The following is a 72,089-nucleotide window of genomic DNA, read 5'->3' on the forward strand; positions in this document are numbered from 1 at the left end:
TAATAATAATAAAAACAGAATCACCCCCAAAAAACAGGATTATGAAAAAAATAACCAACAAGAAAAAAGAATCTTAAAAATATAAATAATTATTTTTAAGATTATTTTATTTGATTTCCCACCCAATCATTTTGAAAAAATTATATTTCTGCTATCATGCTATATCTCTTTTGCCTCTTTTAGCTAAACTCCTCCAAAACAGCATATACAATAGGTGCCTCCACTTCCTTTCTTTTCATTCTTATTACCTCCTTACAATCTGACTTTGTACTTTATCATCTTAAGGAACCTTCTTTCTTCAAAGTTGATAATTATCTTTAATTATTAAGCACAATGTACAATGCTCATTCTCTTTGAGCACTCTACAGTTTTTTTTATACTGTTGATCATTCATCCTTAATATTCTCTTCTCCCTTAGTTTTTGGGACATCATTCTCCTGGTTTTTCTCCTTCTGTATGACCATTCCTTCTCTGCCTCTTTTTACTGGATATAGGTCAATTCTTCTAACCATTCATGTCCCTCAGAACTCTGTCCAGGTCTTTCTCCTTTTTTTTCCTCTGTATTACTTTGGTGATGACATCAGCTTTTATGGATTTAATTACTATATCTAAGTTTATGATCTTCAAATATGCCTTTTCTGCCCTAATTTCCACTAACTTACTGTCTGCCTGAATATTTCTGCAGCTACCTTTCAAATGTCTCAAACTAAATGTTCAGTACACAAATTAAATTTTATATGCCCAAAATAGAATTCATTTTCCCCTCTAAATGTTCACTTCATTTTAATCTTCCCTTTTATTGTAGAGGGAAATAACATTCTCCAAGTTTCTCAGGCTTGGAATGTAGGAATAATCCTAAATTCCTCAATCTCACCTCTGCCTCATGTCCAGACTTGCCAATTCTTGTGCATGTTATCTTCTTAACATATGTTAAATATGCCTCCTTCTCTCCTCTGACATTGCCACCATTCTAATGCAGGCTCTTATTACCTCATGCCTCCTTAAGTCTCTCCCCACTATAATCCATCTTCCATTAAACTACTAACATGATTTTTCTAAAAATTGCAGAGCAGTTTTGTCATCCATCTACTCAATAAATTCTAGTGGCTTCCTATTTCCTCCAGGAACAAATACAAAATGTTCTGTCTGGAATTTAAAACTCTTTATAACCTAGCTCTCTCCTATTTTTCATTATTCATATGCTTTAGTCTTTAGTACATGCGTTTTGATCCAGTGACATTGGCTTTTATTCTTCCACAAACAAGATATTCTGTGTCTCAGCTCTGGGCATTTTCTCTGTTTCCCATAACTGAAAGGATCTCTACTTCACTCTAACTACTAAACTTCTCTAGATTCTTTTGAGTGTCAACTAAAATCCTATTTTCTTAAGGAAGCTTTCCCCAACTCTTCTTAATTATAGTGTCTTCTATTAATGTTTTCGTCTTTATCCTTTATATATTTTGTTCTGCGTATATTTGTTTGTATATTGTCTCCCCTTTCAATTATAAACTCCTTGAAAGCAGAGACTTTTTTTTTTCATATTCCTAGCATTTGGCACACTATCTGATACATAGTGGGAACATAATAAGATCTCAAAATGGACTTTCAGATTTTTCTTTCAATTCTTTTCTGTATTTTCTCCTTACCTGATTAAAATATGGTAAAGGTAAATATCAAAAATATTTTATTTCCTAGATGCTTCCTTGTCACTCTGACTAATTAATTAATCCCATGGCTGAATATTGAGGCTTGTAGTAAGCACAATAGTAGAATGTGATTTAGATGATACTTAGTCACTACTTTCAAAAATTATTGTAAACTTGAGATGAGACAAATGGCTTTGAAGAGAAAAAATTCAAATTTAGGAAAAATATAGCCTTGTTCCCATGTTGGTTGGTTGTTGTCCTTCATTCCCAAAGAGGATCAAATGACATCACTATGTTAGAGTTGAGTTACAGTCTGTCTAACTGTAGCTAAGCACACCACCATGAGCTCAGAATGCTCTGCCATAGATCAGACACAAATTATTCCTATGAACATTTGAGGTGTATCCCCTAATTTTGCACATTTGCTTTTCTTCTGAACTAATTCAGTTCTGCTTTGCTCATAGAACACAGCACCTTCTCTAATGAGGTTATGCCATAGTGGGCAGTCCTGTGCCCATGTCTCCCATGTCATAAATCACTTCTAAAGTTCTTAAGAGAGAACTTGAGAATGTCCTTGTATAGCTTTTTCTGATCATCTTGTATTTTTTTTTTTTGCTAAGCATTATTGCATCCTTTGTATTTCCAATACACTTGGAATACATTTGGCATTTAATAAATATTCTTTATTGAAAGAGTACACTGCAATGACTATGGACATTACAAATGCTATTGGCACATAGATATCCTACCCAGGAAGGTAAAGTAGATAGGTAATGGTCAAGAGCCTGTGGATGGAGTTAAAGTTGGCTTAACTCCCTATGCCCTCTGACAAAATTTCCATTATCCTCTACCTTCTCTTCCTCTTTCTCCTCACATTTCCTCATCTGGCTGTTCTTAAAATTTATCTTTTTTCTAGAACTTACAGGATTTTTTTTAAGGCCAATTGTATTAAGTTGTACATATAGAATGTTCCCTTAGAAATTGAATTAGGATCTTTATCATTGTAATATTCACATAGTTGATCTCCTACTAGTTTCCAATTATCTGCCTCTATTTCTGCTTCCTTGAAAAACCAAGGGGACGTGCATTCTAATGTTTCCAAGAGTCCACCAATCTGCTCCCAAGTTACAAGCAAACTTTGCCTCTTTGTCAGTCTGAGTATGCTTCCTGTAGATCTCCCTTGGGGTGGGGTTGGGGTTGGGGGTTGGGGTGGGGGAGAATCTTTTCCTAATATCTGCCCCATTTCAGCTAGAAAACGAAAGTTACTAGTTTAGGTCTTAACAAAGTAAATTCCCTGCTTGTCTATTAAAATACTCACCCTATTTCCTGGTCACAGGGACTTCTTCAATGAAATTAGGGTCCTTGGTCCACATTGGGCACCAATTGTAAAGTATGGGCTAGCTGCCTGGAGGGCTTCAGGGTCAGCCAGAATCAGGATGATTTAAAGTCCTTGGTCTTTAGAGGGAGAAGTGAAGGAGGCAAGCAAACAAAATCCTGGATCCTTGAGTCCAAAGTCACCAACTTCTCTCCTTCTCATCCTGCTGCCAAGTCACTCTGCCTCCCTTCCCTACCCCCCCACTCCAATCCTCGCCTATGATTATCTTAACACCAAACATTCAGCAAGCACCAATGGTGAGGAGAGCCATTTATGCAAACATGCTAATAGAATCATTGTCTCACATCCAATTGGTAATTAGCCTTAAGTGCAAGCATACCTTTTTGGAGTTTCAGCCCTCTACAATAAGATGTGGATCATGGTGAGACCCTGCAAGGAAGCCAGAGAACTATGCAAGGAATGATTAAACCCTAGCCAAGTCTTGTTTTTCTTCCATCCAAATTTTATCTTCATCCAGAATGTTTATGATCAAGTTTTATTGAATATTTACATTTATCCTGCTAATATACATCTCAAACAACATTGGAAAAACATTTTTTTTTTGAAAAATGCTTATATGCAAGCAAAACTCAAGAAGAAGGCACACTTTTTTTTTTCCTAGATTGCTCTGCTAAATGGATTATTACATTTTTTCTAAAAAGCTTTTGTTAGGTAAGAGTTTTATTCTCAGCCCACAATGCTTCCTAAGAGCAGTGCAATTTATGTGTAGACACAGCTCCTTCTCCTAGTATGTTTGCATGATAAAATTAGCAGCATATACTCCATACATGTCATGGAAAGAAAAATAGCTCTTTAACAGGGATTGACCACATTAAAAAGACCTTTATTTAAGAGGCTTCTTCTAGTCCAAATGGTTCCACAGACACAATGAAAAAGTTGCCATGTGACCCACTTAATGCTTGCAAATTACTTTTACTAATATTATTTCCCCATTAAGAGTTAAGCAGCAATAAGTGTATTGTCAAAGGAATCTATGTGTCTTTTGTTTTTAAACTGTGGCTTCTAAGCTCCAGCAGACTATAAACTCCCTGAAGAAGGACAAAATCATTCCCAAATAGTCCCCAGTTTCAAGTATGTTTTACACAAAGTAAGTAAATGTTCAATGAACTGAACTGAATCTTGAGAGTACGTCCTGGCCTCTCAGTTCTATTCAGTATCCTTATTTTGTACTTCATCAGCTGCATCATTACATGTTTAATTAGCTATTTTAAATTGCAAAATCTAACCACCTTGTGAAGAAATCCGGGGTGCAAACTCTATTAAGGTATAAACAAATTCAAATAACACTCTACAGTTACAGAATTCAGATTTAAATGTGTTAACTTTTTTTTTCTTTAAATTCATCCTCCACCTCCTGCCCAATTTGATGCCATCTCTCATAGTTTGTGGGGTGAAAAGTTTTCTTTTCTGGTTAATTTTCATTAATTTATTTTTTATATTTCCCCTTCTTTCCCTCCAAATTACTTCAACCTTCAACCATTTTTTGAACATATTTCTCCTAAAATTCAAAAATATAAACTACCATGCAATGTTTTGAAACATTTTTATTCACTCTTTCAATTTCTTTATTGTCTAGTTTGTTCTGTCTGTCCCTAAATAGTGTCATTTCTAAGTTCTCTCTTCCACTGTCATTTTTTTCTTTTCTCGATATATTGCTCATTACATCATATAGAATTCTCATAATCTATGTTTACATCACACAATCAAAAAAATGTCTTTACAACCAAAATATGTTTAACTATCATACATTGAAGAAAGGTGCTATTCATTTCATGCCTCACTTTTCATTTTCTCCTTAACAATATTCCCATGATGACCTCTGTCTTAAAACAGAAAACTAGTACTGCCAACTCTAGTATATTAAAATTCACATAGTTGCATTATGTTCTCATACTGATTATTGTTATTGACCTACACCTGAAACCAGAAATAAAACGTTTTATTCATGGTGTAAGCACTTATACAGTCTGCATACTCTGTTCATTAAACTTTAAAAACAAAAGAAAAACTGATAAGCTTTTGAAGAAAACTTTTAGAACTTCATAGGTTTTAGAATATATGACTCCCTTAAAATGTCATAAGTTATACCACTAAATCCCCTGAAAGACTTTGAAAATTCACATCTGTTGCTTTAAGGCAATCTAGGCAATAATGAATGCTTAAACTATCTACTTTCAGTCCTCACACTGAGATGTTTCTTCTAATTTAGATGGTAAACTCACCAGGCAGGAATCACTTAATTTTATTTACTTTACCATTCATCCTTTGGGGACAGGGGTTCTTACTATTTTTAATACATTAATATTGTTGTTTCTGAAAAAAAAAGTAGACAAAAGAGAGAGAATACTATAAATACCCCATTTCTCACAGTCTTCTAGTCTTATAACTTTTTTTTTTTCTTTAAAGGGTTGAGTTTAGTTTGGAGATTATTCCTAGTTTGAGAGGTCTCCCCAACTATGCTAATGCCTCTTTGCCTCAAGCAGCATAGGTATCAAAAGTATTCCTGCTGCTTAAGTACATTGCAGCCTTCATTAAGGATTGAGGGATCTATTTACAGAGTAATGAGTACCCATGTGAGCCACACAGCTTTTATGAAAATCACTCAGAGTTGCCTGGTTGCTCCTTGTGTGCCATTTTGGAAATCTTAGCCAATTTGAATTTGATTTTTAAAGGCTGAAAACTGTACATTGTTAAAGTAGGTAATGGCAAGGTATTTTCGCATTTAAATTGCTCCTAGAACATGTTTATGTGAATGTAATTCCAATAAATTATGTTAGAAGATGTTTTGCTACTCAACTTGTAATTAATATGGTAATGAAAACCAAAGAGTGAAAGCAACTGCATCTACTCTCATCTAAAGTTTTTTTTTTTTGCTTCTACAAAATACAGAGATAATCTTTTGAGAATATCTGTTTTCTTCTAAGAATATTACTTTTCATCATATAACCTTTTCAATGAAAAGATGTAAGAGAATAACAAAATTTTCAGACCTTATTAAGAAATGAAATTAGTTGAATATATATATATTGTTTTTAATTAAATTTATCTATTATTTTTCTCAGTTACAAAATTTTAATATTTGCTTTTAAAACTTCGATTTCCAAATTCTCTCCCTTCCTTCCTTTCTAACAACCTTCATTGAGAAGGCAAGCAATTTGATTCAGATTATACATATATAGTCATGTAAAATATTTCTATGATAGAAATGTTGTAAAAAAAAAAGAGAGAGAAAAGTAAAAAACTTCACAAAAAATAAATAAGTATGCTTTAATCTATATTCAAACACCATAAATTCTTTCTCTGGGGATGGATAATATTTTTCATAAGTATTTCATCTTGGATCATTGCATTGTTGAGAATGGTTAAATGAGTCATTCACAGCTTAACATCTTAAAATATTGCAGTTACATTGTACATAGTACATTTTAGTTTGCATCAGCTCATGGAAGTCTGAGTTTTTCCAGGTTTTTCTGAGGGCAACTTCCCCTCAATTCTTATAACACAACAGTATTTTATTATAATCACATAGTACAGTTTGTTTAGCCATTACTCAATTGATGGGCATCCTCTCAGTTTTCCATTATTTGCTCCCATAAAAGAGCAGCTGTAAATATTTTTGAACATATAGGTCCTTTTCCCTTTTTTTAAATCACTTTTGGGCTACAATGGTGTTGTCAGGACAAAGGGTATGCACTATTTTATAATTCTTTGATTGTAGTTCCAAATGGCTCTATGGAATGATTCTATCAATTTACAACTTCACCAATAAGATTACTATCTCATTTTTCCATTATCCCCTCCACAATTTGTAATTTTTCTTTTCTGTCCTGGCTAATAAGCCAATGTAATAGATATGAAGCAATACCTCAGAACTGCTTTAATTTGCATTTCTCCAATCAATAGTGAGTTACAGTATTATTTAATATAACTATAGCTAGCTTTGATTACTTCACCTGAAAATTGTTCATTTTTTTGATTATTTATCAATTAGGGAATGACAGTTATTTTCATGAATTTGATTCAGTTCTTTATATGTTTGAGAAATAAGACCTTTAAAAGAGATGCTTGCTTTATTTTTTTTTCACAGTTACTATCACTAATTTCTAACTGTAATTACTAATTTCTAGCTATAATTAATAATTGTAACTATTACTAATTGTAAATACTAATTGTATTTCCATCCATCCTATTTTCTCCACTGCCTTATTCTATTCTCTATCTTTTTTCATTCTATCCCCCCCTCAAAAGTATTTGGCTTCTGACTAGGCCCTCCCCCATTCTTGCTTTTCCATCACATCCTTCTCCTTTTCTCCTATTATTTTCCCCTCCTATTTCCCTGTAGGGTAAGAGGGATTTCTAAACTCAGTTGAGTACGTTATTCCCTCTTCGACCTAATTCTAATGAAAGTAATGTTCCCTCACTTCCTCTTATCTCCCCACTTCTCTTCCACTGTAAAAATATTTAACTTACTTCCCTCCTCCTTTCTGCCCTCTTCCTCTCCAATTCTCACACATTAATTTTGTTTTAGATACCATCCCTTCAAATTCAACTCACATCTATACCTTCTTTCTATATATAGTCCTTCTAATTGCAATTTCTATTTAACCCTCTGATTCTAGAATGGCAGGACAATTTTTTTGTTTAATTTCTTAAAAGATGATTTCCAATCTCTCTTTTTGATTATGGCTTCCAAGCAGTTCAATAATTTTTAAATTAAATCTCCTGGATTATTTTTCCAGATTAGTTGTTTCATGTAGATTTTTTCATTCTTTTGATTTTATTTTATTGTTTCATGATGTCACATAAAATCATTAGCTTCCATTTGCTCAATTCCAATTTTTAAAATAAGCTTTTGTACCTTCTTTTTTATTTGGACAATTCTACTTATCAAGGAATTTGATGTTTGTTTGTTTCTTTTTTCAAGGAATTTTTGTACCACTTTTTTCATTTGACCGATTATGCTTTTTAGAGCAGTCTTTTCCTCATGGATTTTTGTATTTCTTTTACCATTTGGTTTCATCTATTTTTAAGGGGTTATTTTCTTCTATTTTTTGTCTTCTTTATTGAGTTATTGAATCATTTTCAAGATTTTTCTGCATCACTCTCATTTCTCTTTCCAATTTTTCCTCTACCTTTCTTGATTTTCAAATCTTTTTTGAACTAGTCCATTGTCTGAGGCCAATTCATACTTTTCTTGGAGGCTTTGGCTGTAGGAGCTTTAACTTTGATATCTTCTTCTGAGTGTATCTTTCCCTTATCACTATAATGATTTTCTATGGTCAGAATTTTTTCTGTTGTTTTTTGACCTATTTCTTTATTTTTAACTGTTTGCTCAAGTAGGACTCTGCTTTCAGGGTGGAAGGTGTACCATCCCAAACTTCAGGAATTTTGTGCAGCTGTTCTTAAAGGTATTTCTAAGAACCTGAAACTCTTTAGTCCTTCCCAGGTGGTATAATCCAAGGAGAATACAGAAGTTCCTGAAATTTGATCTATGAATGATCAGAAGCATTCATTTTTAGGCTAGTTCATTCCTCTATGGCTTCAAGATCTGGTGTGCTTCTTCCCCTCCTTGCCCTGGGAGTGCCATCTAGAACTATGGCCAGAATCTAATTATGGACAAAGCAACATAGTCTTGGCTCAGTTCTAGCAAATAAACTTCTGTAAATCTTCTGATCACTTATCTTATCCCCTTACCATTGTGGACTGAAAGTTATGAAAGCAGTCACTGTCACTGCTGATTCAGTGGCTCCTAAGACCTGCTCCTCATTTGCTGGGATATAGGCTGTGAATTTACACAGGAGTTTGGAAAAGAGATCAGGCAAGTCCTGCCTTTACTCTGCACTTTGGCTCATGCCCCCAATATTTATTTTTAATTAATATGAGGTAAATCTAAAGAAAACTAACTCCAGCTAAAATTAAATTGAAAAGATTCTACTATGAGGTATCTAGTACACAACCCACCATTTAAGTAAATGTCTTCTGCAGAGTTATTAAAGCACTCCTTAGTTACTTCTTTTTTAATATTTTTTTTATTTTTCCAAATACATGCAGATAGTTTTCAAAATTCATCTTTGCAAAATCTCGTATTACAAATTTTTCTCCCTCCATTTCCCCTAACCCCACTCACAGATAGTAAGTAACCCAGTATAGGTGAAACATGTGCAATTCTTCTAAATATACTTCCATATTCATCATGCAGCACAAGAAAAATGAGATTAAAAAAGGAAAATAATAAGCAAATGACCAAAAAAAATTCAGTCTCCATAGTTCTCTTTCAGTACAATGTTCTCTTGTTCTTCTCACTTCATTTAGCATCAGTTCATACAAGTCTTTCTAGGCTTCTCTGAAATCAGCCTGCTTGCCATTTCTTCCTTTTTTTTTTTAACTAATTATGAATCATGATGGGAGAGAAAAATCAGAGCAAAAGGGGAAAACCATGGGAGAGATTAAAAAATGGGGAAAAGAAATGAACATAGCATGTGTTGATTTACATTCAGTCTTCTTAGGTCTTTTTCTGGATACAGATGGCATTTTCTGTCCAAAGTCTATTGGGATTGCTTTGGATCACTGAACCACTGAGAAGAACCACGTTGATCTTTGCACATTCTTGCTGTTATTGTGTAAAGTGTATTTCTGGTTCTGCTTATTTCACTTGAGCATCAATTTATATAATTCTTTCCAGATCTTTCTAAAATCATTTTGTTTATAATTTTTATAGAACAATAATATTCTATTCCTTTTATATACCATAACTTGTTCATTTATTTCTCAGCAGCTGATAGGCATCTACTCCTTTTTCAATTCTTTGCTACCACAAAAAGAACTGCTACAAAAATTTTTGCATATGTGGATCCTTTCCCCTTCTTTATGATTTTCTTGGGATATATATACAGTAATGGCACTACTGGGTCAAAGGGTATGCACAGTTTTATAGCCCTTTGAGTATAGTTCTAAATTGCCCTCCAGAATGGTTGAATCATTTCACAAGTTCACAAACAATGCATTAGTGTCCCAATTTTCCCACATCTCCTCCATCATTTAGCATTACCTTTTCCTGTTATTTTAGCCAATATGAGAAGTGTGAGATGATACCTTAGAGATGATTTAATTAACATTTCACTAATCAATAGTGATTTAGAGCATTTTTGTCATATGACTATAGATAGCTTTAATTTCATCATCTGAAAATTGTCTTTATATCTTTTGTCCATTTATCAATTGGGGAATGACTTGTATACTTATAAATCTGACACAGTTCTTTATATATTTTTTGAAATGAGTCCTTTATCAGAACTATTGATGTAAAGATTTTTTCCCGTCTTTGCACTTCTATTTTAATCTTGTTTTGTTTCAAAAGAATTTTAATTTAATATAATCAAAATTGTTCATTTTATTTTTTCATAATGTTCTCTAGTTCTTCTTTGGTCATAAATTCCTCCCTTCTTTAAAGATCTTATAAATAAATTACCCATTGTTTTTTCTAATTGGTTTATGGTTTCATTGCCATTTCTTATAGAACATTAATATTCCATTATATTCATATACCATAACTTATTTAGCCATTTCCCCAACTGATGGGCATCCACTCCATTTCCACTTCCTTGTCATTCTTAGTTACTTCTAAGGTTTTAAAGCCTTGCTCAGATTCAAATCTACTCATGTTAAAACTCTTGACTCTTACATGTGTTTTTTTTTAAACTAGGCTAAAAACAGGATGTGTTATGTCAAAGTAATATGAATTTAATTCAACAGCATTTTAAAATAAGAGACTAAAAAGATTCTTTCTCTTTCATTTCATATATGCTCCTTTAGATTATCATACTACAAATGTGGAAAAAGACACATAGGAAAGACATAGGAAAGAAAAAATTTATGAAGAGACAGGAAAAACATGCCTCCAATACTTCTGAACAATTACTATCTGCTATTTTTTCCTGAACATCTATACAAAACTATGACTTCCATATACTGTCATCTTCTGACCTTCATCAATTTGTTAGTCTGTTTACATATATATACATACATATATATATATACACATACACATATATAGTTTATATATGTGCAAATACATACATATATTTGATTTCTTTCAATTTGATCTTTTAATTAATGTAAGAGATATGATTGAAGAGAGCCATCTACATCCAAAGAGAGGACTATAAGGGACTGAGTAAGGATCATAACATAGTATTTTCACCTTTTTTTGTTTGTTTGTTTACTTTCATTTTGTTTTCTTTCTCATTTTTTTTCATTTTTGATCTGATTTTTCTTGTGCAGCACGATAATGATGGAAATATGTATAGAAGAATTTCACATGTTTAATATAGATTGAGTTACTTGCTATCTAGGGGAGGAGGTAGAAGGAAGGGAGGGAGAAAAAAATTGGAACATAAGGTTTTGCATAGTTGAACCTTGAAAACTATCTTTGCATATAAAAAACTATTATTTAAGAAATAAAACTATAACAAAAAATTTCCTGCAAGAACAAAATAAAACTTTGTAAGTGAGAAAATTAATTTAATCTTCTTTCCACATTCAGTTCCATATTAATTGTCATCAATATTAATTGTGGTCAATACTAGTAACATTAATTAGATGTAGGAGATCAAAATGAACTCAGGATTTTTGTCCTTCTCTAATAGAATAAAATGTACTCTCTTTTTACTAGTAAAATTTTTTAAAATGGGGATGATAAAAAATATAGACTCAAGAGCTGGAAGAGAAATTCAAGATCACCTACTCTAACACATTCATTTTTCATAAGAGAATATTATGGAAAAGTATCAATTTCCTCTATGATAAGGCATTAATTCTCTTGTTTAATTTTACAACCAATTGCCTTTGGCGATTCTATTCTGCTTCTATTCTGTTCTGCTTCATCCATTCTGTATTCCAACAAAACTGGTTATCTGCTCTTCTCTGTAACATTGCATTTTCATCCTCTATGTCTTTACAGAGGAAGCCTTGAATGTACTCACTACTCACATCTGCTTTTTTAGATTTCTAGTTTTGCTCAAAAATCCTATCATGCTATAGGAAAACTATTCTTATTTTCCCTGTTTCTAATGTTCTTCCCCAAAAAATATTGCTTTATATTTCTTTGTATATATTTTCTCTCTTTATCTATTTGTGGTAATATTGTTTTCCTACAGTAGATTGTAAACCCACTACAGGACTGTTTTGCTTTTTTCATCATATATCCTTAGCACTTAGCAGAGTGCTTGGCACATAGTAGATACTTAACAAACGCAGTTTGAATGCTATTTTTATTTTTACAAATGTTATCTCTCCTTTGGATTTTAACTTTTTGAATACACAGAATAAAGTTTCTTTTTGTTTTTGATTTTTTTTTATTTTTTGATAGTATTTTATTTTTCCAAATGCATGTAAAGATAGTTTTTGACATTTGATTTTATAAAACTATGTGTTCCAAATTTTTCTCCCTCTCTCTCTTACCTCACACCTTCCCAAAACAGGAAATAATCTGATATAGATTAAATATGTGCAATAGAACAGTTTCTTATTTAGCTTTCAATTCCCCATGGCACCTAAAAAACTTCTAACAGAACTTTAGATTCTGTCCACCTTGTCATTTAATAAATGAGTAAACTAAAGCACAAGAAATTACACTGATTTTCCTAAGGTCATGAAATAAAGTAGTGGCAGAACATGTGTCACAAAACAGATTTTCTAACTCTTAAACTATAATAAATTTGTTTAAATTCAGTTAAATCCAACAATTCTTTTTTTTTTAACTAACTATTCCCTTGCTATAAGAATATACTCTGGCATTTATCACATTTTCTATCTAAAGCCTGACAAAAGTTTATTCTGAATAACATACTGCTAAATAAGTATTATTTTTTACAAATCACATACAAGAACTATACATATTGAGAGCCCTTTTATAACTGACTTAGCTATAGTATCATAGTTTAGAGAGAAAAACACTTGTTTTGAAGGAAGCAGAGTGGGGTTTTGATCTGAGCTCAGAACCTTATGTAGCCTGTCACTTAACTTTTCTGATTTTTAGCTGACTTGGTGTGAAAGAAGAGAAGGTAATACTAAGAATGATTTGTACCACAATTTAGGAGGCTTAAGATGGCAAGATAGATCAATAGCTTGCCAGACTTTGTGCAACTGAAAGTCAAGGGGGAGGACAAAATATTACCCTTTGCTCAAAAAGTGCTAGAATCAAGGAAGTGGACTAACTACTGCCTGTGAGTGTGCCTGTTTAGATTAACAAAATGAATAAGAAAACAAAATCCCCCAACTATGTAACTCATTGGATTGAAGTGGATGTAATGCCAATCCACCAGTGATTCTAAGTCTTTATCCTGAAGCTGGTTTACAATACGAGGGTAAAGTGGTTCCACACCAAAAAATAAATAAATAAATAAAATTGATATATTTATAATGTCCATATTACTCCAATTCACATCTACTGTGAACAAGTGAGTTCCCACTGGTATACTTTTTATTTAAACAAAAGAGCAAAGTTGAAATTATTAATTCAACCATGAAATATTCAATAAACTAGAAAGCAAAAACAAGAATAATCATAATAATCTACTCAAAGTCCTGGGTCACTTTCCCCATTGATGCATACAGCAACTGTCTGGAGTCAGTAGAATTCTCAGAAGCCTTTCTGAGAGGCACATGAAATAAGAAATCCACATGTCCAGTGCAACTGATAATTCTGTTCTCGATGTCTTTCATTTCCTTAGGGAACAATCTCTATCACACTTCACCTGCTAGGTGAGACCAATTCCCTTCTGGACCTCTCCACTGTTTGACTGACTGCCACTTTCAGGCTACTAAGCAGTTTTAAGACCTTTTAGTGAAAGCCTGCACTAAAAGTGCATGAGCCTGCAGAGCTATTCAAGTCAGATCCCTTACCTGAGCCCTGAGTCAACATTATTAGCTCTTTCTCAGTAATTTGCTTACTATTCTTAGAGGATTTTCCCACTCTCAAGAGATAGGTGGCAATAAAGAGCAAGACAAACCTCTGAAAGGTTTCCACCTTTAAAGCTACAGGTGGAAGCAAAAGATAAAACAACTTAGGTTTTCCTTTCCTTAACGATATCCTCACACAGCAGGATTCTCATCTCATGTTACCGCTTTTGAACAAGGTCTTTCTCCAATCATATAAACACTCAAAAGTAATTGTAATGTTAATAGAATAGAACCATACCATCACAGAATCATAAATCTCAGACTTGAAAGTGGCTTTGTTTATTCCATAGACCACAGTAAACTCAAAATAGATTAATGATTTGAATATTAAAGTTCAACCATAATTCAAGGAGTGTGCTTGAGCACATGAGCATACACACATTCACATTGACCACACACACCCGTTCAGCATATACTTTTCACACCTATTGCTAGAGAGTGAATCCTAAACCGAATAAAATCTTAAGATGATCACTAAAGAAAAAAAAAATCAATTATTTTGAAAACTATGAGAAAAGAAGAAATTTTAGCACACATAAAATTAACATCATTTGGAATCTCAAAGTCAATACTTACAAAGTAAAATTCATTATCTTGGCCCAACCCAATCCCAAATCTACCCCTGAAGTTAATCATCTAATTATTCTTGATGGTACCACCTTCTTACCAATCACTCAGGCTCTCAACCTGCACTCCTCTCAGTTCTAGGAATAACTTGCCAAATCTTGTAAATATGATTTCAGAAGCATTATATATACATTCCCTTCTCTCTATCACCCTATTACTCTAGCTTAAAGTGACTATGCTAATAAGTGCTTTATCTCTTTTCCTCTGGTCAATTTTAATAACCTATTCCTTATTCCCCCTGCCCCAAGTATTTCCAAATTCTATTCCATCCTGTACACAGTCAGTGAATAAAGTAATTTTATTAAAAATCAAATGACTACTCCACCCTATTCACTAATCACAAGTAGCTCTCTATTACCTCTAGGACCAAATATAATCTTCATTGACTTACATTTAAATCTCTTCCCAACCTCAACCCAACTTCCTGCTTCTTGAATGTCCTTTGCACATTTCTATTCATACATTTAATGATCCAGTTGTACTGACCTATTTGTTGCTCTTTATGAAAGATGCTCTAACTTCCATTGTTGTGCTACTGCTTTGGCTGACCCCCTTTGCCTGAAACCTTCTGCTTGTCTGTACCTCTTAATGTCTCTGATTCCTTTAAGATTCATTTTAAAGAATGATTTAATACATGAGATCTTTCTTGTCCAGGTCACTTTTAGTGCCTTCCCATTCAATGTTAACTTTATTTTTATTTTATATGTGCCTTACATATGTATGTAATAATATATTTGTGTATGAAAGGTATGACTTACACACATGTATGTATGTAGAAGTGGCTCTATATACTTGTATGTATTTGTGCATGTGTATATGCATGTGTATCTATACAATGTCTATATACACAAATGTATAAAGGCATATATGTGTGTGTGTGTATGTGTGTGCCTTCTCTGATTAAAATGCAAAATATAAACTCCTTGAGAGGTATTTAACTTTTATCTTTGTATCCCCAGCACATAGTACTAAAATCTAATAGATACTCAAATTCTTATTGATGATTGATTAATTCCAAGTATCATTCACAGAGGGGAATACAAGTGCCTTTGAAATGTATGTAGAAGTCAATTACCTACATTAATCCTGAAAGGAAGCGGGTTTCATTTATCTTGACATTATTCTATAAAACCCAGCTATGCTTGAAGTCTTAAATTGTTTTCATCCAAACTTTGGCAAGAACATTTTTTTATTATATTTTGTACCATTTCACTTCACTAGAATACTAATATATTATGTAATACAAGTTACCTCTACTTTTATTTTATTAATTGTGCTATTTTGAAAGAAAAGGTTACCAGGTAGTTAACAAAATAATTTGTTTTATGCAAAGCTCATTATTCATGGTATTTTTCAGATTTTACGACCTTTGCAAGTTTCATTTATTTTTATAACTTTTATTTAGAATATAAATGTATCTACATATCAGAACTAACAAATTACTACAAAAGATAAGCATTTTTTTAAATACGCAGATATTTGTGTATAGCAATCACATGCAATGATGAATGAAAGCCATATTCAAAATTCTGCAGGCCCAATTCAGGATGCTGATTTTAAAAAATAAACAAAAATGATTCATTTTTAAACAATGCCTTGATCCCAAAAAGCCAATGTTGATGAGAAGACTTCTAGAAAGAAAGTTTTCTGAAAATCAAGAGGTAGGTGTTTGGATAAGAGGTAACAATGGTGATTAGGAAATAATAATAATAACATTCAGGGCCAAAAGCATGAAAGATATATCTCAATCAATGAGTCAACAAGTATTTATTTTGTGCCTATTATGGGTCAAGCACTGGACGTGGTACTAGAGCTACTAAAACAACAGTGGAATAATCTCTGCAATCAGGAAGCTTAAAAACTATTATGAGAGTGACATAACAGTAAAAGTATATGCACAATATATACCAAAAAGAAAAAAAAAGTCATAATATTGGAAAAGAGAAAAGCTATCATCTCAGGTGATCAGAAAAGGATCACCAAATCATAGATTTAAAATTGAAAGGAATCTCAAATTCTACTGTGTTTGAAGCCTTCATTTTATTATGAGAAAACTGAGGCATGAAGTGGTTCAGTGACATGTTTAGGATCACACCGCTAAGTATCTGAAGGATGATCTGAATATAATTTCTTAACTGCAAGTCCAGTGTTCTGTCCATTATATCATGCTGATGCCTATCTTATTATAAAGGTAGTCCTGAGTTGAATCTTGAAAGAAATTAGGGATTTTAAGAGTTAGGGGTTATGAGGAAATATATTTTAAATAAGAAAGGAGCCTAAAGGGAGGGTGTTGGGTAGCCAGTATAATGTCATAGTGATAGTTGTTTTGTTTTGTTTTTTTAAGTTATATGTCAGGAACAGCAAGAACTTCAGTCTGACTGCACTGCAGTCTATAGGAAGGCATATTAATGTATAGTTTGATTGGAAAGAGAGGTTCAAGTCTTGGAAAGTCATTAAACCCCTATATGCCTCAGCCTCCTCTTTAGTAAATATAAGTGCATGGACTAAGTGTTGCAGCTTGGAATTCTATGTGATGATATATTTAATGTTATAATATAAGGTAGCTCTCTCTCTCTCTCTCTCTCTCTCTTTCTCTCTCTCTCTCTCTCTGTGTGTATATATGTATATATATATATGTACATATATATATGTGTGTATATATATATATATATGTTACTATGGGAAGTTGGACAAAATTAATTCTAAATTCCCTTCTGTCTCTGAAAAGGAATTATAAAATCTCAGAAAAAATGAAAAATTCTAAGTGACCTCTCTGTAATTATATCTTATTTTATCCCTGGGATGCATGTGGTGTATGTTCTAACATCAAGAGACAATGTTATTGTAAGACACTCCTGAGAGTATTTTTTTTCTTTCCCTTCTCTAATGAGAGGGATCAGTGCTTACATTGGAAGTATACAAGCATATGCTGTTAGGCATGTGCTCAAGAAAACAAGGAATAGTCCTCCAGATTTTTTTCCATGATTTCTTAGATGATTCATGTTTTCTGCTTTGTTCTTTATATACAGAAAAAAAGTAAACAAATAAATAAAGCAATGAAAAGCAAAAATTTGCCAGGTGACAAGAGACTTGCTGAAAAGCACAGACAGCTGTCTTATTTCTGCTGCCATCCAGTGGCTGCCCAACAAAGCTACTTCATGTTCCACAGTTTGGAATGTTTATTAATGAACTAAAACCATAAACTATTTAAAAGACTATTAAAGGAAAACAGTAGAGGGAAGAACTTTCTGTGTAACTGATCTGTTTCACCAGAAATATCCTTTTAACATACCGTAGATACAGATTGGACTAAAAAAGAATCCTTCTCATTTTTCAGCAAAGTATATAGGAAACCACAACTTACTAGCTCTATAAACATACAGATCTATTAAAGGTTCCCTTCTGTGTGATCTAACACTTGTATTGGTTGTTCAGGCACTTTAGATAAAAGCATAATGAAGCCATAGAGCATGTCTCTCAAATTAGGAAAAAAGGAAAAAAATATAAATTGTTAGGCTCATTTGGTTCTAGGACTTTCTTATATACTCTAACCTTTAAAAAAAATCCAACATTAAAGAGTTTTGATCATCATTATAAACTACAGTCTCTCTTTACCTATTGGTTTCTATCACATTGCCAAAAACATGGCTGGAATTCTGCTTTCTTTGAAATAACATGTATTTTTCCCTACCATCCTCTCAGGTTATCATCCTCTGTCAGTCCTTCCTTAAACTGCCATTTTCCTAAAGTCTTTGCTAACTCTATTTCTGCATGTCCTATTTACTTCTCAACCCTTTGTATTCTGACATCAAGTCTTTTTGCATATTATTCCCATTCAAGCAATTTAGTTGTAGTTTTTTTTCAAAGATAAAAATAATCTATTCAATGCCAAATTAGGTGGCTTTTTTGTTTGTTTGTTTGTTTGTTTTTCTATTTTTCATCCTTGTGGACCTCTCTACAACATGAGCAAATATTATGTATTTTCTCCCTCTGGATTCTCATTCTTCTCTTGGTTTCTGTGGATTACTTTTTTTTTGTTTGTTTTTTTCTATTTGTCTTCTCAGTGTCTTTGTTGGATCATTATTGATATTATGACCTTAATTTTGGTTTTAACTAAGGTTTTACCTTCAAAGCTTTCTTCTCTTTCATTTGGTGACATAATCTGCTCACATGGATTGAAAAGGCATCTTGATTCTTCTAACTGGCTGATCTTTCTATATCCAGCCCTAGTTTCTTTCCTATGCAGTGTAACATCAATTGTCTGTTGGACATTTCCAAAATTACTGTCTTATAAGCATCTTAAACGCAATATATCTAATGGAGAACTCTTTAATTTTCTCCCCAAACCTAACTCTCTTCTACATGGTCTTAGTTCAACTGAAGGAATAGCAATGTTTTCATCATTCAGGTGTGCAACTTTGTCGTTATCTTCAATTCTTAACTCTCACTTTTCTGTCAGAAATATCCCCTTCTCACATGTAATCACTAATCTAATTAAGGTTCTTAGTACTTCTAACCCTGATTATGGCAGTAACTTCCTAATTATTCTTTCTTCAAGTTTCTCTTTAATCTATTTTTACATAGTTTCTAAAGTTTCTATTCTACAAATAGATATGACTCTGAAACTTCCTCACTCAATAAAGACTAATGGGTCCCTATTACCCTTAGGATTGAATGTAAACCTCTCTGTCTGACATTTAATTTCTTTACAACCTGGCCTGGACCTACTCTTATTGTCTTATTATATATTATTCCCCTTTATCAGTTTAGAAAAACTCTTTTTATTGTTCCTTCTTTACTCCATTTCCCATCTTTACAACTTTTCACTGGCCTGCCTTCTTCTTAGTATCCGTTGTCTCCTTTCCTCTACATCTTAAACTTTTTAGTCTCCTTTCCTCTACATCTTAAACTCATTAGTCTCCTTTCTTAATCTCCCTAGTTAGTAATGGATTCCACCCCACAAAAACAACTTCAAAAATCTTATATCTTTTTCATAAATGTATACCTATAGACATATTTGCTTTCTCCTCAAACTCAATCACAAACTTTTCAAGGACAAAAACTGTTTTGCTTTGATTTTTATATATCCAGTAATTAATAAATCATTGTTGACTGAGAATAGTAAGATTGATGAGAATATGTGATTCTCATAGTCACTAATTAAAGGTATTACTGTGTATTGAAAAAACAGCTCTTAATAAATAGTTCTTAAAATAGCTCTTTGGTCTGATTTGGTAATCAGACCAATCAGACCAAAGTTTAAATTTTATATCAGATATTCCTCAACTATGTGATTACAAACTAGTAAAATTATATTTCCTATTTCATCATATTATATATCTCACCATGGGTGTTATTTACATATATGACTAAAAGTGAGTACATACTCCTGCCAAAAAAAAAAATCATAACAGAGTATTTGTTGTTCCTGAAAAGTACAAGTCATCATATATGGCTTGTACGGACTGTATCCTTAGGTGCTAAAAGAAATAGATGATATGGTTCCTGAAATGCTGCCAATAATACCAAAAAGAATATGGAAAATAAGAAAGGTATGACAAAATTAAATAAGGTAAATATCCTATTTTTAAAATTTATTTAAAAATGAATAGGTGGCCCATCAGGAGAATGACTGAATAAACTGTGGTAAATAAAAGCAACTTTATTTTTGCAGAAATTAGAGTAATCAAGCTATAAGCCAGAGAGCCTGATCTTTGCAAAAATTTCAAGAGTAATTACTAAAAGAAAATCATCTAAAAATCTACTTGAAAAAATTAACAACTTTAGCAAAGTCGAAGGATATGAAGTAAACTCACACGAATCATCAGTATTTCTATGTATTACTAACAAAGCCCAGCAGCAAGGGATAGAAAGAGAAATTCCATTTAAAATAACTGTTGACAAAATAAAATATTTGGGCATCTACCTGCCAAGACAAACCCAGGAACTATATGAACACATAAAAATATTTCTCACACAAATAAACTCAGATCTAAACAACTGGGAAAATATGATTTGTTCATGGGTAGGTCAAGGTACTCTATAATAAAAATGACAATTTCATGTAAATTGGTTTATTTATTCAATGTCATATCAATCAAATTACTAAAAATTATTTTATGGAGCTAGGAAAAATAATAACAAAAATTTATCTGGAGGAACAAAAGCTCAAGAATATGAAGGGAATTAATTTTTAAAAAATACAAAGGATGATGGTTTAGCAGTACCAGATCTAAAACTATTATAAAGCAGCAATCATCAACATAAAAATAACATCAAAATGGATACATAATTTGGAAATAAAAAGTGATACCATAAACAAATTGGGAGAGCACAAAATAATTTAGCTATCCAAGATATTTGGAGAAGGGAGGAATTTATGACCAACAAAGAACTAGAAAACATTATGAAAGGCAAAATGGACAACTCTGGTTACATTAAATTAAAAAGTGTTTGCACATATCAACAACATTTGCACAAACAAGATTAAAAGAGAAATAATCAGCTATACATTCATACATGTATAACCAAATTTAAAAATATTACTAAAGAGATAATAAATATGTATCTAAAGGAAAAAAAGTCATGATTACTAAAAGCCAGCATGGCTTCAATGAGAGTATAATTGATAATCTGAGATTCATATTTGTAAGATTTATTAACATAAATTGCTGTTGACCTGGTTCCTTCTGACAGTTTCTGCCTCCCTCCACAGAGACAGAAAGGGTGACTACAGAAGCAGCACTGATTGGTTTCCACTTTTCATAACATCATGCTTCATACAGGATGAGCTGATCATCTGAAATATCAGCATTATACTGATTAGCTTAATTTTCAATACTCAATATCTTTTCTATTCTCTCAGTTGCCTCTTTCCTACATAGATGTGGGGGTAGAACAATAAGCTGCTTCCAAACTCTTCCCTTATAGAAATCCCAGATCAGAACTTAACTGTTAAGAAGTTGTACTTGTTTTTTTAATCCATAAAATATCACATCCCAGAGGTAGGTACCACTTAGAGTACACCCCTCCCTCATTTTTTAGCTTCCTTTTATAAATTGTTTAACTCATTAAATTACAACCTCCTTAAGGACAGGGACTGTCTTTTTTTTTTCTTATTTGCATCCTCAGCACATTAGCTGGCACATAATAGATACACAAAATCTCATTGTTGAAATGAAAAATGTCTGAGCTTGATTTGAATTCAGATCATCTTGGCACCAGGCCCATAGCTTTACAAACATTTATTTGCTTTAAAAATTAATAGTTTTCTAATTGGTATACAGAAAAAAATGAAAGGCAATAACTATGCATAGGCAAAAAAGAATAATTCCATATCACTCCATTTTTTTAAAGCCCAGAAAGTATAAGCTTTCTTCAATGGAATCACTATAAAGCAAAATGGAAATATGTGTATGTGTGATTCTATCTTAATTATCAGTTTCATGTCTCTGGCTTAGAAATTCATGTTCCCAGTGAATCTATTTGGCAAAGGATGATCCTAGCCTTTGAAACTAATAGCATTATTTCAGCTGCCTAGAAACCAACTACACATATACAGAGACACACATAAAATAGTCATGTATATAAGAACAGATATATATGTATTACATACATGTATTTAAACACATGGTGTCCCAAAAGTAGTAATAGAATTTTAAGGTTACTAAAGATAGGTAAATTTGAGGTAAAATCATTGAATTTTAGAGTTTAAAGAGAACACAGACATAATATTTCTCAAATATTTTACATATAAGGGGTAGAAAACTTAAGCCATTGCCCAAGGTCACAAAACTAGTAAAGAAATTGAGATTAACACATGTCACTGAGATATCACTTCAATGATCTTTTTAGTATTCAACTCCAGGTATAATGAGCATGTTCCTAACTTTTGAGGAAAATATGTAGGGAAAATTGACCCCATGGTTTCAGAAACTGTCTTCTGGTAAATGGATTATTGTTTATTAAGAGGGAAGGTAAATATTCCAAGAACCATGAGTGCTCAATGAAAACACATAGATATATTAACAAAATAAAATTTACAAAATATCAGAAGTCCTTTAGGGCACAAACAGGAACCTGAAAAGAGCAGCAATCCATAGAGATTGAAGATACAATGTGTGATCACACTCACCATGCATTTTAGGGGCTGTAATCTAATACCTGCTTGTTCCCCTGACGAGTCATATAGTAAACAGATAGCACTAACAAAGTCAAATATTAATAACCAAGAACTACAGATCACCAAATCCCCTTTCCCCCAACCAGCAAAACCCATAGAAAATGACACTGACCAAAGCAAATAAAAAATAAAAGTCAAAGCACTTAAATGGTTGACATTTAGGATAGAAGCAAGCATTCATTCCATTCTCCTAAGCTACTAAAGTTATAACATTAATAGAAAATAAGTGATCAAGAGTAGATCCCATCCTAAAAGAATAATTGTAATCTAATTTCTATTTGTTGGTAGATAAAAATACCTTAAAATATTCACCTCAGCCTAAGTGCATCATTCACATATTCTCATTGTCTTTAGGGGCTATATTTCAAAAGAACTGAGACAGCTTTATACGAGTAAAGAAAAAATTAGAATCAAAACAAAACAAACAAAGAAAAACTCAAAATAAGAAGAAAAAAAACAAGAAAAAAGGATCTTGAGGGAATTATAGTATCTACTAAATAATGTTCATTAATAGTCTACTATGTGTCTAGCATTATGCTAGTTTCAGGACATGAATTAGAAAGAGTCAGAGTCAGAAAGAGAGAATAGGGATAGAGAGTGAGAGGGAGGAAGGAAAAAAGGAAAGAAGGAAGAGAGAGGAAGTGACAGAGGTATGAAGGAAAAAATGAATGGAAGGAGGGAGGGAGAAAGAAAGTAAGAAAGAGAGGGAAGAAGAGAAGGAGAAAAGGAAAGAGAAAAGAATAAAGGAAGAAGGGAGAGAGGGAGAAAGGGAAGAAGAAAGAAGAGAGGAAGAAAAGGAGGGAGGAAGGAAGGCAGGAAGAGAGGAAGGAATGCAGGGTGAAAGGAAAAAACTATCTCTTACCAATGAGCTTACAATCTAATGGCAAAAACAACAAGAAACTAATATAGAAATATGCTGAGAGCAAATATGAAAAGAATACAAAATAATTAAATATCATATAATTTAACAGGGAGAGCACCATAGGTGAAGAGATCCAGTGCTGATCAGGAAAGTGGTGATTGAATTGCTTCTTAAAGGAAGATAGAAATTCTCTGCGTTGGAAGTAAAGAGGGAGTATATTTCTGGCATGAGGGACATAGCTTGTGCAAAGACATAATGGTAATACATAAAGTGTCAGATATAAAAACAAAAAAGGAAAGACAAGTTTGACCCTATCACACAGTATTGGAAGGAGAACAATGTCCAGAATAAGACTGGAAAAATAAACAGTACCAGGTTATGAAGGAATTAAAAAGTTAGAGAAAAATATATTGACTTGTAAATACAATAGGAAGCCTCTGAAGTAGATCAACTAAAAAGTTATATGATAAAATTTGAGTTTAAGAAAAGCACTTCGGCAACAGTGTGGAGAACGCACTAAATGGAGGAAAGAAGGGTTGGAGAGAAAAATTAGTAAGATATTGAAATAATCTAGTAGAGAGTTGATAAGGTCTTGAAATAAAGTAGCAGTTACATAAATTTAGAAAAGGAGTAAAATATAGTATGGAGAAAAAAATAGAGGGAAAATTATTGAATGCAAATGTCAAATGAGGAAAAGCAAAGAATCAAGAAAAAGATCAAGATTTCAAACATGGGAGACCTGAAGAATGGTGTTAACATCTGTAGACATAGGGAAATTTGAAAAATTGAAGTGTTTTGGAGGAATGAAAAGCTTCATTTTAAACATGATTAGTTTAATATGTCTCTAGGATATAATTTTAAATGCTCATTAGGAAATATACGATATGGGATTGAAGTTTAGGAAAGAGAATGAGGCTAGATATATAGATTTAGAGGCTATATCTACAGATCTTGAAATTATCAACATTAACATAATAATTAAACCTAAGAATGATTATGAGAAAGAAAAAGAGAGAACAGAGATAGAAAAAGAGACTAAGTGGAAAATAGAGAAAAAATTAGTGATTTAAGATAGGGAAAAGATTTGCTTGTGCATTTCGTGAAGGTAGATACCATGAGGAAAAAATTGACAAACGATAGTAGCTGAGACACTGAATATTTACAGGAGATAAAAACCAAAGAAAATATACAGTAGTAAAACTTAGACCCTAACCATGTCAATATATAAATGCTCAAAATTTCAACCTTCACATGAGAGAAGTTGATATAAAGAATAGAGAGTATTTGTATAAGGATCATAAAAGGGAGAAATAGAAGTGATTTTATAATTGGAATATAATAGAGACCACTTTATGAAATTTTCAAAACAGGGAAGAGGAAAAAAAGTAAAAACTATAGACCAATGAATTTTCTTTCGATTTCATCAAAAATTCTTGAAAGGATAGTTAAAAAGGAATTGGTGCACATTTAGGAAAGGAAGCAGTAATTACAAAGAACTAAAGTATCTTCATCAAGAACAAATCATGAAGGAATAATCTTATTTCCTTTTTAAAAGGATTATTAAACCAGTGAGAAAGAACAGTGCTGTGGTTATAGTTTGCCTAGATATAACAACATTTTGGAGGAAATATTTCATATTGTTATTATGGAGAAGATTGATTATTTATATTGATTAAATTATAACATTATCATTTCAGATAGATTCATAAGTATGTATATAAGTAAATTGAATGTCTTGGTTCAAAGAGTAGTAATTAAAGACTTAATGTCAGTAGATAGGAGGTCACCAGTGAAGTACTCCAATGTTATATACTTAAGCCTGTGTTATTTAGCAGTTTTTTTTTTTAATGAATTGAATAACTGCATAGATGATAGATGAGATAAATGTGCAAGAAGTAAAGTAACAAAACACAAAGTAACTTGACAGGAATATTAATATAATAAGATAAAGTTCAAAAGAATAAATGAAAAAATCTCACTTGGAGGTTTAAAAAATATCAACTCTACAAATATATAATATAGAGGCATGGATAAACAGTAGTTGTTGATTCAAGTCAAGTCAAAATAAAGCTCTGGAGTAAAACCAATTGTACTTCAGCTGGAGTTTACAAAGTGAATTAACATAACTTATGATAAGTTTGATGATTTAAAAAGGCTTGAGAGACAGTTTCTGGGAATAGAATCATTTCATTAATAAAACCAATATGTTATTAACAAAAATATAGTCCTCTGTCTGTTTTTCTTAGTCCAAAAATAATCATGGAAGTCAACTCATAGTTTATATACCCTTCCAATGGATATCTACCATCATGTCACCCTTAGACAGAGAAAATATCTTTCTATCAGACTATTCCCAGCTAAACCAGATTATCCACTGTCTTCAACTATCCAGACAAAAGGCTTTATCTCCACCCAGACTTAAAGAAAATATCTTGGTAAGGTCAAAATGGGTTCATGACCTAGGCATAAAGAATGAAATTATTAATAAATTAGAGGAACACAGGATAGTTTACCTCTCAGACCTGTGGAAGGGGAAGGTCTTTATGACCAAAGCAGAACTAGAGATCATTACTGATCACAAAATAGAAAATTTTGATTATACCAAACTGAAAAGTTTTTGTACAAACAAAACTAATGCAGACAAGATTAGTAGGGAAGCAATAAACTGGGAAAATATTTTTACAGTCAAAGGTTCTGATAAAAGCCTCATTTCCAAAATATATAGAGAATTAACTCTAATTTATAAAAAATCAAGCCATTCTCCAATTGAAAAATGGTCAAAGGATATGAACAGACAATTCTCAGATGAAGAAATGGAAACTATTTCTAGTCATATGAAAAGATGCTCCAAGTCATTATTAATCAGAGAAATGCAAATTAAGACAACTCTAAGATACCACTACACACCTGTCAGATTGGCTAAGATGACAGGAAAAAATAATGATGATTGTTGGAGGGGATGTGGGAAAACTGGGACATTGATGCATTGTTGGTGGAGTTGTGAACGAATCCAACCATTTTGGAGAGTAGTTTGGAACTATGCTCAAAAAGTTATCAAACTGTGCATACCCTTTGATCCAGCAGTGTTACTACTGGGCTTATATCCCAAAGAGATTAAAGAAGGGAAAGGGACCTGTATGTGCACAAATGTTTGTGGCAGCCCTTTTTGTAGTGGCTAGAAACTGGAAACTGAATGGATGTCCATCAGTTGGAGAATGGCTGAATAAATTGTGGTATATGAATATTATGGAATATTACTGTTCTGTAAGAAATGACCAACAGGATGATTTCAGAAAGGCCTGGAGAGACTTACACGAACTGATGCTGAGTGAAATGAGCAGGACCAGGAGATCATTATATACTTCAACAACAATACTATATGATGACCAGTTCTGATGGACCAGGCCATCCTCAGCAACGAGATCAACCAAATCATTTCTAATGGAGCAGTAATGAACTGAACTAGCTATGCCCAGAAAAAGAACTCTGGGAGATGACTAAAAACCATTACATTGAATTCCCAATCCCTATATTTATGCCCACCTGCATTTTTGATTTCCTTCACAAGCTAATTGTACAATATTTCAGAGTCTGATTCTTTTTGTACAGCAAAATAACGTTTTGGTCATATATACTTATTGTGTATCTAATTTATATTTTAATATATTTAACATCTACTGGTCATCCTGACATCTAGGGGAGGGGGTGGGGGGGTAAGAGGTGAAAAATTGGAACAAGAGGTTTGACAATTGTTAATGCTGTAAAGTTACCCATGTATATGTCCTGTAAATAAAAGGCTATTAAATAAAAAAAATAAAATAAAAAAAAAAAGAAAATATCTTGGGCTTCTTTACCTTGGGTGAGAGTCTGGCCAAGATAAAGAAGAGTTAATGCAATGTCATTAACACTAATATCCTTCAAGAGACATTAAAATGAAGACTTTTACAGAAGATATTGGTTATTAATAATCACTTCTCTCATAAGGCTGCAGTGCATATTGACTTGATAAAAAGAGATATAGTTAGACTGTAGACAATGAATCAATATAAAAACTCAATATAAAGGCACTTAATAACATAGCATCTAAATATTTGAAAAAAAATCAATATTAAAAATATCATTTGTTAATCACAGTGAAATAACTGAATTTTTTCAAATGTTCAAAGAACAATCAATTCCCCCATTACACTCATTGAAAAATAGGAAGAGTCAGGACCTTTCCAGTTTTATTATGCAATATTATATCAAACATCTATGTGCATAGTTTTTAGAATTCTGGGTCTACAGTTAGACAGACCTAAGTTCAAAACTAGTCTCAGATACATATTACACATGTGATCCTGGGTAAATTATTCAATTTTCATTTTCTCATTTGCCTGAATTGTAAAATGGGGATAATGCAGAACCTGTCCCACAGAATTGTTGTGAGGATCAAATAATATAATAATTATAAAGCACTTAGCAGTATACCTCACTTATACTAGGTGCTATTTCTCAAACAGAGCTAAATAAAGCTAAGACAGAAAACTACAATGTAATATCTATAATAAACATTGAATGAAATGCTTAAAATAAATTATTAGAAAAGAGGTATACCATATTTTAAATAATGTATAATATATTCAGGTTGAATTTATATGAGGAATGCAGGATTGGTACTTTGTATGGAGAACTCACTGATTACAACATAAATAAAATAAATTATAGAAATTGCATTACTATATAAATAGATGCTGAAAGTTTTTGACAAAAATTCACTGTCCATTTCTGTTTAGAAAAATAAGAAAACTGATCAGAGAAATGCAAATTAAGACAACTCTTAGATACAACTACACACCTCTCAGATTGGTTTAAGATGACAGGAAAAGAAAATGACTAATGTTGGAGGGAAAATTGGGACACTGATACATTGTTGGTGGAATTGTGAATGGATCCAACCATTCTGGAGAGCAATATGGAACTATGCTCAAAAAGTTATCAAACTGTGTATCCCCTTTGATCCAGCAGTGTTACTACTGGGCTTATATCCCAAAGAGAGCTTAAAAAAGGGAAAGGGACCCACATGTGCAAAAATGTTTGTGGTAGCCCTTTTTGTAGTAGCTAGAAACTGGAAATTGAATGAATGCCCATCAATTGGAGAATGGCTGAGTAAATTGTGGTATATGAATGTTATGGAATATTATTGTTCTACAAGAAATGACCAGCAGGATGATTTCAAAGAAGCCTGAAGAGACTTACATGAACTGATGCTAAGTGAAATGAGCAGAACCAGGAGATCATTATTATACTTCAACAACAATACTGTATCAGGATCAATTCTGATGGACATGGATCTCTTCAGCAATGAGATGATCCCAAATCAGTTCCAATTGTTCAATAATGAAGAGAGTCATCTACTCCCAGCCAAAGAAGTATGGGAAATGAGTGTGGCCACAATATAGCATTTCCACTCTTTCTGTTATTGTCTCCTTGCATTTTTATTTTTCTTCTCAGATTATTTTTACCTTCTTTCTAAATCTGATTTTTCTTGTGCAGCAAGATAACTGTATAAATATTTAAACATATATTGGATTTAACATACTTTAACATAACATAAATTAATTTACTTAATCAATATCATATCAATCTACTAACAGATTATTTTAAAAAGATAGGATAAATTTTGTTGAAATTCCCTAAGAGAAAGAAAAATGTTAAGCATTTCAAGAGAGACAATGGAAAAAAGTGGGAAAGTATGGAACTGACTACAATCAGATTTCAAATTACACTAGAAAGTAAGAATCATCAAAAATTATTGGGCACTAGGTAAAAACAAAACAGAAGTTGTTCAGAGGAATAGAATAGGTACAAAACATACAGTTGAAAATTAACTTGGTATCATAGTGTTCAATAAATATAAAGATACAAAATACTTACACAAGGACTACCCATTCAATAAAAACCTGAAGGGTAAAGCAGACAGATACTCTATACCATATACAAAGATAAATTCCAAATAGCTACATAACTTAGATATGAAAGGTGACATTATAAATGAAATAAAAAAAATAAATAAGAAATAAACCTTTTTAGGTACATAGATCAGAGAATACTTTATGACCAAACAGAAGAAGTAGCATCAAAAAGCCTAAAATTATGAACCCTTTCTCCCTATTAAGAAATTGCTATATAAAATTATGGCATATAAAATCATGGAAAATTATTGTAGAATAAGAAAAATAATGTAAAATAAGAACCATGTGAAAGAAACATAGTAGACAAAACATGAAAAATGAAATACCCAATTTTGTATATGTCTAACTCAGAATTTTCTTCAATTAATAGTATATTTATCGAGGCCTTTCTTTTTCTTTTTCTTCTTTTTTATTATTGTTATTCAGTGAAGATGGAAGAAAATAAAGTTAATTCCAGTTAGTTGGGAAACAAAAAACAAATTAAATATAAAAACAAAAAGAAAAAAAGCTTTTGTTTGTTGTTTGTTTTTAACAAAGTATATGTCCCACTGTTGAGAAATCAGTAACAACACTCCATCTGCTTGGTTCCTCATTGATTTTGGTCTTTTGTGAAGATTTATTACATTGTTTCACGGAAATGATTTTAGTTCCTGACATGTTTTTCATTTTTTACTGCACTTTTCTTTCAGTTTCAGTGCTACTATTCCTGTTCAATTGTAGAACTGAATTATCCTTGAAATACTTAACTTCCCAACATCAACAACTGTTTCAATAGCTCTAAACATAATTGAAGTGTCCTCTTAAAGTGCTACAAATTCTGCACATTTCCTTAGAGTAATATTCATTCTGAAAAACCACAGAATTAAAAACACAAAGAAAGCAAAGCATTCATAAGGATGAGAAGAAGTCCATTCAACTGGGAGATAACTAGTGATGGGCAAAAAAATATTTCAATCTGTTTCATCTGGTTAAGGTCAACATTATGTGTCAGTCTAATGTTAGTAGAAGCACACATTTGTGACTCCTGCTGTCTCAACATGAAACCATATAAAAATTATTTCTTGTTACAAGTTGTTAATACTTCAAAGTGGAAACTTCATTGACCCATACCTAACATCATATACCAAGATAAGGTCAAAATGGGTTCATGATCTAGACATAAAGAATGATGATATAAACAAATTAGAAAAACACAGGATAGTTTTCCTCTCAGATTTGTGGCAGAGGAAGGAATTTGTGACCAAAGAAGAACTAGAGATCATTATTGATCACAAAATAGATAATTTTGATTATATTAAGCTAAAAAGCTTTTGTACAAACAAAACTAATGCAAACAAGATTAGAAGGGAAACAATAAACTGGAAAAACATTTTTTACATCCAAAGGATCTGATAAAGACCTCATTTCTAAAATATATAGAAAATTGATTCAAAATTACAATAGTCCAAGCCATTCTCTGATTGATAAATGGTCAAAGGATATGAACAGATAATATTCAGATGAAGAAATTAAAACTATTTGTAGTCACATGAAAAGGTGTACCAAATCACTATTGATCAGAAAAAATGCAAATTAAGACAATCACTACATACCTCTCAGACTGGCTAAAATGACAGGAAAAGATAACAATGAATGTTGGAGGGGATGTGGGAAAACGGGGACACTGATGCATTGTTGGTGGAACTGTGAATGAATCCAACCATTCTGGAGAGCAATTTGGAACTATGCTCTTTCCACTGCAATTCAATTCTCCTCAGTTCTCCTTAAAGATCTATCCTATTTAAGTTTTCTATAATTCTATTTACCTCGTTAATTCTTTCCTATTTATTTTGTCATTAGATTTATCTTGTTCTGAGAGAGGTAGAAAGAGAGAAACAGACACAGAGACAGAGAGACTGAGAGACAGACAGAGGGAGAGAGACACACAGAGAGACAAACACAGAGACAGACAGAGAGAGAGACTGAGGTCCTTCTCAGGTATAGTTTTCCCCGTGAAATATTATGCTCAATTTAGTTGAGTAGTTGATTTTTTGTTGTAATCCAAGTTTTTGCCTTCTACATTATCATATTCCAAGTCATCTGATCTTTTAATGTAGAAGCTGCTAAAACCTGCATAATTCTGACTATAGTTCCTTGGTTTTGTTTTTTTTTTTTTTTTTTGTTTATCTCTGGTTCCCTGCAACATTTTTTCCTTGACTTCCTAATTTTGGAATCTGGCAATAATATTCCTTGGAATTTGCATTTTGGAATATTTTTAGAAGGGGATCATGTATTCTTTTAATGACTAACTTATTCTTTAATTCCAGGATAGCTAGGTAATTTTTTTCTTAATAATTTCTTGAAAGATGCTGTCTAAGATCTCTTTTTCATCATGGCTTTCCAGCAGTCCAATAACCCCTAAATTCTTTCTCTTGGATTTATTTTAGGTCAATTATTTTTCCAATGAGGTATTTTACATTTTGTTCTATTTTCTCATTATTTTTATTTTGGTTGACTGAGTCTTGATAATTCAAAGAGTCATTTCACTTCTCTAGTTTCAGTTTTTAAGGAATTATTTTCATCCATTAGTTTTCTTTTTTTACTTCCTTTTCATTAGTCCAATTGTACTTTTTAAAAGACTTGTTTTCTTCAGTGAGTTTTTATTTTCACTTGGCCAATTCTATTATTTTACAGAATTGTTTTCTTCAGTCAATTCTTGTGCTTCCAGAGTGGCTTCCATTAAAAGCTTTTTTCATAACTGTCTTATATATATCTCTAATTTCTTTTCTCAATTTTTCTTCTACCTCTCTTACTTGATGTTTAAAATCCTTTTTAAACTCTTCCAAGAGTTTGAGACTAATCCATACTTCCCTTTGAGGTTTCAAATATATAAATTTTGTCATTGCTATTCTCTCCTAAAGAAGTTTGTGTTTTGTTCTTCATTGTTGTCATAATTGATTTCTATAGTTAGAATTCTTTTCTGTTTTTTACTCATTTTTAGTCTTACTTTATGATTTTTAAAACTGAGTTCTGTTCCTTGGGCAAAGAGGGCACTGTCCCAAGCTAGGGAACTGGAGTCTGATCATTGGCTTTCTGCACTGAGACCTGAACTGTTGGTAATTTATTCACTCTATTGGGGTGGGCCGGTCTTGTCTCACTTTTGTATCAGATTCCAAGAATGGTAATTTGCCTTCTGTTTGTGGACTGGAGACCTCATAGCTGCCCTGCCGTGTCATTGGCCTGCTGAGTCAAGATTGAGAGGTCTTAGTTGCTTATCTACCTGAACTATTCCTGGGCTTAGCTGTACTCCCCATTTACTCAAGTGGGAGAAATCTTTCCTGAAGCCCTTCTACAATATCTTAAACTAGAAAATTGTTTCACGCCATCTTTTTGTTGGTTCTGTCACTCAAGAAGCCATTTGTTTGATTTAACATTGATTCTGAAGAAAAATGAGGAAAGCTCAGGAAATTTTCTGGCACCTCTCCACCATCTTGTCTCCATCCTGATGATATACTTCTCAGGAGTTATAAGTATCACTTCCTATGCACCAATATAAACAAGTTTAACCTAATTGACTCCCTTGTGATTTCTCTCTCTTCTCAAACTGAGTCATTCAGAGCTGATCATCTTATAACATTGCTGTTACTTTTATAGACAGTACATTTCACATTACATCAGCTCATAGAAGTCTCTCTAGGTTTTTCTGAGAGTAACTGCTCATCATTTCTTGTAGCACAATAGTATTCCATCATTATCAGATACCATAACTTGTTTAGCCATTCCCCAATTGATAGGCATCCTCTCAATTTCCAATGACCTATTCCCAGAAAAGAATTTCTATAAATATTTTTGTACATATAGGCCCTTTTGCTTTTTTGCTCCCCCCCCTCTTTTTCAGGATATAGATTTACTTGTGGTATTGCTAAGTAAAAGGGAATGCATAGTTTTATAAACCCTTTGGATAATAGTTCTAAACATCCCAAAGAGATCAGTTCAAAACTCCAAAATTTTTTCCCATATCTTCTTGAAAACCTGTCACTTTCTTCATCTGTCCTATTAGGTAATCTAATAATTGTGATGTAGAATTAACACTCCCTCCACTTTAGTCTTCATTTGTAGTCTTTTCAAGTTGAAGAATTTACCATCACTGTGGAAAATGACTTTGACTCCATCTTTGTCCTCATTGAAGGCATTTGACAACATGGCTGAAAACATCATACTAAAAAGCATGGAAGCCAGTACAAAGCCATGTTTTACTCTGTTGGTGACTGGCAAAGCTTGAGAGCATTGTCCATTCTCCAGACCCTGGACAAGTATGCCATCAAGAAACTGGCGTACTGTACTGATGAACGTTCCATAAGCCCTCACAACTGACAGTATCAAAGGCTTTGATCGGATCTTAATTTTGGTATACAGACCTCTGTTCTGCTATTAGCATTTCTCCTAGAGTTGTCAGGCAGTAAACACCATCCCGACAGTTCCTCAGCCCACACTGAAGCCACACACATCTCAGATAGATGACCTTCTTCGACAGGTAGGATCAGCCTATTAAGGAGGACTCTGGCAAAAATCCTTCCAGCAATGACTAAGAGAAAGACACCTCTCTTTCATTGTCACAGGACAATCTATTCCCTTTACCTTTAAAGCAATGAACAATGGAGGCATCTTTGAATGCTTGGTGAATAACCTTCTCTTGCTACATAATCTGATTGTGCACTCAACACAGCCTCCAAAAATGAGATGCAACAAAGTGTGGATTGATTCTCTGCTGACTGTGCTAATTTTTACCTAACAATTAACACCAAGAAAACAGATATGTCATCAGCCAGCACCACATCATCCATATGTGGAACCATTGGTTATAATATATGAAAAAGTTTTGAATTTTGTGGATAAATTCACTTGGCAGTATACTTTCCCAGGATGTACACATTGATAGGCTGATACATGCTTTGTCAGCAAGCTCAGTATTTGAGAGGTTTCAAAGGAAAATGGGAGAGAAAAGGTATTAGACTGACCACCAAACTGAAGGTCTACAGAACTGTTGTGCTGACCTCATTGTTGTATACCTGGGAAATCTGGTCAATATAACCCCCTGGCAAGAAACTGAATCACTTTCATTTGAATTTCCTTTAAAAAAGATTCTGATGATCATGGGGCAGGATAAAATATCAGACATTGGGTTCTTTCTTGAACTAAAGTGCCAAGAATTTTACTGCAGAAAACACAGCTCTGTTGGGCTGACCACATTATTCAAATGTCCAATGTAGGCTTGTCAAAAAGACTTTTTATATAGAATTCAGACAGGGCAAGCACTCATAAGGTGGTCAGAAAAAGTGATACAAGGACACTCTCAAGGTCTCTCTTAAGAACTTTAGAATTAATTGTATGACATGAGGAATACTGACACAGAACCACCCTCATGAGCATAGCGTGCTCTTATCACAAAAGGTGTTATGCCCTATACAGAAAATTCCTCATGCTCATAAGATGTGAAATCTTAAAGGTTGCTTATTATTTTTTAAATCATGTTATTTTTAAAAATAGTATAATGAATTACATATGGAAAAGTCTCAAAGGAAACAAAATACCATTTGTGCCTTCTAATTCACAATTTAATTTAATCCTACAAATATTTCCAATATTCTTTAATAGATGATGCATTGCTTTGTATACCATGATAAAGAAGCATATCCAAAGTGAATATATTATTCCTATACTAATATGACTAAAAATCAGTATGTCTGAATTCCATTAAATAGGAAGACCAGGAATATTAATTGCTTCTACTTAGAAATTGCTAAATAATTTTATGCACTATATTTATTAATATGTGTGATCTCCAAAATAAAACTGTGAAAAGCATTCAAATTAATTCAGGTTCTTAGATATAAATATGATTCTCTTGACTTGTCAATAAAATATGTTTTCTACTGTTTTATCAATAACTATAAGTAATTTATACTGATTCATTATGATTCACTCTCATTCATTTTGTGGTAATGTTTCACTTAGACATACTCCTCCTGTTTTATTCTCAAGACTTAACCTACAAATATTACTCATCACATGATCATTGTTCTTAGTATTTGGCATGATGAAAGTAGTTATAATAACATTATGTTTCAGTGTAAATATGGAATGAAAACAATATTTGCAACTCTAACATTTTGACTCACAGCCTTCCTGATGCTCAAGCTGCAAAGAAACCAGCCCATCCCATGGAATGTTGCATACTTGTCAGAATGGAGTTTCCCCTATGTCAAAGGCCTTAGTTTAATGAGACCTTAAAGGTCATGTGAAATCTATTTTCTTTATTACACAAAAAAATGAAGCTGAGACCCGAAGATATTAAGCAAATCACTTAATGACACACAGGTAGTAAGTTAGAGAATGGAAGTTGATCCCAGATCCATTAATTCAAAACTTAGAATTTTTTTCATCATATCATAACATGGGGTCACTGCATCTTCAAAATAAGTTACCATCATAAAGTAAATGATTTCTTAGAATTTCTATTAATGAAATGTGTTTAGGTTAATGGATCTGTGTAAAGTTGGTATAAATAAAGATTTTCATAGAATCTCAGGTGTCACATAATCACAGTAATTATACATTTATACTTAGAAGTTTCCTAGGCCAGTGTTTATTTGATGGGGACCTTTTTAAAAATACTTGATAAATGGTCATCTAGTTTTTACTCAAATACTTTTAATAAAAGGAAACATTAACCTCCCACCAAAGCTCATTTCACTCTTCAGTCATTCCAGATGAATCCTGTTATTATCTTATCTAGTTTTCTAAATTAGAATAGTAAAAGTAAATTAATTTATTATGGTCAACATGTTTGACATGACTGAAAAATGAACAATAAATTTCTTTCAAAATCTTAAAGTCTTACTTTATTTCTGTCAAAATTTTAATTTATACTTAATTATATTCAATTAATAAACATTTACTAAACACTATGTGCTAAACATTTTGCTAAATCTTGGGGAAACAAAGAAAGACAAAAATCATTGCTTCTTCTAAGTCATATGTCCAAGAGGATAAAATGCTAGATATTTTCTCCAATCCTGAAAACACTTACAAAATAACAAAAGGAAAAAATATCTTTCTCCATAGTCTGGCAAAAAGAAAACAATCCAATATGATGGAGACCATGAAAGGCCAATTGCTAATTTTTAATGAATTCATTCAGCACCCCATCCTCTCAGATTTGTAGCATAACTCAAGTCTGTCATTCCAAATGTAGCTGGAAAGGTGCTCTAATGGTGATGGGCAAAGCAACATGGCAATGTGTTGAGATATTATAGCACTGGGCTACAGAACTAAATATCAAAAAGAAATGAAGCAAAGTATCAAATTACATGGAAGGCTCTACTAAATCTAAAGTAAGGATTAGCATGAAAGTAAAGCCAATTTCCCCACCCCACCCTCATGAAACCACTTGGGAATTAAATTAAAAAGTGATTTTCTAACCTAGATAAAAAGTGACTTCCCAACCTAGTAGAAAGCTGAAAATATTTTAATGTCTAGCCAACACAAAAACGACCACAAAAAGAAAAAAAAAAATATGAAAGTAAGTGATAGGAGAACATTTGAAGAAAAAAACTAAAATTATCAAAGGTCTCAGGAAAAATAAAAGACATTGAGTATAAACAGAAAAGGCAATAGGGAAGATATAAATAACAGAAAGAAATATGAGAACTACATCTTCTAATGGATATATCTAAATAAATATTATATAAATATGTTTATAAATATTATAAATATGCATATTTATATGTGAATAAATAGTTCAAGGAAAGAAAAAAGAGTCATTGCCTAATGAAGGAGAAAACCCACTGGGATCAAAAAAAAAGAGTATGGACTCACCATAAGACATTTCTAAATAGTTCCAGAGTGAAATAAGAATAGTTAAAGCAAAATCTTTCTCCATAATTGAAAAAAAAAACAGAATAGAAAAACTTTAATCTATGTGACAAATCTCATCAAAGACACAAAAGAGAAAATAATAAGGAATGCAAAAACATGTAAGTGGAAGGCAATCTTTAATAATATTTTTAAAAATAAAAAAGCAATGATGTTAAAAGATTATGTGATTCCTAAAATATGCATTGATTTAGGATCAATATAAGATATTTAGGTGCAATTTAGGGTTATGTGCCCCAAAAGAACATAACAAATTACAAAACATAAAGACTATAATTTATGAAATACTCAAATAAACTGTCCAGAATTTCAAAATACAGGGGGAAAAAAGAGTCATATCTGAAATAGCCTTACAACAAAAAACTGTAAGTATTAGCATTTCAGTTACAACATTAAATCAATTAAAACAAGAGGGATTTACCCTATTCCTGATATAATTATTCCAAAGGGCTATTCATAAGAAATATACCTCAACAATAGATATGGTAGCTATTTTGTGATGCAAAGAATAAAGTTGAGGGGTACCTATCAACTAGTGAATATCTAAATAAATAGTACCATGAATATCATTTTATAGCATTATGCTATTGAAAAATGAAAGGAAAAGTTTTGTAAAAACCTGGATGCATTAATTAACACAGAGTGAAATAAGCAAAAAAGTTACTGTTTTTGCAATTATAACAATATTGTAGAGACAAAACTCTTTGAAAGATTTGGGAACTGGGATAGACAAAATAAACAGTTGGAATATTTACATGCTGCTCATCTCCTGACAAAATAGTTTGTGATTTGAAATGTAGATTTATAAAAGTTTTAGTCATAGCCAATAGAAAAAATGTGTTTTTCTTGATAATATATATTTGTAATGGAGTGGGAATTCACTCAGTGGGAGATGAAGAGGTAAGGAAGAAGGTAGAAAAAAAAATGGGTCTTTATTTGAAAATATAATAAATTAATAAAACATACATGTAATATACATATTATGATAGAAAACATCACTTGACAGCATACTACAGAAACCAAATTGTGGTGGGTAGAGTAAAATAACTGCAGAAATAAAGGTTTGAGCTTTTGAGAATGTCACTTTATTAAACAATAGATACCAAATAAATAAAAAATCAAGGCCAGGTTTTCTCAGCTTGGCTCAGGACCTTGAATGCAGGTGAAAACAGATTTTTATGCATTAAAAGTAAACAGTTCACAGGATATAAACTAGGGTATAGGATTAGGTAATCTGATTTCTAATTGGAGGAAAGATTAGGGGCTTTCCAAGTTGGTAGGAGGATAAGTAAATTTTGAGAATTGGGAGTGGGGAGAATAAGTGGATGCAGTTCTCAGAAATCAGAAAAATAGCTGTTCCACTGCACCCAAGTGTCTGTGTTCAATCAAAGGAACATAGAAAATATTTACTGATTGATCAGTATGGGACCAGTTTTCAGATAAGACATGTGGGTTGATTGAAATGTGTAATTGTGAGAAAATTCCTTGCATCAGTCTTTGGTCTTGTTAGTATAACCTAGGTCCTTAGTTAAGGAACTGTATGTAAGTAGAGATGGTCCCACTTTCCAGCCACACAGGGCTAGGTTCAAATAATGCAATAAAATGTTCTTTCATCCCCATAATTGAATAAAAGTTTTCTTACAAGACAGAAATTGAACTAGATCTGTAATTCAATAATAAGGGAACTAAGTTAGATCCAGAATTAAGTCATAAGATGTAGTCAGCAAGTTCACTCAATTTCCTCATTTCCTTCAAGGTTTAAATTATATCAAAGCAGCACCTGCCCATGATTTGCTGAATTGTACTAGAGGTTGTAAACTAATCAGATATACTTGAAAGAGAACCTGATCCTTTCTAGAATTTAGAGTTACCCCTATTCTTGGATAGTCAATGGATTCAGGAGTCCCAAACTTTCCATACTTCTACTTTTCATGTAAAAATTCACTAGTCACAAGGAACAAGACATCAAAGAGCTATTGTAGACTTTCTTTTTAAAAAACCAATCTCGATGCCAATACTAATAACCAATTATGGATTTTATTCAGGAGCTCTTCTTTTTTGTTTGAATCCTTATTTTCAGGATCATATCACACCAGATATTTATAAAACATTGAGTCCTCCTTCCATATATATTCTTCCTTACTTCTGATAGACTATGTAGGGAATCAAAAGAGATAGGAGAAAGAAGACAGGTTTTGGTTTTTATGACTTATCAATGTGTTGTCACCTCTGGAAGAAAGGATGATGGGGAAATTTTCACCTCGTAAAAGAAGGGAACATCGTGGATTTAACTTTAGAAGTGACAAAACATTATTTCAGTAAGGGAGAGAAAAAATGATCTTTTTCTGCTCTGATATAATTGTGTAATAAGTCCACTGCTCTCCATGTGAAACATAGGTTCAACTAGCTAGGCTTATCTCAAGATTCCTATTGCTTTAACTTTTCTTCTTGTTTTTTTCCTTTGGGATCTACCCTGTGAGCATGAAAACTTTTGTAGTGGCAGCAGATAACTTTTCTCCCTTCCTTGGAACTCATGTAACTTAAACAGTGACAAGACAGGGCTAGTCACAAAGTATGTTAAGATCAAGAAGTTATCAGAAATAAGGCAATTTATTTATTTTTCCCATGAATTTTTCCATTGCCCTTTAGAAGAAATTTGTTTTAAATATAATTATTAATTATATATTATTTTAATTTTAATTACTTTAAAATGATGATATTTCACAACATACAGTCACATAAAATCATTGGTACATTATTGATTGTAGCAGTGAGTAACTTTGATGGTTTTCCTTATTATAATGTAAATTCCTTAGTAGTGAGGATTATTACATTCATTTGTATGCCTAATGCTTAGTACAGTGTCTGGTGTATATCAGATGCTTAATAAAAGATTGATAATTAATTGATCAGAAGCTATTCCTCAGTTTCCAAAGCTTCAGCCCAATAATTTTCTCTTATTTAATTCTGGGCCCAAGTAATTTTCCATATGTAGCACCTGTTCAAGCAATTTATACTGATGAACTAAGCAATAGGCTGCTTATAGTACTGTATCCTGTAATCTGAGTAGTATGTACTTTTAATCCATTCTGTGTTTCTGTTTTAATGGTTAAATTATCTTTTTTATGGCTGAATTTCATAAAGAGATTTTGCATTAAATCATGAGTTTTATTTGATTATACTACAGTTATCACCTACAACTAGGAAAAGCAAGAGGATTGTCCAAGTAATTGTGCATTATTCTATCTATATTATGTCCAAAGATTAGTCACTAAAAATGGTTAGATTTTTAAAAAAGAATTTCATTATACCTTGCCGAAAATAAATGCTTTTACTTAATTGTCATATGATGAATTCTAATGAAATTAAAATTAGCCAGGGCAAAAGAAGCTGAGATTTGGGGAAGTAATGAAATATTACTCTATTGGCAGAATTTTTTACAATGGAATTTTTTTCTTTTCCATAATTGCTTTCCTTCATATAATATGCATTTATTTGGAGGCCATATTACATTTCTCAGAAGAATGGAAGTATATCTCTTAATCTCAAATTTTATTTTTTCTCTTTTCCAGGAAAGAAAATGGAGGGAAAAAAGAGGACCAAATTGTTAGTATTCGTGAATTTCAAAATGTATTTGAAAGTTTTCACCATAATTCTCTTCTTTCTCTGAGTAGCAGACTGTAATATGGTATAAAAAAAAAAGGAGAAAGGAAGGGGAAAATATCTATTATTTTATTTCCTATTCTAAAAGGTACATTTAACAACTTTAAAAGTTCAAAGAATAAATAATAGGAAAAGTTTAGTATGGCACAGAAATATACTTTTCATTCACTATTTGTGTTCATAATTAATTGGCTTTGAATTGGATGAACCATAGAATAATGACTTTCTGATCACAAAAAGGATATGAATGATTTTCTCTCTCTAAGGTAGGAATTCTGATTTAAGATCTGCAACATTTTTCAAGCATTTTGATAGCTGTAATATAAATATAGTTATACCATAAACATAATTGTCATCCTTTGGATTTTGTTTTTTGTGTTTTATTTTATGTGGGTTTTTTTGGATTCTGGAGTTTTCACTGTCAAGATGGTAGAGTGAGGAAGAAACCCTCTGAAACTCTTTCAAATTTCCCTCTCAACAACTTGAAAGCCTCAGAATTGATCTAGGAACAAAGAAGCAGCTTACCAGCCTGGCAGGAAAGTTCTGTCTCACTGGATGGGAGGGAAGCAAGATTCAAGAGCAAAAGTAGCTGTAGCCAGTCTCACAGCAAGTGACTTAGAGCAATATTCCAACCCTGGAGCAATCTCACTCTCCCACAAGCCAGAAACCCCTAAGTAAGTGAATAGTTTGTGCAGTACAACAAAACCTCATCCTCAGCACAAGCCATACCAAGTTGCAAAAAAGGAAGGAAATGTGAGCAAAAACCAAACAAACAAATAAAAAGCTTGACAATAGAAATGAAGTATAATAGAGAAGTTCAAGGCACAAATTTAGAAGAGCACAATAGTGTCAAAATGGCTACATGTAAAGATGGAAGAAAAAAATCAGGAAAAAAAAAAAACTAACCTAGAAAATAGATCCAGGAAAAATAGCATAAGAATTATTGAACTATCTGTAAGCCATAATCAAAAAGAAAAAAGGGGGGGGGGGGAAGGTTAGACATCTTTTAAGAAACTGTTAAAGAAAACTGCCCTAATATATTAGAACCAGAGGGTAACATAGAAATTAAGAAAAACCACTGATCATCACCTGAAAGAGATTCTGAAATGAAAATTCCCAAGAGTAGGATAGCCAATTCACAGATCAAGGAGAAAATATTGTAAGCAGCCAAAAAGTAACAATTCAAATATTGTTTAGCTAATCAGATTACCCAGAATTTTGCAGCTTCTACATTAAAGAACCAAAGAGTTTAAAATATGATATACCTGAAGGAAAAAGAATTAGTATTACTATGAAGAATCATCTATGCAGTAAAACTGAATGTATTGTTTCAGGGTGGAAACAGATATTTGATGAAACAGAGAACTTTTAAGAATTTCTAATTAAAAGATCAGAACTGAATTAAAAAATTTGACCTCCAAATACAAGATACAAAGGAAACAAAAAAAGTTGTCTCAAAGAGAGAATAACACACAATTGGTACAAAAGGTTTATCTTACTCTATTAGAATGTAAAGAAAAGGGAGGGGATAATAGAAAGGAAGGACTGATAAAAAGGACAGGTATATTGGGAAAGGTGGTAATCAGAAGAAAATGCTTGTGAGGGGGGAAATAGTGAGTTGTAGGAGGGAGGCAGGAATAAACAAGTGAAAAATAGCATGCAGGAAAATGAATGATTATCATAACTAAAATTATAAATAGAATGAACTCACCCATGAAATGGATGTGGATAGCCAATTAGATTAAAAATTAGATTGCTACCATGTGTTGTATTAAAAGAAACACATCTGAAGCAGAGAGATACACACAGAATAAAGGTAAAGGCTGGAGCAGAATCTATTATGTTTCAGGTGATACAAAGAATGAGGGGATAGCAATCAAGATCTCAAGCAAAGTAAAATTAAAGATAGATCTAATTAAAAGAGATAAAGAAGAAAATTATATCTTGCTGAAAGATACTATAGACAATGAAATCCTATCAATACAAAACACATATGTGCCAAATGGAATAGCATCTAATTTTTGAAGTTGAATGAGTTATAGGAAGAAATAAATAATAAAACTACACTAGTGGGGGACCTCCAGTTATCTCACTGAGAATTAGAGATATCAAACCAAATAAATAAATAAACAAGAAAGAACTTGAAGAAGTGAATAACGTTCTGGAAAAGTTAGATGTGATGGATTTCTGAACAAAATTGAATGGGAACAGAAAGAAATTTATCTTTTACTTGGCAGAAATTTGCATTTACACAAAAACTGACCATGTATTGATACATTAAAAATCTTAGAACCAAATACAAAAAAAGCAGAAATAATAAATATATTATTTTCAGATCATAATGCAAAAGCATTACATTCAATAATGAATGATGGAAAGGGGGATTAAAATTAATTAGAAATTAAATAATTTAATTCTAAAAAGACAAGTGGATCAAAAAAAAAAAAAGAATCAAAGAAACATTGATAATTTCATTAAAACGACTGACAGCAATGAGATAACAAAGCAAATTCAAGAAATCCGGCTAAAGTAGTATTTAGAGGGCAATGTATGTCTCTAAATGCTTACATCAATAAAAAAGAGAAAAAAATAGATCAACAAATTGGGGATGCAACTAAAACCACTAGGGGAAAAAATTAATTTTTAAAATTAAATAAAATTGGATTAAATTTAATTAACAATTAAATGTCAATTAAATACCAAATTGGAAATCATGAAAATCAAAGGAGAGATTAGTAAAAATATACATTCAAGCATTTTTAATGAAAAGATCACAACTGAGAGTGTGTCTTTCAAATACAAGACTCATGAAAAGCATAAAAAGGTAAATAGGAAAAGGAAAGCATTGTAATGCTGGAGAAACTGAGGAAGGATAGAAATTAGAGAACAATTTAATAGTTTATTAAATGGAGAGATTTACTGGGACCAAATGATCCATGTTTGGTCCCAGGGCTGAACGAGACTATTGTCTCAAAGAATCCAGCCCTGAATGTCAGATAACAAGATTCTTTTATAAGGTAACAAGAACAATGACATAACGGGGGAGGTACCCAGATGGGGATGACCTAATGAAGGGAGGTACTGGAGAGGCTCCTGATATTCTAATGATGTCTAAAATGGATAGATCTTTATCCTGGCAAACATTAAGAAGGAATGATTATAGCCTAAAGATATAAGACCTTTATCTCATCAAACATTAAGAGGGAATGGTTATCACTTGAGGCAGAGTAACTGAATAGGACAATTAGGGAAACTGGGTCAGGACATTAAAAGGGAACTGTGGCACAACATTCTCAACTTTCTCCTTTAATATGACCTCATTCTTTTTACCTGCTTTTCTTCTCTTCTTTTCTCCTCTCTCTTCTATTTTGTTCTTTTCTCAAACTCAGACATCCAAACCATTTCAGAAAACAGTGGATGATACAACTTTTGGGGAACTAGATGGCATAATAACAGCCTTCTTAGAGAAATAAAAGGAAAGCAACATACAGAATGTTTGAGATCAACCGAGTTTTTCATAAGGTGTATATAAAGATTGCTTTATAATTTGAGAGAATTTTTGATAAACTAGAGGTATTGAAACAGTCATATTGTAATAGGGGAAGCTTATGTTTAGAATAAGACTATTATGAGTGCAGGGTCTTCAAGATCATAATAAATTTATTCAGATCTAATAGAATTGTTCCCTTTAATTTAAAGTCACTTTCCTAAAGAGAGATAGTGTGATCTAGTAGTTAGAAAAATTGACTTGGAATCAGGAAGACTTAGTTTCAATTCAAACATTAGATACTTAAGTGTGTAATTCCAGCAAGTCCTTCAATCTCCCTATATCTCAGCTTTCTCACTTGCAAAGAGAAGAATTTGGACTGGATAGCTTCTAAGGTTTATTGTAATTTTTAATCTTTGATCTTCTGATTGATTTCACATTAAGTAAAATGATGAATGAACAGTTTATAGCATCACTGTAAAATTAAGTAATGGCTTATTAAGTATAGCTTATTTGACTCAAATTTTCTCCTTCCTCATAGAAAAAATAAGGCAAGACAGGTCCTTTTGTTATTTTTTATGCATTCTCATCTTTTAAAAATTATGTTTAGAAATATTTGATAAATGGGGTACATTGTGTAAAATGTCTAAAGGCACTACTTAGTTTTTAGCTCATTAAAAAGTTTTAGCTCATTAAAAGTTGTTCCTATTTAATGTGGGGAGGGGTTGATTAATTTAGAAGTACATTATTTTGAAGAAATTGATAAGTTGAGACATAAATCATTTAGGCTGCTATTTCACTTAATGTCAAAAAGGTATGAAAAGGAATTGTGTGTTGCAAAAGAAGGGCTTCCAGATGGCATGGTCATTATGATGAGGTTTAGATTTGGGGTACCCAAATGAAATTAGGGTTTCAGTGGTAAATGAGGTCTAATGGTGGCACAATGCCTAGGGAGTTCTTTGGATTCCCTTTCTAGCAGCAGAGATCCTCTGTAAAGGAATTTACAGACCTGAAAATCTAGATTGATAAAAGAGGTTTATTATGGGGATTGGAAGTAAGGTTTAAAGTCTGGTTAAGGAAATAGGTGAGGATAAAGAGAATGGCACTTGAAAATAGTATTACAGTGTGCAGAAGCTCCTTGGGGTTCCAAACATGTTGTGGTCATGTTTGGAATCTCTGCAAAGAGAGGGTTTTAGTTTGGCTCTTTTTATGAGAGATTTAGCTAAAGGGGGCCTGTGGGTGGAGTCCCAAGTTGGCTCAGATCTGACAGGGGTTGGGAAAAGCCCCAAACTCCTATTGGAAATCAAAGGGGTACTTTTGACCAGAATTTGTGAATCAAAGGTGCAGGCTTCCTAAACTGATAATGTATCAACCAGGAGGGGCTGGGAGTAATCTGAATCACAAATCAATCTGAAAGGATCTTAAAGGGACCACAACCCGCTTCAATTACATGGGAATTGGGAATTCTCATTGGCTATCACTCATTCCTAGAATATAGTATTTCTTTCAACATCATGACTTCCCCCATTGCAGTTTCTAAATATCATGGTTCACATTGGAAATTAGATGGGAATCTGAAGGAAATTTTTACAGAAACAGAAAATGACATACAAATGCTAGCAGATGATACAAAGCTTATGACCAAATTCTTAACCAAAATTTTACAATACTTGTAAATACTCCATAAAAGAGAAAGAAAAAAATCAGACTTTTTCTTTGATGCTAAGGAAAGGCCAAAAAAAATTTAATACAGATTTTCTAGATTATGGGGCACTGTATTCCTAATTCCAAGATAACAAAGAGATAACTGTACTTTCCCTTCTTCTCTGCCTCTGGGCCTTTGTGCTTCCTTCAAATCTTAAATGACAAGGTGCACAAAGGCTTTCCTGGTCCATACCACTATTCAAGACTTTTCTGAGTGATCACATGACTCTTTGTGACACTATTTGGAGCTTTCTAGGCAAAGTTACTGGAGTAGTTTCTCATTTCCTTCTCCAATTCATTTGTGGATGAAGAAATTGAGGAAAACAAGATTAAGTGATTTGGTCAGTGTCACACAGATAGTAAATAACTGAGACTTTCTGTTTCAAGGCCCAGTTCTCTATTCTCTATACTACTACACGTTCCTCTTTGTGACATACTCTGGAGCTATTTTTTTTTTTTTTTTTTTGTATATAACTATCCAAATGTTATTCCCTCTTTAGAAAGTGTCTCTCTTTGCATCCACATCACAAGTACAGATTTGGTATGTCTTCTTTAACTTCTGGAAACTTTTATTCTGGCAAAAAGCAAACACTTGATATATGTTGGGTTATATGTGTGTGTTATGTTGGTGTTTTGTTTAATTTTGTTTTGTTTGCATAATTGGCTTCCAAGTGTGAGCTGAGCAATTCTTGGACTGAAGTAGAAATTTCAAGTGTCAGGACAATAGAGAGAAATGGAGTAAATCCAGGAATGAGAGTAAAGGCAGTAGATGCTAGAATAGAGGGAGTAAGCATATTCTGGGATAGGGAGCAGGGGAAGCTTAGCAATAATGAAATACAGACTCTGATTTTTCCCAATGCCATGTTTGCAATTCGGAGGCTTACCAGTAGCCTAGAGGCACCAATAGTTCAATAGAAAGAGAATTGGGAAGGTAGTCAGGAAGACTTGAATTCAAATTCAGCCTCACATATTTAGCTGTGTGATCAAAAGCAAGTCATTTAACTTCTCTCTCCCCCAATTCCCTTAACTATTCAAGGTGGATTATAATAGCACCTACCTCACAGGGTTGTGGGAATCAAATGAGATAAATTTGTAAAGTTCTTAGCACAGTGCCTGACACATAATAAATGCTTATTCCTTTCCCCCTTCCTTTTCCCCTCCTCCCCAAATTGAAATCTATGTTCTGAATCAATGAGTTTAATCATTGAATGTATTATAGAAAGTTGAGAAGATTTTTAAAAATGAGATTCAATAAAATATCAGGAATAATAGTTTCCTTGAGAACTAAGTTCAGATGTAAGTTTCTTTTCTGATCTTTTCATGCCTTTTAATGAATCTATTTTATGTTTAACTGTTTATTATCAGGTTATTGCCTTCATGAGAACAGACTATTTAAAGGAGAAAACTAGAAATGAATAAAATTCCAATATTCTTTGGGCTTGAGCTCTGGGTGGTGTCTGAGCCATTATTTAATTATTGAAAAGCTTTCAAAGTTGAAACTACATTTGCCATCAGCTGCACTACTTTGTTTTGACTCTACATCATTGTGTCCATCTTCCTCTCCTTCCAGTCAACCCATAAGCTCATTATCACCTGAAAACTCATCACTAGAGAGATTGCTTTCATTTTAGTACTTACTACTCATTAGTACTCTCAGCTGTCTCTGTCTTTCTGATTGGAGGACTAAAGGTCAGAGCAAAAAACTTCTTCCAAAGCATCGCCTTAAAGAGAGTCAGTTTTTCACTTCCCATTAGCTACAGATGATATTGTGGATGCCATAACATGCAAGTGAATTGGATTTAAGTAAGGGAGGGCTGTGCAAGGTCACCTGTCTCACTTTCCCCTCCAGAGCTATCTGGGTCCAGTGGCCAGAGCCCAGTGATGCAGTGGAAGACCTTGGATGCAGTGGGAGGCCTTGGCCTTTTGAAGCTAGTCTATAACAAGTCTCAATTTGACTGAAACGATGCCCAATCAGTAACTATGTGTGTGTGTGTTTCACTTTGAGCCTATCAGGACTCAAACAATGACCAATTGGCTTTGGCTGGGACCTATTGCTGACCAATCAATGAGAGGCCAAGTACTTTTGGCTTCAGGCATGGTCCTTAAGAAAGAAATCTAACCTGTGAATTCTAAGATATCTTGCAAGGTTCCAGTGATCAAAATTTATATTCCTTTAGTCAAAACACCAGAAGATTAAGGTATGAGAATTTGTAAAATGAAAGGGTTGGACCAATTGACCCTTAAGTTTCTTAAAATCTCTAATGCTGTGACTATTTGATCCTAAGACTTGTTTCATTCTACTATTCTTCATCAAAGTGTTGCCTTTCTAACAGTATAATTAGAACAAGTGTAATTAGAATATAATAATCCTGAAACAGTTTAATTCACAATTACATATATGTATACATGCATATATAATATATATGCTATCTATATCTAAAAAAAATTATTTATACCTTGATAAACAAATTTTTTTACTGAAGTTACCACATGGTTTTTCATCTTGTATACAGTATGTTCATATAGATCACTGGCTATATAATTAATTGTGGCTGTCAAGTCAGATAATTGGAAGGTAGAGTAGGTACTCCATTAAAGTAAAAATATTTTGTATTTCATAAAGGCTAGGGATATGTGGTTTGTCAGCATCCAAAGTAAAACTCTTACATTTAGAAAGCTGTTTTCTTAAAATTAACAACCAATATTTGGATGAAAAGTGACTTTTAGACTATTTATTAACCACTTAGTTGGTCTTTTTTCAATATGGAATATAATTTTGTTTTATTTTTCCCCATAATCTATTCATGAAGCAGTATATTTTAATAGGTAGGGGTCTAACATATGATCCCACCCTTTGCAAATTAAAATCTGATCTCACCTTGTAATTCATAGCCCAATGTGTTCCAGTGAATTTACAATTACTTCTTTAAGACTATCATAATGTAAACTTTATTTAATTTATCCCCTAGTACCAGGCTTCTAGAACAGTAACCTAAAGTCAGATATTTCTGAGAAGTCTCAGTAAGCAAAAATTTTATTGCATTTTAAATATTTAAACATATTTAAAAGTTTAAATTGTTTGTAAAAAGTGAAAATAGATGGTTAAAACCTTTGGTATTAGGTCATTAAAAATCCATTCTGACTTTCTCCTCATAAGTACATCTTTTTTCAGACCTGTCACCATTTCATTTAAGCACTTAGCTCTATTCTAATGAATGAATTGGCATTTCATATTACCTTATTATCCTATAAAGCAAAATGCATACACAATAACATTAATGGTAATTTCTCATAAAGACACATTATTGATCTGGGTGCTACCTGTAAGCATTGAAAATTGCAGCCTGCACACAGAGCTTTTCACATCTGGGCCTGAAGAATTAAAGAAAAATTAAATTTGACAGCAGCAAATTCACAGGCACAATCTAGACCCCAATTTATATGCAAAATGAAATGCTTTATGAAAATTTCCTCTATTTTCTCACGGAGATTTCGGAAAAAAGATTTCACTAGATGCTTCTTTCTTTAATATCCCTTTACTTAAATATTATACTGCAGCCACTGCAGACTCCCTTTGATGTATAAATAATCAAGTTAAATTATGTGCAGCAAGGAGACTAGTGCTCTGCCATCCCTATTTTACAAAGTAATTTCTACCCTAGAGGGTCAAATTTCCCTGACAAATTCTTAATTACTATGTTGCAACAGAAGCAGAATCTATTTGTGCATAAATCCTGGGCATTCCCATGTGGCAAGTAACTAATATTACCAACCATTTCACTTGGCCTGTTCACTGAACTCCATAATTAGATAATACTTTTGATGATGGTACATTTGAAGTCTTAATCCATTTAATATTTTATGAGGTTTTTTTTGTTTTAATAGGGATATGTTAGTGACCACTGTCTATTGAAAAATCATTAAAATTCTGTTCACACTAGTAATAAAGATTAAAGATTACTAATATGCCATTTATAACCTTGCTGATTTTCTAGAAATCTGGGGCTTAAGTTAAATGTTAGAGGTCATTTAATATGTTTGTCACTAATTATAAACCTGAGTAATAGGTTCCTTTTCTAATTATCATGGCATAAAAGTTCTATTGTTTGGGTCTATGCTTCCAATTTTCATATTTGCCTTTTTTAGGGATAAGTAATCCTGGAATTAAGCTCTGAACATTGATGAATGCTGATAATGCTTGTTGATTAACTAGATAAAAGCTTATATTTGAATGCTTTAGAATATTTTGCCTTGAAGTTACTTACAAAAGATGCATCATCCTGCTTTCCAAGCAGAAAGTTTGGAGGAAGGGGTCAGTCTGAAAACATTTTAATATCAATTACTGATAGATGTGATAAAGGCCTTTTTGTACTCTTGCCAACACATTATAGAGAAAATGTGAATAACCTGAGACAAAAGGAGAAAAAGAAAAAAGAAATGAAAGGGTTTTAAAGGAAGTGGACTGTTTGCTTTCTTTATTGCTTGAGATGACAGTAGGAGGGAATCATCTGATTCACTCTGAACCAAATTATTCATTCTGCATTCAAACATAGAAAAACAAACTAGGACATTTGCCTGGAAAACTGACTCATTCTGTTAATCTTTCAGATTCATGATAAGATGCAATTCAAGCAGGATACACTAAAACTTACCAATTTTTTATTTAGTACATTTTTATTAGACTGTGATTACATTGTCATCTCCTATTTAGTCTCCCTTTGGTCAGTAGATCAAAACCATTCAGTTAATTCTATAACACTCATTGTTATATCCATGCTTCACTATTCCTCTGAGTCTGATTTGCATTGACCATCCTTCTCCACACCCAGTTCAGCTTCCCATATACTTTTATTGGTTTATTGCTTTGAGAAAATCACAAATAAGTAAAGAGAAAAATCTAAAATTGTTAAAATTTATAAACCCAAAAATATGAAAAACGGAAATACTTCAGAGACTATCTAGTCTAAGACAAATCATCTAAATAACATACCCTTCAAGGAAACATGTAACCTCCTATTTTAGTATAAAGAGTCATCTGGTATAAAGAGTCCTCACAAAACTAACCATTCCACTTTCAGACAGTTTTCATTGGTAGAAAAACTCACCTACTTGGAATCCAGATTCACTTCTTTAATCTGCCCTCAGGACTCAAGTGGAAGTCTAATCACTTTTCCATATGAGTGTCTTCTAAATACTTAAACTAGTCTTAAGAAGAGCTGATAGTCTTTTGAATGCATATGCAATTGCCTGTTTTTCTTGCCAATTTCTATGTTTCAAAAATCTTAGTTCTTCAAAAAGTCAACAATTTCAAGGGAATTAATGGAAAAACATGCAAATGAAGGTGGCCTTGCTGTACTAGATCTAAAACTATATTATAAAGCAGTGATCATCAAAATCATTTGGTACTGGCTGAGAAATAGATTAGTCCATCAGTGGAATCGGTTAAGTTGACAAGACACAATTGTTCCTCAATGACTATAGTAATCTACTGTTTGATAAGCCCAAAGACCCCAGCTTTGGGGATGAGAATTCACTATTTGACAAAAACTGCTGGGAAAATTAGAAATTAGCATGGCAAACACTAGGCATTGATCTGGGCTAGCTCTCTGGAGGGCCTTAGGATCAGTCAGAGTCAGGATAAATCAAAGTTCTTGGTTGTTAGAGGGAAAACTGAAGGAGGCAGGCAAGCTGCCATGCGGCTTGCCAAAAATGTATCCTGGATTCTGGACCCCAGATTCTCCAGCCTCTTTCCTCCTCACCCTGCAGCCAAGTGACCCTGACCTCTCTCCCTCAGGCCTCCAATTCTTGCCTACGATTACCTCATCACCAAACATTCAGCAAGCAACAATGGTGAGGAGAGCCATCACATTACCATCTATATTGTCATTATTTCATGAAATAGGTAATTAGCCTTCATGCTCTGCTATCTGATTCAAACACACATTTTAAGAGTTTCAGCCCTCTTCATCTCCCACTTTCTTTTGTTTTAGAACACAGGTAGTCACACCCTCCATGACTTCTCAAGAAGGGAGATGAAAAATACCAATGGAAAGTAGTGAGTCAAGCCAGGTATTGTTAGCAGGTTTCTGGGCTGAAGGACTTATTAGAAAGAGGTATGCACTAACCCATCAGCATGGGAGGTATTACACAAGCACATAGCAATAAAGCACAGGCTATTAGTGGTAACTCTCCCCACAGCTGGTGCAGGCTCAATGTGGTGTAACAAACATGAATTGTACATGCAAGTAGTGATATGACAAACAATATGAATCAACATGGTGTAAAAGATTTCCAGAAGTCCTAGAAGGAGGGTATGTAAATAACAGTCACCAAGAGATAGTCCAAAACCAATCTATTGTCCATTGCTTCACGTGTCAAGGAATCCAATGATCCTTGCAAGTTTTGAAGTCCTGCAACAGTCTTTTTATGTGTTAGTGAATCCAATGACTCCTGAGGGTTTTGAAGTCCTGCATCAGTTTCATTAACACTTTTTGATGTCCATAAGTCAATTGCCATAAGTGCCATGTGCATATCCTTTGATTCAGCAGTGCCTTCACTGGGCCTGTATTCTAAAGAGATCATAAAAAGAGAAAAGGACGCACATGTGCAAAAATATTTGTGGCAGCCCTTTTTGGAACTTTTTGGCAAGGAATTGGATACTGAGTGGATGCCCATCAGTTGGAGAATGACTGAATAAGTTATGGTATATGAATGTTATGGAATATTATTGTTCTATTAGAAATGATCAGGAGGATGATTTCAAAGAGGTTTGGAGAGACTTACATGAACTGATTGATCCTGAGTGAAGTGAGCAGAACCAGGAGCTAATTGTACACAGTAACAGCAAGATTATATGATGATCAATTCTGATGGACCTGGCTCTTTTCAACAGATATAATTCAGGCCAGTTCCAATGGTCTTGTGATACAGAGAGCCATCAGCTGTGGGGAGAGGACTGCGGGACCTAAATGTGGATCACAATATTTTTCACTTTTTTGGGTTTTTTTTTGCATTTTGTTTTCCTTTTTGATCTTATTTCTTGAGCAGCATGATATTTATGGAAATATGTTTAGAAGAGTTATACATGTTTGATATATATTGGATTACTTGCCATCTAGGGAAGAGGGTAGAGAGAAGGGAGGGGGAAAAAATTGGTTCTGCTAGGATGAATGTTGAAAATTATCCATATATATGTTTTGAAAATACAAAGGTTTAATAAAAAAAAAAAATTAGTTCTTGTGCAGCTACAGTGATTTTTTTCATAATACCCCCATTTATTTTCTCTCTGAAATTGTTAATGAAATACATTGTTGTTGTTGAGCCATTTCAGAATTCATTAATTTGGGGTTTTCTTGCAAAGCTATGGTAGTAGTTTGCCATTTCTCTCTTCAACTCATTAAATGAGCAATTGAGGCAAACAAGACTGCAACTTGTCCAGAATCACACAGCTAGTAAATATCTGAGGTAAAGTAAGTTGCAGGATTTGAACTCAAAAAGTTCTTTCTGATTCCAAGCCCAATACACTAGTCACTTCACTGATCCATTTTGCTCCAAGTTAATCCAAGCTGAAGCAATGCTTTATCTATTAATGTTTTTCAGAATGCCAAGAATAAGTCAATAGGTGGCACTCTAGTCTAAAACTTCCCCAAATTGGTCCTCCTTCCTCACAAAATCATTATATTGTTGATATAGTTGATCAATACACTCAAGTGTATGTTGAAACCAGCCAAAACAAGCTCTAAAGAGCCCATCAAATTTTAAGTATTAGTATTTCATAACAATGCAGATTAAATCTAAAAGTCCTGCTTTTTTGTTTTTCATTCATTCATGTATTTAGTTGTTTGTTCTTTGCTTGTTTATTTATTTGTTTGTTTGTTTTGTTTTTTTGGAGAGCCTGTTATCAAACATACTAGCACACCAATAATTGGTGAACAACATAAAACTTGAGCTACATCATCTCATTCTTGACTAGTCTGTAAAATTACAAAGTCTTACAGGCTTTATTTTACCTGGTTCTTTCCCAGATTGCCTATCTGAGATAAGAATAACTCAAATAATAATTTGTAATTCTCTAATGGTTCAGTTTCTGTTCCATTAAGATTCTGATTTCTCTCTCAACTTGGAGTGAAAATGAAAAAATAATTCATATGTAGATTAAATTACATTTAGTTAAATAACATTAAAGGACATTTAAGTAATGCAGTGGATATAGCACCAGGCTAAGTCAGAAAGACCTGAATTCAAATCTGCCATAAGACACATACTCACCCTGCAACTCTGGGCAAATCATTTAATCCTATTTAATTTTAGTTTCCTTATCTATAAAATAACTAACGGGAAAAAAAAATACAGCAAATCACTACCGTATCTATGGCCTCCCTCCAAAAAAAATGGCACCACAAAGAGTCACACATAATTAAAATGACTGAACAATAATAAATATAGCATTAAAATAAAATGTAACTTTGAATCTGAGAGTTAAGTTATACTCTCAATTCTTTCAATTCATTCTTCTATGCCTAATTTCCGTAGGCACAGACTACTTGAGTATTAGAATGCCCCTTCAACTCCAGTGGCATGCTACAGACACACACACACACACACACACACACACACAAAATGAATTTTGATTTCAAATTAAAGGGGGTATGGCAATCTTTCTCTTGGGTTCACCACATCTGCTTTCAATTTACTAGGTATTTCTCCAACAAATGCCATTTATTGTCTTCATGGATTCTTTAAGTCTTTTTCAAGAGGTAGAAGAAATCACTGCTATATCCATCATGGGCTAATTATTTGAGGAATATTGTCAAATGCATTTCCTCAAGGACTGCTGCCATATACTTACAGGAAAGTCTCCATCCTTAGTTTGGTGAATTATTATACTACATTTCTACGTTCTTTTCTAGGAGATATCTGGCATTCCTCTCTGATATTTTTCTTATAAAGCATGGCAACTTTCTTTTTAAATGCTTCTCTCACAGCATGATACTAGAAATATCTCAGGCACTAATACATTTCATCTAGTCATTCTAGACCTGCATTAATTGCTGTTTCTCTTACCTAAAAGGGCCAGAAAACTTAATGGGAAAAATATATCTGCCTCTCAAACCAGAACCCTCAGATAAGTCACTTTCGTGTTCAAGATCCTTTGAGGCCTTGATTTTTCTAATTTCTAAATTTTAGACATGTGGAAGATAGATTCTGTCTAATAAATGAAAAGTGTAATTTTTCACATTAAAGCACCTTGCACATTGGGAAGTTATTTGCGTCATGTTATAATTAAATCCTTGGCCATCACTAAAAGGATGTGAGGAAAAAAAGGAAAAAAAGCACAGGGCAGATACATGTAGTGCTATTATCATTACAGTTGAGAAATGTATGTTATCTGACCAAAAAAAAAAAAAAAAAAAAGAATGAGGAGTGATCAGAAAGATCATAAAAGAGGCAAAACGACAAATAGATAATTATCAACATTTATCCTTGCAAAATCTCATGTTCCAAATTTTTCCCTCCCTTCCCCCTAGACAGAAATTAATCCAATATATGTTAAGCATGTACAACTCTTCCATACATATTTCCACAATTATCATGCTGCATAAGAAAAATAATTTCAAAAAGGGAAAAAAAATAAAGAAACAAAATGCAAGCACACATTACAAAAAGAGTGAAAAGGAATACAAGAATATTTAGAGGTCTAAATAATTTTGGTAGGAATTTTTATGATCTATTATAATTAAATACTTTTATTATTTTGTCAGTTATTCACAGTTGATCCAACTTGACTTTAAAGGCTTATTTCATATTATTCTTCTTCATTCAATTTCAGTACATGAATTAAAAAACTTGAATATTATGTAAACAGTTAGTTTTAGGTAAATTTTTGAGTTCTGAATTTTTTCCCCTTCTTCTGATTTCTTTCCTCAACCCAAGATGGAAAGCAATCTAACATAAGATACATATTTACAATCATATTAAACATATTTCCATATTAGTCATGTTGTAAAAGGAGATTTGGGGGGCAGCTACGTGGTGCAGTGCATAGAGCACCAGCTCTGAAGTCAGGAGGACCCAAGTTCAAATCTGGTCTCACACTTAATACCTCCTAGATATGTGATCCTGGGCAAGTCACTTAACCCCAATGCCTGGGAGGGGAGGGGGGAGAGGGGAGGGAGGGGAGAAGATTCAGACTAAGGGGGAAAACAATTTTTTAAAAAAATAATTTTTAAAAAGTGAAAAATGGTATGCTTCCATCTGCATTCAGTTCCATAGTTCTTTCTCTGGGTGAAGATGGCATTTTCCATCATAAGTCCTTTGAAACTGAGTTAGATCAAGAGTTTTTAATTTATCTATTTTGGATCTATTTTCCAAAAAGATTTTTCACATTTTTTTTCTATTTTTGGGAGGGCATTTGCTTTATTGTATTCTAATTTCTCATAAAGCTTTCATTTTTTCAATTCTAATTAATAAGCAATTATTTTCCTCAATAAGCTTTTATACCTCTTTACATTTGGACAATTTTTGCTTTTTAAGGCATTCTTCTCCTCATTAAGCTTTTTTGTATTTCCTTCTGCACCACTTTCAATTTTCTTCTTAATTTTTCCTCTCTCTCTTTTACTTGATTTTCAAAATACATTTTGAGTTCTTCTATAGCCTGAGATCAATTCTTATTTTTCTTGGAGGCTTTGAATATAGGAGCTTTGACTTTGTTATCTTCTGACCATGTGTTTTAATCTTCCTTGTCACCACAGCACCTTTCTATGATTAGAAACTTTTTCTGTTGTCTTCTCATTTTCTTAGCCTATTACTTGTCTTTTAAATCTTTGTTAAAGTAGGGCTCCATTTCCAAGGGTCTACTCTATCTTTTTGTGTGTCCTAATGCTCTAAATTTTGCTTAGAGTCATTATTTAAAGGAATTTTGGGTAGTTTGGGGGAGAAATAAGTGAATTTCTGGCTTATTCTGCTATCTTGGCTCCACCTAAAATTGTTGTTCTTTAATTCTTTTTTCAGTTTATTCTCTAAGATTCTCCATCATATCATCTGCAAAGAATGATAGTTTTATTTCATCATAATCTATTCTAATCCCTTCACTTTCTTTTTCTTCTTTTATTACAGAGCCAACATTTCTAGTTGAATATTGAATAATATTGATGATAATGGGCATCTTTGTTTCACTGATGATCTTACTGGAATTCTTCCACCTTAAACCCATTACATATAATGCTTACTCAAGATTTTAGATAGATGTTGTTTATAATATTAAGGAAAACTCCATTTATTCCTATGCTATCTATTGTTTTAACAGGAATTAGTATTGTATTTTTTTTTAATTTTTTCTACATCTCTGTGATAATCATGTGATTTCTGTTAGTTTCATTATTGACATGGTCCATTATGCTGACAGTTTTCCTAATATTGAAGCAATTCTGCCTTCCTGTTGTGAATCCCACCCACAAAAACATTATTATACTAATAATAAATTGGCATATTTTGTTTAAAATTTTTGCATTGATATTCATTAGTGAAATTGGGCTACAAATTTTTTTCGTGTTTTGACTCCTCCTGGTTTGGATATCAGCATCATATTTCTGTCATTCATGGAATTTGGCTAGTGTTTTCTTCACCTATTTCCCAAATCCTTTATATATATAGTATTGGAATCAATTGTTCTTAAAATGTTTGATTAGATTTACTTGTAAGTCCATCTGGTTCTGGAAATTTTTTCTTAGAAAACTTATTGATGACTTCTCCAATTTTTTTCCCCAAAATGATTATTTTAAATATTTTATTTCCTCCTCTGTTAATGTGAGCTATTTATATTTTCATAAATATTAATCTATTTCTCTTAAGTTATCAAATTTATTGGTTCCTAATTATTGCTCTAACTTTATTTTCATTGGCAGTGAATTCGCCCTTTTGATTTTTGTTACTGATAATTTGTTGTTGTTGTTACTGATAAAGAAAGAACTTCTTTCTTTTTTTTTTAATCAAGTTAACCAAAGGTTTATCTATTTTTTTCCATAAATCACTCATATTGTTTAATAATTCAATAGCATTCTTACTTTCAATTTTATTAATATCTCCCTGGATTTTCAGAATTTCTACTTTGGTATTTAGTTGGGAATTTTTATTTGTTTTTTTCCCTAGGGTTTTTAGTTGTATGCCCAATTCACTGATCACCTCTTTCTCTTTTTTATTCATGTAAGTATTAAAGATTTCCCCTAAGAATTGCTTTAGCTATATAGCATGTTTGTTTTGTATATTTTGTCATTATTGTCACTTTTTTTGATTAAATCATGAATTGTTTCTGTAATTTGTTGTTTGATCCACTCATTGTTTAGGATTAGGCTATTAATTTTCATGGTCATTTATTATAACTGAATTTTTTCATATAAATTTCATGGTCCTTTATTACATGTAATTTTTATTGCATCATCATTTGTAAAAATACATTTAATATTTCTTCTTTATGCATTTGATTGTGAGATTTTTATACTCTAATATGGTCAATATTAGAGTTGTTGCTATGTAATTTTTTTAAGGTTTTTATTTTCAAAATACATGCATAGAAAATTTTCAACATTTATCCTTGCAAAACCTTGTTTTCCAAATTTCTTTTCTCCCTCCCTTCACATCACTTCTCCCCAAGATGGCAAGTAATCCAATATATGCTAAGCATGTGCAATTCCATATTTCCACAATTATCATTCTTCACAAGAAAAATCAGATCAAAAAGGGAAAAATGGAGAAAAAAACAAAATTCAAGCAAACAACAACAAAAAAGTAAAAATACAATATTGTGATCCATATCCAGTCTCTCTCTGGGGCAGATGGCTCTCTCCATCACAAGACCATTGGAACTGGACTGAATTATTTTAATATTGAAAAGAGCCATGTCCATAAGAATTGCTCATCATATAATCTTGCTGTTGCCATGTACAATGTTCTCCTCATTCTACTCAGTTCATTTAGCATCAGTTCATGTAAATCTCTCCAGACCTCTCTGAAATCATCCTGTTGATTATTTCTTACGAACAATAATATCCCATAACTTTCATATACCATAACTTTTTCAGTCACTCTCCAACTGATGGACATCCACTAAGTTTTCAATTCCTTGCCATTCCAAAAAGAGCTGCTACAAACATTTGTGCATGTGAGTCCTTTTTCTCCTTTTTGATTGCTTGGGATACAGACTCTGTAGACTCATGGTAGAGACTGCTGAATCAAAGGGAACGCTCAGTTTGATGGCCTTTTGGACATATTTCTATGTTGATCTCCAGAATGGTAATGCCATATGCTTTTAGAGAAAAAAAAAAAGATGTATTTCTTTTCATCACAATTCAATTCCTACTAGGTATCTATCTTTTTTAACTTTCCTTTTTTTTAATAGAATTTCATTTTTTCTAAGTATTCATGTAGTTTTCCATATTTATTTTTTATTTTAAAAAAACAAAGGTGGAAAAAAAAGAAAAATGAAATAAAACAAAACAAAAGAAAACATTGTTATATGTCCAGCATAACTTCAGGGAGGATTCAAAATATATAACAACAAATTACCAGATCAAGAAAATATACACACACACACACATATGTATATATATATATATATATATATATATATATATAGTGAAAGAAATTATATTCATGAATGTCCATCTTTTATTTCTTTGTAAATTGTTCTTTTGTTCTCTGCTGTGCACCTTATTTACTTTATTCTTTTTTCCTTTTATCCACCCCAACCAAGCTATAGTTTAAAAAAGATACATTTATATATACATATATGTGTATGTAGATACACACACACACAAACATATACACACACTCACCCCACATACACAAGGATATATATTTCCTCTCCCTGCTGACTTTGCTTTAATTCTGTTCCTTAATTTGTCTTGCTATTTCTAAACCTTCCCTCACTCACGGATCCCTTCCTTGTCTTTCTCCTACACCCTTTGTTTTCCCATCCACCCATCCCTCCTCTCATTTCTTTATAGATTTTGATATTCGTGATACATATGTATTGTTCTCTGTTAAACTCATTCCTGATGTGAGTAGATTTTCAGTACTACAAGTCCTCCTCCTTCTCCTAATACCTTTATGTCTATTCTTCTGCATCTCATTTGTATGATATAATATAATTATTATTTTAACCTTAACTCTGCCAATCTTTCTTTTGAGTTACCTTATTGTTGATATGAATCTTAAGCATATGTGTACATTTCCCATGGAAAAAACAAACAAAAAATTTGTCCATGTTGAGTTCCTTGAAATTGATATTTTATATTGGCTCTTATATATTAAATTTTCTGTAAATTCAGGTTTGGTTGATAGAATATCCTGAAAATCTGCAAGTTCTTTGAATGTCCATTTTTCTCATTTAATATTATGGATAATTTTTCTGGATATGATAAGTTCTGTTGTTTGTCAATAGATATAATTCCAAGACCTGTAGTCTTCTATTGTAGCTTCTGATAAGTCCTGTATAATTTTTATTGTAGCTCCAGCATATTTGAATTGTTTATTTGTTGCAAAATGTTCTCTTTGATCTGGGGGTTTTGAAATTTGGCAATAATATTCCTGTGTGTTTTCCACAAAAAAGTCTCTTTGAAGTGGTTATCGATTAATTTTTTTCCATTTCTATTTTTCCCTTATGTTCTATCACTCCAGGACAATTTTCTTGGATTATTTCCTGCATTATTGTATAAAGATTCTTTTTTCAGTCACATATTTCAAGCAGTTCAATTATTCTTATATTTTTTTTCTTTTTGATCTGTTCTCCAGGTCTATCTTTTTTCTTAAGATATGTTTCACATTCTGTTCTATTTTCTCATTATTTATAATCTGTTTTTGTTATTTCTTGGTCTCTAATAGCTTCACTGGTTTCGCCTTGCTCAATTCTAATTTTCAAAGAATTATTTTCATCTTTGAGACTCTGTAGCTTCTTCTCTAGTTGGTTAAAGTTTCTTTTCATGCTCTTCTTGTTTTTCTTGAACTTTTTTTCTTTCTAACTTTTCCTCAATGCTTCTCGTTTGGTTTTTAAATTCTTTTTTGAGTTCTTCTATAAATTCTCTCTGGGTAGGGAGCCATTTCATGGTGCCTATATGTTTAGTATTGATATTACCTTATTATCTAAGATATCTTTTAGCAAGATGTAGTTTTCTTCCTTATTTTTTTTATTAGATCAATTTTTGTTTTTGCTTTTTCTGAGATAAGAATTCTGAATTCTGATTCAGATGTAGGATTCTGGTTTTTAATGCACTGAGCTACCTGCTTCCAGTTTATGGGAGATTTCATCCCATTCACATTCACAATTCTGATTATTAACTTTGTAGAGAAAATTTTGATATTCTTAATCAAAAATAAAATTATAAGCCAAAATGTTAAGGTAAAATAAAGTGATAAGGAGAAAATCAATATTTCAATATCAGTGAATACCTTTATTATAGTGATGTGAGAAGGAAAAAATTAAAGGGAGGAGAGAATATTGAAAGAACATGTATAAAATTCTCTATTTTCTTGGAATAGCTCAACATATGAAGGCATAAATTGCATCAAATACAAAAGAAAACATTTACATGCCATTAAAATAATGAAGGACAGAAGTTCAAGTAAGGTAACTGAAACTCTTTTCTGTAAAACTGAAACATCTAATCAATATAAAAAACAATTGTATTAATTTTGTGACATTGAATAAGCCACATTGCAATTCCATAACATTTATGCTACTATTGATTATCACATTTTTATTTGATTTGATACTGGTGGCTTAGTAATTTACTACAAATATATAAAATAAGTTTAAATATAATGAAAGTTCTAGAATATTAAATATTCCCAATAAAAAATGGTTTGTTTAGGATTTTTTGCAGTTCCTTTTTCCGCTTTTTTAATCTGTTTAAATTTTAAATACAAAATATGAAAAGGAAAACATTGCCACGAGCAAGCAGAATATAAAAAAGAATTTAAAATATGAAACAATGGATTTCCATTTCGAGAAAGTGTTGTCTATAATAAATATTATACATTGTATTCAAAATTGTTCTTTGCTTCCTTATGTGCTTTCCTTTGCTCTCTGCTCTGTACTTTTTACTTTATTCTTTTTTTTTCCTTTTCCTCCTTTCACTTTCCACAAGAAGGCTTCAGTTAATTCTGAGGATAGATAGATAGATAGAAAGATGGATGGATGGATAGATGGATGGACAGATAGGTGTGTGTATGTGTGTGTGTGTATTTGTGTGTATGTTTCTGTGTGTGTATTTGTGTATAAACAGAAAGAGAGAGGTATACAGCTATAGAGATATACACACATATACCTATGTGTATATATGCATCTGTCTAAATATGTGTATATATGTGCATGTTTGTATATATATATACATATATATATACATACATGTATGAATTATGTGTATGTATATAGGTAAAATACATATACGTATTATGTATGCATTGTGCCTGTATGCATGTACATGTATGTGCATGTGTGTTGTATCGTGTGCAGTTGTGTGTGCATATATTTACATATATGTGCACACATAAATACATAGGTGTATATAATTATATACATATATACAATAAAACACTTCTATGTAAGGTTATACTATACTTTTTTGTCTTCTCTTTCTCTGAATATGGATAACATCATCCTTGTTAGATTCAAATCTTTCATATTTTTCTAAATCAACCAACACATCATTTCCTACACCACAGCACTATTCCAACTTTATTTTAATGATATAAAAATACTGATAATGTGGCTGATAAATAGTATGGTTTCTCTATTTTTCTCTTTGATTAAATCTATATTAACTTTAATCTTATCCAAGGTAAATGATTACTGCCCCTGCTTTTTTGCTAATAAATCTACTCCTGGAATAGGTTAGGTTCACAGGACAAAATAGTCAATAACTATAACAATCTAGTGTTTGAAAAATCCAAAGACCCCAGCTTTGGGATAAGAACTCACTACTTGACAAAAACTTCTGGGAAAATTGAAAACTAGTGTGGCAGAAATTAGGTATTGACCCACACATAACACTGTATACCAAGATAAAGTCAAAATGGGTTCATGATCTAGACATAAAGAATGATATTATAAACAAATTAGAAGAACATAAGACAGTTTACCTCTCAGACCTGTGGAAGACGAAGGAATTGGTGATCAAAGAAGAACTAGATATCATTATTGATCACAAAATAGACAATTTTGATTATATTAAGTTAAAAAAAAGTTTTGTACAAACAAAACTAATGCAGCCAAGACTAGAAGGGAAGCAATAAACTAGGAAAACATTTTTACATTCAAAGGTTCTGATAAAGACCTCATTCCAAAATATATAAAGAACTGACTCAAATTTATAAGAAATCAAGCCATTCTCCAATTGATAAATGATCAAAGGATATGAACAAATAATTTTCAGTTTTTCAGATGAAGAAACTGAAACTATTTGTAGTCATATAAAAAGGTGCCCCAAATCACATTGACAGAGAAATGCAAATTAAGACAATTCTGAGATACTACTACATACCTGTCAGATTGGCTAAAATGACAGGAAAAGATAATGACAAATGTTGGAAGAAATATGGGAAAACTGGGACACTGATACATTGTTGATGGAGTTGTGAACGGATCCAACCATTTTGGAGAACAATTTGAAACTATGCTCAAAAAGTTATCAAACTGTGCATACCCTTTGACCCAGCAATATTATTGCTGGACATATTCCAAAGAGATCTTAAAGGAGGGAAAGGGACCCAAATGTTCTTTATTTTAAATGTTTAATTAAAGCTCTTTTTTTATTATTTTTTATCTCCATAAATATTCAAGTATTCCTCCAACTCCTAAAAGGAATAGCTCCCTTGTTTAAAAAATGTGCAGTATAGCAATAGAAATCAGTAGATTTTGCTGTTTTTAGAAATGTAGGTTTCTTTCTGTACTTCAAGTCCATCACTTTTCTGTCAAGAGATGCTAAGACATACCTTCTAAAATCATGATTGATCATTACATTTACCAGAGTTTTGAAATTTTATAAATGATTTTTTTTTTTACATAATTATAGCCATCATGCAACTTGTTCTCCTGGGTCTGCTCACTTTTCTCTGCAATTTGATTTCATACTTAAGTCTTCCCAGGTTTTTTTGCATTTGTTATCTTTTAATTTATTATAATATATAACATTCCATTACATTAATACACCACAATTCAATTTTACTTCCAGATCTTTATAATACCCCCAAAAAAAATTCTGGTCTAAACATTTCTTTATCTTTCTGTGGTATATTACCAGTGTTAATGTCACTGGATAATGACTTCTAGGATGTAATCCCAAAATGCATTTTAACATGATTGGCTAAATTTAGAACTTCATCAAGAAGATATTAATGTGACTTTCTCATTTTTGTCAACTTGATGGGTATTGTGAGACTTCAGGATTTTGTTTTTTGTTGTCTTTTCTTTTTTCATTGCTCTTATTATTTTTGTGTGTATTTCTGTTGGTAGGCTTTGACATTATTTACATTTTTAAATCTAACTTAAGGTCTATGTAATGTTAATGAAACGCAGGACTTTAGAGGCTTTCAACTTGTCAAATATTAAATCTCTTATTTGTGTATAAATGCTAGAGATATCATAATTGTGAGGGGTTGGAAGGGTCAATAAATAAATTATTCATTCTCTTACAATTAGCAATGTATACATACATATATATATAATATATGTATGTACAAATCCATAGATACATATATACATATGTGCGTGCATTTACATCTAAGGGTGTACATACATGTATTATGTGTATATATGTATATATGCACATCTATATATGTTCTTGTACATAAACATGTATTGTGCACCTATCTACATTGTATACTTGTACAAATACACATATATGCACACACATATATAAACGCTTGTTGGTTGAATGTATATATATTTTTTGAAGACTAGATGTTTGTATTCTGTGAGCATGCATACACTGAGGAATGACTTGTTTTTAGATAATTGTAACAACTCCCTATTATTTATGTATCTTAGACTTTTATCAGAGAAATTTGCAACAACTTACCCTTTTTATAGTTTCCTGTCTTATTCTAATTGCATTATCTCATATAAAAAGTTTTGAATTATATAGAATAAAAATTGTTCATTTTGTCCTTATGATAATCTCTGTCTTTTTGGTCAATTATTCTTCCCCTACCCATATCCCCTATGAATTTCTTTTGATACTCTTCTCTAATCTCTGGTTATACACAATTAAATTATATTTCATATATTTATATTAATATAAAATATGAATATTTATAATTGTATGATAAAATATTTTAGAATTTATTGTGGCATATGATATTTGATGGTTTCTTAAACACAATTTCTGCCATGTTACTTTTCAGTTTTACTAGAAATTTTTGTTTAATAATGACTTCTTAGTAGTTAGACCTAACTTAATAGGGTTTATTGAGCACTGTGCTGCTCTGTTAAATTGCTTTTACAACTTATCTAATTAATTTGCTCCATTAAATAACTTTTCTATATTTCAATAAATCCCAAATATTTTTGACAATTACTTCTTCATAGTTTCAGTAGTAGTAATAATAGGGCATTTTCATCCTCCTCCCTCTATTTTTTACTATTTGTCTTGAGATTTTTTTACATTTTTTCTTCAGATGATTTTTAAAAATTATTCTACCTAGCTCTGCAATATTTTCTATTGTAGATTAGTAGAGCATTAGTTAATATATTAATTTAGGTAATATTTTTGTTATATTTTATAAGTCCTACCATGGCTAATTAATATCCTTCCAATTATTTCTCTTTGTTTATAGCTATAAACGATATTTTGTAATTGTTGTGTGGTTTATAGGTGGACTTTGAAAATATTTTTATTTTTAGCTTATTTTGAGGTCTGTGTAATGCTAATAAACATAGGACTTTTGGGACTGGCAGTTTGTTAAAAATCAAATCCCCTATCTGTATTTAAAGAAGATTGATCCTGGAGATATTGTAATTGCTAGGGTTTTGAGGGATCAATATATAAAGTATCCAAAGGAGAGGAAGATATTAAAGTTGTGTGAAAAAATATCAGGCTTTGCTAACCAGCAGAACAATAGCTATTGACCATTATATGAGTCTCCTATACATTGTGAGAATTGATTGTTCAGAGTGAAAAAATGGTCAACTATTAAGCTTCTACCTGAAGACAGAGCAAAGATCTTACTCCCTCTCTTTTTGGGATGTGTATGTGGTTAATTTGATTGAACTACTCACTTTGCCTTTAGACCTCTAGGCGTCATCATCATTTCCACTTCGTATAAATTTACACATAAAAAGAAAAATGTCACAACCTGAGAGCCCAATACTTTTCCCCACACCAGTGAATTTTACTCCTGCTGGTTAAACTTATGAAGTTATTATGTATATCTGAACTAGGTATAAAGTTGAATGCAATGAAAGTAAACTGGTTGTTCTTTAGGAAATTTCAGCACTTTTTAAATAATTTCACTTGAAAGAAAAAGCTCATTCTTTTAATTCTAACACACTAGGGATATTGTTGCTTGACAGCACAACAGAGATTACAACCGTCTTCAGTGAATTAAAAAATAGTATCACACAAAGAATAATAGAGACACACATCATGATAAGTGTATCTTGAGTGACAGTAGATGAGGAATTAGGAGAATATGGGCAATATGGATCTGAAAGGAGGCCTTTGGGTTGAATCATCTGAATGGACTCTACCAACTCTACCTCTCAGTGGATACCCACTTGGACTCTCTATTCAAAGGCTAAGTGCTAGCCATTCATTGTTAAGAAGAAATGGGTCCAGTCTGACGTGTTAAGTAGCTCTTTGTTTTGTAGATACTTTTTACAATATTAAGGAATGCCCATTTTATTTCTATGATATTATTTTACCATAAATTACAATTGTATTTTAATATTTTATCATAAGATTTTCTCCATTAATATGATGACAATATATTTCTAAATATTATGCTCATCAATATACTATTTAAAATTTTCTTAATATTAAAATAGTCCCACATTTTTAATAAAATCCATACTAGTTATATAGTGTAATATGTTGTTAGCTATTCAATATTTTTGCATTGACATTTATTAGATTTATTGGGTTTGGTTTTCTTTTGCAATTTTATCTTTCCCTAATTAACTATCAGAATTTTGTTTTAAGAAATAATTTTTAAGATGACTTCTTTCTCTTTTTTAAAAATAATTCATTTGTAGCTATTTATGTAAATTTGGCCCCTAGGTGGTACGTACATTTACAAGTTTTGTGAACCTGAACAAGTCACTTAATAATTAGCCTCAGTTTTCTCACTTACAAAAGAAGCCAGAGTAGGAAATGACAAACTATCCCAATACATGAGTTTCTTTATTGCAAATTTAATCCCTCTATCCCAAGATCCTGTTCATATATGATTGGTGATGTATCTAGCCATCTTTCTATTATGTTCTCAACAAGCACAAAATCTTCTTTTTTCACTGCAGTTTCCATCTTTTGCTTTTGGAACAGTAATCAAGTTAACACTAAAGTTCCCGAATTAACATATCAATTAATCTCCCTTTAACTCCATTCCCCATACATAGTATATTATATAACAAAACACTGTCCAATGCCTACCACTTCCATTTATGTGTTGTCTTTTCTTATTAGAATTTAAGTTCCTCAAGGGCAGGAATTGCATTCTTTTTATATATACATTCTAAGTCCTTACCTCAATGTGTGGTATGTAGAAGTTGCTAAATGATTCTTATTGTTTTTATTTTTCATTCATTCACTCTTGATACTCTATTATTAGTTCATTTATTATGATCAATAAAATAATTAATATTACTGCACTTCTGAGTTTGTGATCTTTGTGTTCTTGAACATGAATAAGTTTTTCTTTAATGCCATAGAACTCTAGGTATTTTGTGTCTTGATTCTCATTCAATTAAAAACCCTAGTTAGATAGATAGATGGATAAGTAGATAGATTTATATAGAGATATAGAGATATATATTACATACCCAGACAGATATGTGTGTGTGTGTGTGTATTCTGTTTAAGTTCTTAATTATTTTCAATATGTATATAAATAGTGAAAAAATGTTGATAAATCTACTCAAAAGTTGAATAAGTTTAATTTCTCTTCATTATATGAGATGTCAAAAGTTTTACCAATGTTTCAGAAAAATTTACACAAGAAATATATTATTATAACTTATTATTGTAAAATATTTCATTAATCAGATGTTTTCATAATATCTTAACTAATAGGTGAAAAGAATTTTTATTGCTTAAGATTGATGAGGTTTAGGTTTTGGGGTTCCCTTTCATAAGGAACCAAATTATGAGGTCTAGATTTAGGGAACCAAGATAAGATTAGGATTTCTGGTGGTCAGTTTGTTAAATGATAAGATCTAGTGACAGGTTTGGGGTACAGGGAGAGGTTTGGCTCCCTTGTACCCCCTTGGGATTTGGTGCAAGAGTAGGGAATTTTGGGGACTCCCTTCTGGCAGCATGGCATGGAGGTTCTCTGGAAAAGAATTTACAGACCCAAAAACCTAGATTGATAAAAGACTTTTATTATAGGAATTGGGAAGTAAAGTTAGAAATCCTGACAGAGGCATAAAGTCTCATTAGGGAAATAGGTGAAGATAAAGAGAGGGTAACACTGGAAAAGAATATTATCTAGTGCGCAGAGGCTTCCCTGGCATGGCATGACATAGCTGGCATGTCTAGAACCACTGCAAAGAAATGAGTTTTTAATTGCCATTTTTATAAGGAGGTCTTTGACTGCAACAGAGGCCTGCTTCCCCTCCCAATGAAGTTGGTGGGTGGAGTTGAATTGAATAGAAGATCTTTAATTGAATAGAGTTGGAATTCTTTTAGCTCAGGACTGAATCAACCCCATCTAGATAACAGAAGGAAACTGTTTATCTTGTTTCCCTTGGGTGGGGTCCCTCACTAAGGCAGAGTCCAAGGAGAATTTCTCCTTCAAGGAGTTTTAAAGTTTCGGGGTCCCTTCTTCAAGATTATGTAAACAAATCAGTTCTTTAATTTCTATCAGTTTCCTGTTTTTAGCATAAATCATTTGGGAATTGATAACACCATATTAATTCAGATTTTGTGATTTTTGTTCTCCTTCATGTTCTTTCACACTAAGTAGGATAATGCTTTGTTAATCACAATTTGGAAAGTTTGGTTTCTGAGAAGCTTTGGATTCATCTTATAGGCAATTGTTAGTTTTATTAATACATTGATATGCTTGATTAATTTCATCAATAATACTCATATATGTGTAGATACATTTCTATTTTATTCTATTCATGTTCTTTTTGCTTTTTTGTTATATTTGCTAAATTTATTTAGGTCTGAAAGGAACCCATCAAGGTTCATAATGATTTTTGATAGTTTTATTATTCTATTTCTTCCAGTAATTTTATTAGTTTTTCATTTAATTTTGTAATGTTGAACACCTGGTTGGCAATAGAATAAAGTCTATAGAGCACTCAGCATAATGGTTTAAAATTAATAAAATAGAATACATAAGATCACAAAAGAAATCATTTATATTGATACACGCATACATAAAAATACATATATACACAAGTATCACTGTATCTATCTAGTTATAGTTTAATTAACAAATAAGGAAATCAAGGCCATTCAGAGAGAGGAAGTGATTTATCCAAGATAATAAATGGAAAACAGATTTGAACCCAGATGTTCTGACTGAAACATTATTTTTCCACTGTATTTAATGCTTCCATTATGTTTTTAATTATAGTATACATATATGTGTGTATGTGTTTATGCACATATATCTACATACACACATACATATATACACACACAAAACTATATCTATTTGTTTGTAACTATAACTAGATAGATAGAGTGATATTTGGGTATATGTTTATTTTCAGTCAAAATCTGCCTTCTTTCCTTACTGGGAATTAAAGGGAAAAACAAAACCTCTCTTAACAAACTAAAAAAATCAAGAAAAATATTTTTTCCATTGGCTATGTTGAAAAGAAAATTTCATACACATATGAAGATATCTATGCATAAAATTAATTTATTATATTATTATATTATATATATATTATATTTATATTAATATATGTATGCATGCAGGAAAAGATAACGAAAAATGTTGGAAGGAAAACTGTGACACTAATGCATTGTTGGAATTGTGCAATGATCCAACCATTTTGGAGAGCAATCTGGAAGTAAGCCCAAAGGGCTATAAAATTATGCAAACCCTTAACCCAGCTGTGTAATAACACTGGTATTAATAATAACTAGGTCTCTATCCCAAGGAAATCATAAAGGAGGTAAAAGGACCCACATATGCAAAAATGTTTGTAGCAGCTCTTTTTGTGGTAGCAAAGAATTAGAAAATGAGTGGATACCCATCAATTGGGGAATGGCTAAACAAGTTGTGGTACGTGAAGGTAATGGAATATTATTATTCTATAAAAAATGATTAACAAGCTCAATTTAGAAAGGCCTGGAAAGATTTACATGAACTGATGCTAAGCAAAACAAGCAGAATTAGGAATATATTGTACACAATAACAGCAAGAATATGTGATGATCAACTATGAAAGCCTTGGTTCTTCTCAGTGTTTCAGTAATCCAAAGCAATCCCAATAGGCTTTGGACAGAAAATGCCATCTGCATCTAGAAAAAGAACTAAAGAGATTGAATGTAAATCAACACATGCTATATTCTTTTTTCTGTCTTTTTTTAAAATCTCTCCATGGTTTTCCCCTTTTGCTCTGATTTTTCTCTCCCTTTTGATCCATAAAGCAATGTGTATTAAAAATAAATAATCTTTTTTCAATAAAAATATCAATAAAATATTTATGTGCATTATTTATATTACATATACATATATTACTTATATATCTCACTTCTCTTATCTGAAATTTGTCTTTTCATTATGCTGATAAGAATTCTTAAAAGTCTTTTAAAGTTAGTCATTTTATAATTTTTTTTTTCTTTCATCAGTTACTTTACTCTGCATTAATTCTGCATAAGTCTAACGGTTTTTCTAAAACTATTTCTTTCACTATTTCTTATAGCATAATAATGTTTCATCATATTTATATACCATAATGTGGCAGATGAAGGATGGAATGATTGATGAATTAAAAGTTTGAGTTTCCAGGTATAGAAATTTATTAAGTACTATGTGGCAATTGCCTAACAAATTGGGACTAGGTCTTCCTCAACTTTGAAATATAGGGGACAATGATTTTTATACATTAAAAATTTAATCAGATAAGATCATTTATTAAAAATAAACAATTATCCATGATGCAAAATCTGATTTCTAACTGGAGTAAAGATTAAAGACTTTCTAAATTGGGGGTGATGGAGGTAGGGAAGTTTCCTGAAATCAGAAAAAAAGGTTCCCCACCCCCCAACCAAGGGTCTGAATTGAATGAAATACAAATAGAAACAATACATAATTGGCCAATATAAAGTTAGTTTTCAAATAAGACTTATGGTTTTCCTGAGCTGTCTAATTATGAAAAATCTCCTTGCATCAATCTTTGGACTAACTGGATTTCTGGTCAGCATAACCTAGATCCTTATTTAAGAATCTCTAAACAGAAGGTAGAGGCAGTCCATCTTAGGTTTAAATAATGCAATAAATTTTTCTCATAATTTCCATAAT

Source organism: Sarcophilus harrisii, chromosome 5, assembly GCF_902635505.1.
Source record: "Sarcophilus harrisii chromosome 5, mSarHar1.11, whole genome shotgun sequence".
In the NCBI taxonomy this organism is placed as follows: domain Eukaryota; kingdom Metazoa; phylum Chordata; class Mammalia; order Dasyuromorphia; family Dasyuridae; genus Sarcophilus; species Sarcophilus harrisii.